The 50,801-nt window shown below is 38.7% G+C and overlaps 4 protein-coding genes across 7 annotated transcripts; 1 reads left to right on the forward strand and 3 right to left on the reverse strand.

Annotated features, from left to right (window-relative positions):
- Nucleotides 1-1,987: 1,987 nt before the first annotated feature.
- smg9 (SMG9 nonsense mediated mRNA decay factor) lies at nucleotides 1,988-9,338 on the reverse strand. Of its 2 annotated transcripts, XM_005741241.1 has the most exons (14): nucleotides 9,129-9,338; nucleotides 8,869-9,036; nucleotides 8,712-8,786; nucleotides 8,280-8,511; nucleotides 8,076-8,173; nucleotides 7,846-7,958; nucleotides 6,555-6,666; nucleotides 6,263-6,358; nucleotides 6,011-6,096; nucleotides 5,154-5,260; nucleotides 4,963-5,070; nucleotides 3,113-3,238; nucleotides 2,877-3,021; nucleotides 1,988-2,164 (listed from the first exon to the last, which is right to left on the reverse strand). In XM_005741241.1, exons 2-14 carry the CDS (start codon nucleotides 9,013-9,015, stop codon nucleotides 2,086-2,088), a joined length of 1,524 nt encoding a protein of 507 aa, XP_005741298.1. In that variant the 5' UTR covers nucleotides 9,016-9,036; nucleotides 9,129-9,338; the 3' UTR covers nucleotides 1,988-2,085. The 2 variants fall into 2 exon arrangements, with proteins under 2 accessions (XP_005741298.1, XP_005741297.1); XM_005741240.1 differs by having other exon boundaries at nucleotides 8,869-9,338.
- Nucleotides 9,339-10,964: 1,626 nt separating this feature from the next.
- Nucleotides 10,965-15,064, forward strand: LOC102195798 (zinc finger protein 260). Of its 2 annotated transcripts, none has more exons than XM_005741243.2 (2): nucleotides 10,965-11,062; nucleotides 12,973-15,064. In XM_005741243.2, the coding sequence occupies exon 2, from the start codon at nucleotides 12,979-12,981 to the stop codon at nucleotides 14,779-14,781; it is 1,803 nt and encodes a 600-aa protein (XP_005741300.1). In that variant the 5' UTR covers nucleotides 10,965-11,062; nucleotides 12,973-12,978; the 3' UTR covers nucleotides 14,782-15,064. The 2 variants fall into 2 exon arrangements, with proteins under 2 accessions (XP_005741300.1, XP_005741299.1); XM_005741242.1 differs by lacking the exon at nucleotides 10,965-11,062 and adding an exon at nucleotides 11,077-11,219.
- Nucleotides 15,065-15,456: 392 nt separating this feature from the next.
- On the reverse strand, nucleotides 15,457-36,158 carry kcnn4 (potassium intermediate/small conductance calcium-activated channel, subfamily N, member 4). 2 transcript variants are annotated; one of them, XM_005741244.1, is made up of 10 exons: nucleotides 35,509-36,158; nucleotides 27,489-27,584; nucleotides 25,370-25,818; nucleotides 24,002-24,137; nucleotides 21,628-21,645; nucleotides 21,040-21,150; nucleotides 18,659-18,780; nucleotides 17,576-17,645; nucleotides 16,317-16,483; nucleotides 15,457-16,187 (listed from the first exon to the last, which is right to left on the reverse strand). In XM_005741244.1, the coding sequence occupies exons 1-10, from the start codon at nucleotides 35,794-35,796 to the stop codon at nucleotides 16,184-16,186; spliced, it is 1,461 nt and encodes a 486-aa protein (XP_005741301.1). In that variant the 5' UTR covers nucleotides 35,797-36,158; the 3' UTR covers nucleotides 15,457-16,183. The 2 variants fall into 2 exon arrangements, with proteins under 2 accessions (XP_005741301.1, XP_005741302.1); XM_005741245.1 differs by lacking the exon at nucleotides 21,628-21,645.
- Nucleotides 36,159-36,848: 690 nt separating this feature from the next.
- On the reverse strand, nucleotides 36,849-42,916 carry LOC102196741 (protein BTG3). The gene is made up of 6 exons (XM_005741246.1): nucleotides 42,846-42,916; nucleotides 42,340-42,445; nucleotides 40,104-40,281; nucleotides 39,867-40,004; nucleotides 39,343-39,688; nucleotides 36,849-38,068 (listed from the first exon to the last, which is right to left on the reverse strand). The coding sequence occupies exons 3-6, from the start codon at nucleotides 40,274-40,276 to the stop codon at nucleotides 37,871-37,873; spliced, it is 855 nt and encodes a 284-aa protein (XP_005741303.1). The 5' UTR covers nucleotides 40,277-40,281; nucleotides 42,340-42,445; nucleotides 42,846-42,916; the 3' UTR covers nucleotides 36,849-37,870.
- Nucleotides 42,917-50,801: the final 7,885 nt, after the last annotated feature.

Raw genomic sequence — 50,801 nt, forward strand, 5'->3', positions numbered from 1 at the left:
AAAAAATGTGCTTAAGCAATCAGAAAAAACTGTAACTGTGTGCCAAAAACATCAGCTTGGAAAAAAAACCCAACAGAAAACAATATGTTACTAATATGTTTGTTTGAGAATTTTCAATCAGGAAATTTTCACAGATTGATTATTTTGCCCTGATCTATTCAAGCAAATACGACAATTGACCCACTTTAAAATTTCTCAACATATTTGATAAAAAGATTTTTTATTTTTTAAGTTTCAAGAACAGGAAATTACATTTCAAAATACCAAGAAGCATGATAGAAATTACCAGGGGCATCTTGAGAGTTGCAAAGATCAGAGGTGCAACACTTGCTGGTAATTAGAGTTCGGGCGCCTCCAAAGTTGATTGAGGCCTGAACACACTCCTCAGCCGCAGCACAACTTTGACCTTTAATATCAACCAGTTTTGAACCACCTGCAACAAAAAGACGAACCATTGAAAACTGAACCAGTTTAAAAGAAGAATAAAATAAAAGCTATACAAAATCAAACCTGCGTATGAAGCTATTCTGACTGATGCACACTGAGTGTTGGAAGGGCATTCTTTTGTTGTCTGAGCGCAGCTTCCAGAGAGGTCCGGTATGCATTCGTAACATTTCAAAGCACAGGCTGATAAAACAAAGATAAAGACAAGTAAACTTTCTCTTGCTTCCAATGCATAGACATATTCTAAAACATTCACTAAAACAGTTTGAAAAATAGATGGCTAACAGTACAATAAATAGTGCAATCATTTGTAGAATTGACAAACCTTTACTAAGATGTAATGACACTTGTTGTAAAAGCATTAAAAAAGAAAACATTTCATTGAATATTACAGAACTTGCTGGTTTAAAAATGTTAAAGAACAGATAACTGAACAAAAACTTGCCTTTAGGGAGCAGCACAATCCCAAGGATCAGCACAAAGATCTGCATTGTGTGATGGTCAGATAGAAGTGAATTTCTGTTTAGTTTCTGTTCAGTTTATAAGTAATTCTTATTGGGGGGAAGTGGTCTTCTTGCTGTGACCACTCCTTAACTCCTCCTTTGACAATGAAAGAACCTGACTATCAAAAACAAGCCTTTGAAACAGCATATATGTATATATGAATAGACTTCATAGAACCTATATCTAGATAATTAAATTGGTATTAGTTAGAATTCTCCAAAGTTAAAATAGAATAACATAGAATACCTGAATCTCAACATATGTATGAGGAAGAATAATATCTATTAAAACTAGTTTAAAAACCTGTTTAGTTCCAGTTTGTTTATTTGTTTGAAGTTTGAGTGATAATAAAATGCCTTATTGATTTTTGTATCAGTGTATTGATGACAGGTGGCTATATATATGCTTCTATTCATAGCTGAAGTTTTAGTGTTATTAAATTGCTGATTTTTGTATCATATATTTGATGGAATATTCTTTAAAGTCGTTTCATTCTATTGCTAAAATATGTTTAGGCTGCATTTAGGCTGCAAATCATTTTCTTTTAGAACAGACGTGAATTGTTTTTTTTTTTTCTTTGATAACCAGTGACTGTTTCAGTTGTCAGCAGAGTATGTTTTAACCATGCAACCACTCTAGTGGCACTGAATGAAAAAAAAACTGACTGTGATGCATGCTACATGCATTCTACAATACAACATATACTGTATCTTTAAAAAACCAGGCCCACCAGTTCTCTCTTTCATTTTTACCATACTTTTTACAAAGGTAATAACAAGACAGAAATCTGTATTTTCACCTTATAAAACATGTTAAGTATCAGTGCATCAAAACTGAAACACAGTCAAGAATGACTTGAATTTAAAAACTATTCTCGCATTTTTATTAGACATGTGCTGAGAGAAGACACTTTCTTTTCCCGCTCACCACCTCTGCACAGGCTGTAACTATCAGAATTCCTGAGGACAGTCCCAGGACACTATAGAAAAAGCAGGACTCAAAGTCTGAATAATTATATTTATTTTATGTCCCAGTGATGTTTTTTTTTTTTCAACATCCCATTCAGCTGCACTTCTTTTGTCTTTGTGTGATCTGATCAGTGAAATAAAACTGTACATAAGAGCAGTTAAACACGTGTCAGCAGAGCAGACGACTGTATTCAGAGAGGGCAGAGGACTTTTTCACACCATCCCAGATACGAGCTGCATAGTGAAACCTGTGAAAACAAAGAAAGTTAAGACAGGAAACAGAGGGATAAACTTAAACGAAATCCCAATAATGTCTCAAGATTTCACAAAATTACAGTGACATAGTACAAAGAAGAAAAAAATCCAAATAGTATGCATTTCTGCACCAACCTTAATTATTAACACTTTTACTTTCTTTATATGGCATGGAAATATGTTTCTTTTCACTGTAGTATTTCATTTTCAATTGATATTGTTTTAAGCATGTTCAGAAAAAAATTAACCTGATATCCCACAGCAAGAAATATTTTTCACTACTCTGAAAGTTTTGTGCTTGTAGGTACATGCAGCAAGTTGCACCTCAGAAAACTATTTCACAACAAACCACCAGCGCTCATTTTCTGTTGTTTACAAAAAACAAAACAAAAAGACAGCAGGTTGTAGTCACTGAAAGTAAAGGGAAGCAGAGAGACCCCTCATCTCTAATAGATATTTTGCATTTCTTCCACAGGGATTAAAAACTGTTTCTATGAGAGTTCAAAAACAATGACATTTATGATGGCTTTGTTGAGCAAACCAGTTTAAAACATAAAACTGATTCTCACCCTGGGTGCAGGATGTATTTACTTGGTTGTCTCACTTTTTTTTTACCATGGATTAGTCACCTACACTTTTTGAATAGTGGAATATGAATAAAATAATTATTCATTTATAAATAAATAGTACTGATATGATGTTTACCAGTTTTTCTCAGTGAGAATAGTGTGTGACAGCTGACAGCGGGGCATGGCCAGTATTTGGCTGCGGAGTTTTGAAACCATGGTGGAAAAGGCCGGGTGTCCTCTATAGCCGGGGAGCAGAGAGAACAGTGGGTACGTTCCTGACCCTAAACAACGTACAAAGATTCATTTATTTTTCACACAACACACGAGAGGTCACTTGAGTTTTACCTTATGAGAAGAATAAATGTTTGTAACCTGCTTTGGTCAAATTATCCTCCCCGTCATTTTCCTGCACAGGAAGCAAAAACATATTGACCTCGGTTGTCAGATAGTCCTGCCCCAGGCCTGGGAAGACATTGCAGTCGAGCATGGATAATGTTCCTGAGAATAAAACACATGTTATAGTTGTGGCCAGCCTGTTAATCCACTTCAGAAGTGATGCTTTGTTTACAGGACTACAAAACCAAACACATTCACTAAAAACCTTTGAACAGTCACAAAATATCATTTTGCTCACAAGTACAAAGCAAACAAAAGGTTTTCATCTAGAAACACCATAAACCTGATGGAGCCTTTTACCACTCCTGAATGCACATTTAGAACTTTTGGGTTAAATCATCAGTGATATGTATGGAGGTCAGAAGAGAGGCACAACAGTGATTGTCTACAGCCATCTGTATAACATGGTAGAGGGTCATAGTTTGGGGAGGTATTTCAGCCAGTGGTGTTGATAGAGTTATGAATGCAGAAAAGGATTAATTTTGACATTGATCATGGGAGAATGATCCCAAACACACTGTCAATGCCATGAAAGCATACCTGGCTAGAAAAACACTCACAGGAACACTATCAGTCTGGGGGTGGGCGCTATAAACCCCCCACCCAGAAATTCTTCTACCCAGCAACTGCGTTGAGGATATGTCTCTATATACTCCTGGATAAGGAAAAATAGCAACAGCATGAGTATCGGATGAGCGAGGGAATGAGACTCACTATTGCTTGACTTTCACAAGGAGGATGCCAAACAAAATGGGGTAATTTGCGAAACATGCTGTAAAATTATGCCCCTAAAGGTATCAGTACCACAAGTTCAACTTCAAAATTAAGACCAATTTAAACTCTGCATGTCAACGTCTACCCACACCAAAGAAAACCTCAAATAAACCATCTGTGATAACAGTGACTGTTCTTGGTCAGTCGTTTTTATAGTCATTATGTAGACTTTTGTCTCTATAATTTGAGGTCATCACATTTTTTTATATGTTCTAAAGTACAAAGGAGCACCTTTTTAATTTCAGTTGTTTTGTCTCGTGAATTATTGCTCAAAGTTTTTTGTGTTGCTATGATCTTTATTTGTTAAAGGTCTAGTGTTGACCACAGAAAGAGACTTACTGTGACAGCATAGTCATTTGTGAAAAATCCCTGTATGAAACTGATGGTTACTGTTAAAATAAAACATGTCAATTCATTCAGATTCTTTGTAGAAAAAATTTAAATGAGTACACCAGTGTCATTTTTGGCACATGATTGAAAATGACACTTGTTTTGGAGGTTATTTAAACATATCGCGATATATATCATGTATCTTGATATAGTAAAAAAAATGACACAATATAGATTTTCCTCATATTGCCCAGCCCTATATCAGTCATGGATTGGCCTCCCCAGAACCTGGACATCAAAAATAATTAAAACTGTTTGCAATCATCCATAGAAAATGTAACAAAAAGCAGCCAACGTCGAAAGAAGAGTTTTGACTGTCCTTCAATAAATGTGGAGAACAGTTCCTGAAGACTGCTTAAAGAAATAATAACAAAGCTTTCCTAAGAGAGTTCAGGAGAGAAAAAGTAGTCATTCCAAATACTGACTTTAAAGTTTCGTATTTTCCTTATACACTGCATTTCCATTCATGTTTTTTTTCATGTTTTGAGGGGTGACTCAAGATTTGCACAGTACTTTAAATGTAGATAATTTCTTAGCATTTACTTAACTTTTTTTTGCCACCATATCACATTCATTTTTTTCCTACCAGCTCCCTTACTGGCATTCATTACTACTTACACATAAAACATTAACATAAAGAGAAATTTGTTGTAGTTTTGCACCTTTGTATTTGAGGTGAGAATGAGCCATTAATTTGTCGACCACCATATGCATGTTCTTCAGATTTCTTGGGCAGAAATCATCCCGTCTGGCCTTGTTCTGGAGGAAAACTGGGGGAGAAAGAAATTTAAACTTTGACATGCTTAAATTTGGTTTGTGTGTCAAATATAGCGCGTCAGCATTAAACAGCCACCTATATGTGGATAATACTCTGCTCCGTCATCACTGCCTGAAGAGCCGGTGCTGTCGTGGCTTGCAGATGGTGTGGAAGGTTTCAGCATCTCAGCAGTCTGAAGAAACCTGTCCATAAAGGTGACACCATAACATAACTTCAGCTGTGGAATCAATTTGTGTCACAAGAAGCAATAATAATGAGAATTAGATCATTTTACTGAGTGGAAAGAGTACAGGTAAAATTTGCTTGGATAGTTACATATGTAAATATACAGAATCTGCCATTTTCCTGCTGTGCCAATGTGAGATGCTACTTGGTAACCCTGGTAAAAAACATTGTTTGGTAATCTGACATTGATTTTTCACCAAAGGATGCCAAAACAATACATAATCATATCAATATTTGTGCTGATTAAAACTGTAGCTTTCTACTACAGAGATATCATTTTAAGCTATGTACAAAGCCAGTGAAAACTAGCTTTTAATGGCAATATTTTCAGCATTAGGCAAGAATGCTATGCAAAGGGAAAAGGTTTTTAATCACATAGCCAGAGTTGCTCAGATTGTTTGTTATGCTGTGTGAAGAAAATGAGTCATGAACTGATCCAAATGGATTGTGGCGTACAAAAGGCAATAAATGTCAGCACATGTTAGATGGGCATGGAGTCTGACATTTTACACAGGTCTGGATTTGCCTGTTTAAAATGTCAGACTGGCTGAAAGAACAACATTGCTGAGCTTATGAAAAAGCAAAAACAAATATCCTTTTAAGATATAGCATGAAATGTTCAGCATTCCTTTGAGAGTATTGGGCTTTAAAATTATAATCACAACCATCTTGAGAGCACAGGTCCATCGCAGACCTAAAATACTTACCTGTAAAGGTTCAAATCAGTGAACCAGTCTTGAACCACAATTACAACATGGCACACTGTAAACAGGAAGGCAGCGATCTGAAGAGACTGTAGAAGAATTATACAGAGAGTACAAACATGCTTTATTTGTAGAAAAGAATAAATACGATCACTAAACCAACATCAAACAATGAATCCCAAAACTAAAGTTCACAGGTGTTTAGCACCAGCATTCATATTATTATATACTGTCCTCCGCAGGCCAGCCACATACCTGCATCTCAACATATGTATGAGGAAGATTGTATTCTGGAGGTAACTTCCGATCATTGTTGATAAGATGATCCAGAATTGATGGGCTAAGCATTGGCTGAAGAATGACATTTAAACACAGTGAAACATGTTGTTGCTTCAGCACAACAAATCCTTAACCACAGTTAGACATCTTGCAGTTCCAAGGTTAACATTACAGACAGTTTGTACCAACTTACATTCTGACAGCAAAAAGACAATACTACAGTAAACCGTAGAAACTGTCATTTCTAATCACAATACTTCATTCACACCTGCGTATCCAAGAAGATAACTCTCTCCTGTGTGATGAAGAAATCAATCCCTGTGCTCTGATTTCCACCTCTTTCCTTGATTTCTTGAGTCTGGGGTCTGAATACAAAACTCCTGTTCAAATAAACACACGTTTTTATTCAATATCACCTCCAAAGAACTGTTCAAGTGATTTTTCTCAAATTAATTATTAAAGTACTCGCATTGATCCTTTAAAAAAGAAATGCATCTGTAATTATCAGACAAATATAGAGTATTATATTGAGTATATTTCATATTAGAAAAATCACATGGCACACCACCAAACAAAATGTTACAAAAAGTATATTGATAATTTTTCCCTGCAGGAGTGGAACCACATAATCTTCCACGACACACCTATGTGCCACGGCTCAGTGGTTGGGAACTAGATGTTCTGCGTTTTGATGGGAGGGATAAAATGTATTCAGACAAGTTCTACGGTTGTATTACCTCATTCCCTCTTAACTTAAGTAGGCATTTCACTTGAATAAGGGAAAGTGCCTCCTGGGCACCTCCTGGGTTATGTGCGTCACACTCTGATGGATGCATCGGAGAGGAATTTAGGAATCAGTTTGTTGCCCAAGGATATTTGGCATGCAGACTGGAGCACCTAGGGTTTAAACCAATAACCTTCTAAATAGTAAATGAAATGCGCCATCTCTTGAGCTTCAGCCATCACATCGCCGTTCCCTACAGTTTGTGTGTTGGATCAATTTAAGTGAATGGCAATTATAGAGTACTTTTCTATTATCAGTGACCACTCAGCGTGCTTTAAGACAAGCCAAAGACCTTTTTCCTGTCTTTTTGTGTAATTAAGCACTTTCATCATTTCAAATCTTCTGCAATTTAAAAATCACCAGTTAAGCCTATGTGCATGAGTTTGGCCCAAACCAAAACACTACTGATATTTCTCACGTGAGTCATGCGGATATTGCTCAACAAGGAGGTTTTTGCCAAACCATCAGGGACTCCAAATTTTTAAATGCAAGTCATGAAATAGTATCTAGTCCGGTGTAACTGAAACTTTGGCAATCATTTCAATGCAACTGCCGCCAACCTCCATCCAGGAAATACAGATTTTTCCCAGTGGTTGCTATACAGGTGTGGAATGGTCTCTAACTGGTGTCCCATTCATTTCATCCTAACCCATCAGCATGATTGTCCCAGGTCCAAACTGAACACCGTATATTTAGTTGTCATGTGTCTGCAAAAACCTCAGTAGTGTGTGTAGTGCAGAACACTTTACATCTTGATCTTATTCTTTAACCTTACCTTTGATCTTCCTCAGGAGTGTTGGCAGATAACAGCGACATGATGGTGGATTTCCCAGTTCCCTGCAAGCCAATAACTCCCACCACCAACATGTCTGTCTGGTCCCTCAAATACTGCAACACATCACAACAACATCACTCAGTTTCCTTTGATCACATATCATAAAGTAAACTGAAAGCACTGTTTAAATCTGCAAAATCAACTAAATGTATTAAATGCTATGAATTTACCTCCATGGCACTGTCACACCAATTCATCTGATCATCCACCAGTTTAATGCTGTGCTTCATTTTCTCCGGAGGAAGGAGTTTGGACTGCCCAACCATGGCTGGAAGTCACATGAAAGCTTGTGGCCTTAATTATTGCACATGAACATACTTTTGAATTTGGAGAAGAAAATAAAATGTCTTTTTGTAGAGTCTATAACAACTCACGGTCCAATGCACTGCTCGATGCAGAAGCACTCATTCCTCTGTTTTGGATCTGGTATACAGGCTGAGTAGGTCGCTGCCCTTCCCTCTCTATCTTAGAGGGTGGACCAGAGGACTGTGCAGCCGACTCAGTAGGTGTCCCTGGCTTCACTCCATCGTCCCTGGCCTTCATTAGCATGATGGGCTTCTCAAGGACTGGTGTTCCACTGACAGGTGTATTTTGTGAGGGCTTAGCCTTAGAATATATAAACAACAGCACGAATTGGAGATGGAAGTGCTTCGTAAGCACAAACAAGCACGGCTCGTTTTGTTCTGGCATTGTGAATATTCTTTGATTGTGGCTATTCTTCCTATTCGGTTAGGGTAAGCAAAATGATACCTCACAAATTTAAACTGTAGACTATAGTTTGTGGTCTCAAAGACAAGCCCACCTACCCTTTCTCCGGGAGGTTTTGCAAGAATGATGGGGGTCTTCTGAATTAGAGGACCTGGTGGATCCTCGCTTCCATCCTGGAAAGAAAATGATTCGAGTAAGTATTTTGATGTAGAGAAGATAAAATTAGAGGCCAAAGCAGTATATCGTTTGAAGTACCCTTCGCTCTCTCGGTTGGTAATCCCGATCTCGACTGGGTCCGGACAGATTTTGCCCCGGAGGGCCAACATCTCTGTCCCCTCGGCGTCGCCTCCTCCTGCGCCCTTGCCCATACATGCCGGGTTGACTGTGACCGGACTCGGACATATCGCGACTCACCTGGAACAGCTGATGTTTACAGAAAGCTTGTAAACGACGGGTAGTAGAGCCGAGATAAAGCTATTATTTATAATTAAAATTCTGTTTCCTAAAAGACAGACCTCTAATACCGACACCTCAAGGTATGGCTTTTAATATCGTTAACATTTAAACGTAAAAATTAGCTAGAAGCTATCATTATAAGTCAACCCTAACGGTGGTTATAAACAACGCTAGCCAAGACTTCCTGGTGAAGTGTTTGTTTCGTGGCTTGGCGTTTGCCGTGTACGGTTCAACTGAACGGATAAGGAAAGCGATAATGTTCCACCCGCCTGGAAATCTCTTTTGTACAAAACAAATGCATCTTGTTCGTCATGTAAAAGAAGTCGATTTGAAACACAGTTAAAACATGACTAGTTCCCCTGTCAGGAACTATTTTATCACACATATAATATAATATAATATAATATAATATAATATAATATAATATAATATAATATAATATAATTAGTTTTAATCATTGTTTTGAAATCTGAAATTTCCCCAGTAATGAAAGCTGTATAACAGATTTTTTTCATAGTTTCATCCTAATTTAAAAATGAAGTCAAGTCAAAGTCAAATTAAACTTTATTGACTTGACTTCATTTTTAAATGAATGAATGAATTAAATCTGATAAAGCTGTTACACAAGAACATTTTAATCTATATTTCAAAAAAGAGTCACATTTTTAAAAATTTGAATAAAACTTGACTTCGACTATTTAATTATGCACTCATTTGGATTGATCTCGGGTTAAGTAAACCCGCAGTATTTTGTGTTTTGTTTTGTTTTTCTCTCTTCATAAAAAAAACAAGAAAAACGGCATGCTCAGCTCCTAGCCAAAAAATCTATTGAATTGTTTAATTTATAAAGTTAATCTATTTATCGTCAAGGACTTGCAGCACAATCTCAATTTCAACTAGTGATAAAAAAAACTCCCACTGTTTTAATATGACACTGATCTAAACACATCTGGAAGGATAATATTATAAATGAATAAGGAAAATCTATCTTTATGATCTTCTCCTTTGCTTCACATTGTTTAACTGTTTTGGTTCATTTATCTTATTTGTCTTTCTTTTTTTAAAGCCATACATCATGACAGGTGTCACTTCCCTGTTGCTCTTGCTGCCCTCTCTCTGACACAAATCACGCCTGACACTTGTCTCACTCCACTCTCTTCTTCACCTCTCTTGTGCACTGTCTTTTACTTTGGATGGATGACCCCAAATATCTAAGCTCATCTACCTTGACTACCTCTACTCTTTGCAACTTTGCACTCTTACACCTGCCTCTCGCTCTTTCGAACATGAATTCCATCTTGCTTCTACAAACTTTCATTCCTCTTGTTTGCTGTAACACCCTCCCTTTAGGCAAACATCACATCTGTAGTGCTCCTTCTATGCATAAATTATTACTTCCGCTCACTGACCATCACTTCTCTTCTTAACCCAGCTTAAAATACTATTTGCCATATCTTCCTGGTATAAGCGTTATCCCTCTTTAGTTACTACAGCTCTAACATCACCAGGGTTCTTCAAATCTTCTCCATTGTTCAGGCATCCACTCACTCTGCTTATTTAATATAAAATGCATATAAACATATATGCATAAAAAGAGATATTTAGAAGATGCAGGGGAATACGTTTCTTAGTGTATAAGCTTGATTTCAGAAAAAAAAAGTAAGGTGTCTCATAATTTTCTTTAAATAAAAATTAATGAAATAAAATAAAATAAATAATGGGCTTCTTCTGTTAGCAATTTAGCATGAGATCGCTTTGCATTAAAGATTTATTTTTTAATAAATCTGTAGATTAAAAATTGCAGCAGCAAGCTGCAAAATATTTATATTTATAGTAAGAATAATTTAGAGTTGCCTTGGCTTGTCCACTCAGTGGGTAAAGCACATCGATGCATTGTGGGAGATGGAGGCTCATCTCTTCCGGTTCAAACCGGATGTAGATGAGTTCGGAACAGCGATCTTGGACGCCATAAAGGACAGGAGGATTTCCCGAGGTAAAAGTGAATTGTTCTTTTTCTCTTTGAAATATGGAGACCTGTTTTTTATCCCACCTACAGCTGGATTTGCTCATTATACCAAGTTAAGCTACTTATATTTTCACAGTAAATGAGTTGCACGAACCGTCTGCTGTTACCGGTATTTGTGGACGGGATAAGTGCATCTAGTATAGTATTAAGTCAGCCACAAGAGAGAACGTGTGTTGTTTCTTCCAGCAAATGTTGATAGTTCAATGGCAAAGTGGCACTGTGATACTAGAGTGTGGATGCCTGAGAAGAGTAGTCATTACTAAACAAAGTATGTTTATTTTAAGTATTGAAAATTTTTATTGAATTGTTTTTATTTTTGTTATTAACCTGTGTACTTTGAAAAAGTGCATACTTGTCACAGCATCACAGGAGAGAGGTAATATCTTGAATTTTAGGGGGTGATTTTAATTTCTTTGTGTTTGTTTTGCTTTGGGTTTTTTTTCTAGCCAAGACCTTGGTTTACTCAACAACAAAGCTTCCAGATAATAACAGATATTAAGCTATGTAGATGACATTTAAATGTTTGTTCAGTTATAAATATTAATTTATTATTAACTTATTTAGTTGTGGAAGCCAATAGACTGCACGTAAAAGATGGATGTGGAAGCAGATGCCTGTTCTAGCTCCACCCGATGTTGAGTTACAAAAATATTCATATTATTTTGGAGTTGCAGTAAACAGGGGAACTAATGGAAGTCGAAACAGTTTTTCTCTACCTGTCTTTTGAGAACAAATTTAGGACTTTTAATACCAGAGTGTTTGGAAAGTGGATCTAAAAAAAATCCAGTTTCAGCTGGCAACAAGAGTAACTTTAGTTTTTAGCATTTCCATGACGACTTAATTTTTCTGCCTCACAGATTGCCACTTGACTACCTTAGGGTTCGCGCTCTTCTTGAAATAAAGCATGGAAGTTGGTTAACTAACTTTAATTCCATTAGGGCATAAAACTGCAAGTACAGACTACCAACTTGTGCAAATAAAAAAAAAAATGCCACAAATACTTTAAAGGTTGGGCAGCTTTGCTTTACAATAAGGTTGAAAAACTATACACTATATTTTTGACATATTAGAAGCTCTTTAACTGAATAAAAAAGATAGATGTAGCTTCCGGTTCTGAAAAGTGAAGCCAGTGCTAAAGTTCCTTAATCATTCCTTGAACCATCTCATCTAATGGCCAACAGGGGGCAAATCACCTGATTTTAAAAAAAGTTAATTTAGTTAATTCTGGTTTCCATTAGTGCCATTAACATTTACCATTTCACATCAGTCTGGTTTCAAAAAACTAAAATGGCTACTGTAAAAATTCTAATCTTGTGGCCTCATCAATGGTTAATATTTCAGTGTCTTATTGATGTATTTTTCTGTCTCTTCTATACAATGTTTTATGTCTTCACACATCATAAATACAAACGAAAAGCCTGCAGCCATGTGAGCAGGTGTGTGAGGCTGAACTTTAGCTCACGGTCACTGATGTGCTGTGAGCTAGCCATCGGTCCATCTTTTATTCACCAACGTATGGTTCATTAGAAAATCTGGTTCAACCATTTGTTTTTGAGCCATTTCAGACAGTGTTTGTAAATCTTAGGAGCATGTTCACACCTGTGGTTTGTTTTCTCTGGTCCGAATCAGTTGATGAGTTGGTACACTTGTAGCTTTTCCCCATGATTTGGTTTCATGCTAAATGGCTAACAGAAGAAGCCCAATTAAAGAGAACTCTGAGCGAACCAAAGTGCATCACTACAAACCATGTCAGAATGTTTAGTCCACTCATTGTCCACATTCTCTGGGGCCACAGGTATAAAAGTAAATGCAGGAACAAGGTGCTATATTCTGGACTATTTCAACTGATTTTTGTCTTTTCTGTTCAAAATTCACAGACTGTTATGTCAGTAGACTCGAGCAGCGACGAAGATGTGCACCTGGTATCAAAATGTTGGGAATGTGGGCAGAACATCCACAACTTAAAGAAATTGATTTCACATTATAAAAGCCACAATACCAAAGCCACATGCCACATCTGCAAGGTTAGTTTCCGTCGCCTGATGTCACTCTCTACACACTTGGATAATGCGCATCTGCCACCTGTCTGCAACAAATGCCATCAGTCTTTCAGCAATGTCTGGGAGCTGAACAAGCATGCAGAGAAACACTGTACAGACTCTGAGTTTATCCAAGAAGATTCCTCGTTGATTTGTAAGAGGCAGAGCAGTGACAGCTCTCCTAATGAGAAGACAATGCAGCAAAATGCAGATACTGTTCAACATGACTCACTGCCAGCACTGAGGTCTGAACAGAGAGCTGATATAAAGCCTGAGATGCCTAAAAACAGTGTGGCGTACATACTGGGTGCAGATGATGAAGATCTTAGCACTGAAAGTGATTCCGACATGGCAGAAGATTCAACAAGCTCTGCTTCTGAAGATGAAGTCATGACACACTCTAAACCTAATAAACTGCCTCCAGATCACTCTGAAACAAATGGTCGCTCCAACTCCAGTTTTCCCAATGATTCTGGTCATTTTTCAGACTGTCCAGATTCCCAAACGACATGTGCACCCTTTCCTGCTGCCAATAGTGTAATGTGCACTGTGTGCGGCAGAGGTCCGTTTAAGTCAATTAAGCTCCACTTGCTGCACTGCAGTGGCGTAAGAGTAAAATATCAATGCTTTCTGTGCAAGAAGGCCTTTCTAACTGAGAGTGCTGTTAAGAAACACCACTTGGCTCTGTATGCCTGTGACATCTGTGGCCAAGTTTTCAGTCACAAAAACTTGTACTATAGCCACCAGTGTCCCAAAGGGAGAAAATCACCTTTGGTGCTTTTCTGCTCTGAGTCAATGCCGAAAGCATGCAACATATGCAAATTCCTTTTTACCTCTGAGAAATATTTAGTAGAGCACGTAACCAAAGTTCACACGTCAGTGGTCAGCACCAAGGCGTGCACTGTTACTACTCCATCACTGTTGGCAAAGGATAACCGAGGAGCCCAGAGCACAAAAATCCAGCTGCAGTCAACCAAGTTCGTGAGCAAGGCCATTAATGGAACACACAGTGATGGCCAAACGTCAGGGACAAATGGTGCCCTAGCTCAGCCAAACCAACCGCCTTCAAGTAACCTTCATTCCCCTTTTCCTGTGCTTTCAAGACCCCGGGACACATACCAAGAGGGTGCGCTCTTTAACCCCCCCTCACAACCAATGCCAACCATCCTAGCCATGTTTGAGAATGACAGCCATCGCTTGGCTTTGATGAAACGCATGAACAGCAGCTGGCGCTCCAAGGTGCCTTACCCTTGCAGGCAGTGCGGCGCTGTCCTGCGGCAGCCCTCGCTCATCATCAGCCACCGGTACCTCCACCGAGGCCGCCGGTCGCACAAGTGCCCATGCGGACGAGCTTTTAAACACAGGCTGCACCTCCTGAGACACTGTATTCAGCACGCGGAGGCCATAAGCTACATCTGTGTTAGCTGTGGGGACACTTTCACAGGAGCTAAACTCCTGGCGCAGCACCTGAAGGGCGGGTCTCCAAAAAAATCTCCCTCTGGCTGCACGTGGAAAAGAAAAGTCAAGAGAACATGCAGAATGCCCTTCACGTGTGACTGCGGAGAACTGTTTCCCAGGCCTTCAGCATACATATGGCACCAGCTTAAAAACAGGACAAGTAACAAACCGAAGAAGCCTACAGTGTGACAGAAGTACGAATAGATCAGTTTTTATTTCTTCAAGCAACAAATCAAAATAGATATGCCACACATGACACCTGCTTGTTACCAGTCTGTTTAATTCATGTGTCCTCCAGTGACAGAAATAAAGCAAAAACATAAACACACTCATTCTAAATGACTTTGAATTATAAGCATGTTTTAGATGGTTATTAACATGTTTTTACCATGTGCAAATGTTACATATTTAGTTTCTCATACATTTTTCTGCTGCTACACTAACTACCGGAGTTTAAAAAAATAAAATAAAATGAAAAAAAAAAAAAAGGTAGCCAACAAGGAGGCTTTTTTTTCCAGCACTGGATTAAGTTTAAACAAAACTCCAGTTAATCCTCCAGAGAGAGAGAGAGAGAGTTGGTCTAGTTTTGCAGCTGTTCTCACAAAGTGCTTTCTTATTAGTGACATTTGTACAGAGGTTTGATTAAATCTTGTTTTCTGTTTTAATACAGCTGAAAATGTTATGCTCCTTTGAGATGCTGAAGAATCCGAAATTATCTGGAAGAAAGTCGTGTAGTTTTTATTATTATGATTATTGTTGTGTGTTTTAATATTGTCCACTAGATGGAGCAGTTGGATTGCTAAAAGATGAGCTTATAAGGCCACTGAAGTTTCTTTATTTTCAACAGGTGTAAAGTGTTGGATGTTTTTTTTTTTTTTTTCTTCCGTCAAACTGTGGCCGACGCAAGTCTGCAAGTTTCAGTTAATAGTCATGGGGTCCCTTCGACTTAGAGTTTGCAATAAAACTTTCTTTTCATCAAGTTTAATTTGACATTCACTTCATTCTCTTCACTCACCAAAGTCTATTACCGTTAAACACATTTTCATTCAAGATTTACTTAAACGGCTACAGGAGAGCACAACAGTGATGAATTATTGAGACACCGTGTGTCTCAGATGATGGAAAATGGTTGGATTAACACTGAAATACTGCAAAAATTAAAACATGCAAAATGGCTTATTCCACAGGAATAAGCTAGGAATGTAGAGCATCAATAATATCTTGAAAATAGAAGTTTACAGATCTGTTGTTATTGCAGATTAAAGGATCCTCCACAGTCCTTGACTGAGATCAGGTTAGTTCTTGGGCTCTGTCACCAATCCTTTTGCTTGAAAACCCAGCAGATTTCCTGAAAATGCACTCGGATTTCCCAGCAGTGAATTTAGGTCTTATTTTATCTGTATAATTTAACAGCAGTGAGTCACTGTGCAGTACACTCAGAATGGGGCCAAAAGATGATCTTTAGTGAGTATGCCAGTCCTCCAAGTGGTTCAGCATGTTAAGAGTCTAAAGCAGCTCTGGTTGGAGAGGATTCGTGGATACTTCAGATGAAAACACTACGGACTGTTTTTAACAACTGCGTGCAGTCGTGTCACCTACAAAAAAAACCCAACAAAATAATTTTGTTATTCTCCAAAGTGAATATACGTATGATATATGACATCCTACAGTGTGTTTTTTAGCAGATCTGTGCAGGGACACTGGCATCTGTAAGTATTGTTTACCTGATCTCTGGGTTGCGGTGACGTACAACCTGAGACAGCAGATCAGACGTTTGTTGGAAGCAGCGACTCAGCTCGTCCAGCTTCTGCTCCATGGAGAGGATTCGCTGCTCCAGCTCCCGATAGGAGTTATTCCAGTTGGCACTGAGGTCGCACATAATCATCTGCATCTGTTGAAATCCACCACACAACACAAATATTTTGGCTTTGAAAAGAAAACACACTTGGAGTTCAAACTAGAACCAAAAGTCTAACGTTACTGAACTCTGTGCAGATACATTTTAAAAGTATGTTGGAGAGTTTATGTGGATTACTGACTGATTGACAGTGATTTTGAGGGAATCAGACAAAAACATTTGGATCGCTTTTTGTTTTGTTTGAAGCTGTTTGTTTTTTATGCTGCGGCTCAGCTGCACTCAGTCAGTAAGCAGGAGTAGATTGTTAGACCGTAACTGACTGTAAGGTAACCATAGAACGGCTTATTTAGTGAAACTGGGCACATTTTCATATAATTCCAGCAATTACAGCGCTCCAGAATTACATTTGTGACTCTCACTAGGTGATGTCTTTTTAATGTGTTTTTTCCTCATGGAAACCTTTTCTGTGCCTGTTCACTTCTGACAAATTAAAATCTCATCATCCAGTTTTTTTTGTATGCATTTATCTGCTCTATCTAAGAAACCCCAAACAGCAATATTTAATTTCGGATTCCTCCTCATAGCTGGCAAATGTCACTCCCAGTGTGGTCTTCTGTTACTGTAGCACATCTGCTTCAAGGTTAAACATGCTGTGCTTTCATAGATGCTCTTCTGCATAGCTTGGTTGTAAAAAGTGGTTATTTGAGATTTGAGTTACTGTTGCCAGTCTGCTCAGTCTTCTTTGACATCAACAAGGAGTTAGTGGCCAGGGAACTGGTGGTCACTGGATATTTCCTTTTTTCAGAGCATTCTCTGAAAACCCTAGACATGACTGTGTGGGAAAATCACAGCAGATTTGTGAAATATGTAGACTAGCCGGTATGGCATCAACAACCCTGTTTTAAAGTCACTTAAATCACCTTTCTTCCCCATTCTGATGCTTGGTGTGAATTTCAGCCGGTCGCCTGGACCTGACGTACAAGCCTAAATGCACTGAGTAGCTGTTAGGTGATTGGCTGATTAGAGATCTGCATTACAGAGCGACTGAACATGTATACCAAATGTAATGGCCTGTAAGTGTAAATAAATGGAGTTTTACAGTGAATCAGATGTGCTGTTATTTACCTTTGGGAGATCCACCATCTCACTGACGTAATCTCTTAGTTTTCTTTGTTTAAGGCGTAAATGCCGAAATCTGTGAAGTTAAAAAAAACCCAACAACTGTAAATGTGATTTTTGAGACACGTGGAAAAATTCAAACTGTATTTTATTAGACCTTATTTTAAATGCTATCCTGAGGCACAGGAATGTAAAGAAAATAAATGCTGTGAAGTGTTGATCGCCCAATATGAGTGACTACACTGAGATAAAACACTTACAGAAACTCTGATTTGAGGAATATTCTGACAATCAGGTATTCAATAACTCAGTATTAAAGGAGCCCCGCTGAGTTTGTTGAAATGCTATGAAACATTACTAAATTTAGTTCCTTCAATAGACAATCCAGACAATCAGCTAACAAAGACATATGAAAACCAATTTTGCAATCAAGCACCTGGTCAAAGACCGCAGAAGGGTCTCATTACAGTATATACTGTAACTCTTAAAGTAGAGAGGGGCCTTCTTCTCACACTTTCCACACAGGGTTTATTTATAATAGTTTAGAACAGTTCAAAGCAGGAAGTACGACCCCGTTCACACAGGCTGACATATTCTCACACATGTATTGCTGTTGTCAGGATAATGTACCACATGATCAGCGTTTCGGACATCCTGTCTTGTGTAATCCACTTGTTCTTAGAAGAGAAACTTGTTCAATTACAAGCAGACACAATTTATGGAGGAAAAAAAGCGATTCTTCTTAAAAGTATCTCCCGAAAGGTTTGCACAATAGTTGTCAGTTATTGTCAAAAACTTCAAATAATCATTTAAAAAAGGGGCCTTTTATTTATTTACTTGCCAGGAAGAACAGACACTTGTTCACACATATCCTGTCCACATAAAAGAGGCAAACAAATCTAATTAGTAATCTAAATTAGCATCTTTAAATTGGTGACTCCGAGCATGTTGACAATTAGTTAATGACCCATAAAATACACATGTAAGGCACACAAACCACCACCCACATACTGTACACCCCTCACACAGACTGAAACACGCACGCAGACACCCCGCCTGAAGGTATTATTTTGCAATACAGTAACTCACACTCTGATGGCTTCCAGAAGGCATCTCTGGTGTTTTCTGTGCTCACCGCGGTTGCCCTTTGTCACGTTTGCACGATGAAGAAGCCAGCATTCTCTTAGCACATTAGCAGCAGCATGGCGGATCTGGGAAAAGAAACATTTGAACTGACTGCTTAAACATACAGAAATGTGGTGACAGCACATATCGATCAACTTTGGATGTTCGACTGATAAAATTCGTGCAGAGCCGCTAACTGTTAACTTTTAAAGATTTTAGTACAGCACACATCGTCCAGGCCAGCTGATGAAATCCAGATAGCCTTTCCTGTTCCACCCTTTTGTACAATGATGCTGTTTTCAGATAGTGGCTGTTATGGTCAGTGAGTCGACCGTGGCTCAGGGGGTTGGGAATCGCATCTGTAACCGGAAGGTCGCCGGTTCGATCCCAGGGCTCTCTGTCCTGGTCGTTGTGTCCCTGGGCAAGACACTTTACCCTACTTGCCTACTGGTCTTGGCCAGAGGGGCCGATGGCGCGATATGGCAGCCTCGCTTCTGTCAGTCTGCCCCAGGGCAGCTGTGGCTACAACTGTAGCTGCCTCCACCAGTGTATGAATGTGAGAGTGAATGAATAGTGGCATTGTAAAGCGCTTTGGGTGCCTTGAAAAGCGCTATATAAATCCAATCCATTATTATTATTATATACAGATATTTATAAAACAGGCCATAACGGCTAAACTAGGAACTTGAGATTTCTAGATTTCGCTTGTATTCTCCTGTTTTGTTTTGTTTTTTCTTTGATTCTATTCATGTCTGTTTACCTTCCTGCTCAAATCACTGTAACTACCCTGTGATGATGTCATTACGACCTTGTTGTGAGGGTTATTAATAGAGGTTGTCAGTGTTTTGCATCCAGATGTCTTCCCTTGTTCCCATCAGTGTAAATCTGGACTGCACCAGTAAGCTCAGGAGGATGCATGCACATGCACACACACAAACCAAAACAACCAAAAGCGAGGCATAAAGATGCACCTTGTGACAGGATGCAGCCACCAGGAGAGAGGAAATGGTTGTATCCTCCAAAGCAGTGCTTCTACTTCAGTCAGACATTGCTACACGGTTTGGGGGGGAGCTGTACTGCTTTATACAAAACACAGCTTTAAACCAAGCCTGCACAATCTGTCAGTCATTACACATTTTTGCGTATTACCAAGACACTGAAAATGATTTCTTGTAACTTCCCTTTTTCCCATCAACAAGCAGACACTTGCAACCACACTCCTCTCCTACTTACTTTCAGACACCCTTAAAAGCAAAACACACGCGTCAGCAGTTTCCTGCCCGCTGCTGCACAGGCCTGAAGTGACACAAGTTTCTTTCCTGACAGAGATAAGATTATTTCCTCTGTTTGACGCCTTGAAAAGGACATCAAGAGCCCGGAAGTTCTCCCTTCTCTTTTCCCACACAATCCTGTAGTAAAGGAATCAAACACCAAAGCGTGCATGCAACATGGAAAGCAGTGACTCATCCATCCTGACATCTCTATCCGTTTTATCCTGTCTCTTGTTTGGCTTACAACACTGCAGCTACCAGTGATGGGAGGGAAGGTAATTGATGGTTACAACATGTTTATTGGATTGTTGCACAAAAATTTTCATGCAAATGCTACAAAAATTAGAGCCACTATTTATGAGAACTTCAACACAGCTCAGAAAATGTATGTGTTACACTTTTATATTAACATAAATTGTTATCAAGATTATTTTTTGTTGGACAAGAGAGCTGTTGATGTCATTTATATTTAGCTATTAGTAAACAATATTTTCTTTAAACTTTCACAGAATTCTGAACCATAAAAACTCAAATTCTCCTTTTCTTGTGGGTTCCTTTTTATTGCCCAGAATACCAAGTATACAAAGCATACCAAAGTGTATTAGTTTGTTGTATCAATGCTGTGTGGCAATGCAGCACAGACTTCCAGTTGCTCTGTTCTTACAACTGCATTACCACACATTGTCCCATTGACTCTGACAGCAACAAACACGGACATGGTGTTCATTGTGAGGGATTATCTAAATTAAATGGTTCTCAAATCTGCACACTGAATGTGGGTATGAACAGTTACCGATAGCTGTCCGGACACCTACTTCATGTAGCCCAAAGGATATATGATTTGCAGCGATTCCAGGGGGAAAACAAGCAAAACCACAAATATCAACTTTGAAGTAAAAGAATAATAAGCAGGAAAAGACCCATACATGCAAATGTCACATGACCCACTACAGAATATTTCAAATGGAAGCAATGAAAAAAACAAAAAAAGAAAGAACTTGATAAAAAAAAAGGCATGCCGGCTGATTACTGTGTGTTTATACAGGTTTGCAGAAAATTGTTGCATGCTCTTACCCTTTTAGAAATCTGGATATCCATCATGAAGAAGTGCACATGTTTCTCTCCTTTGTTCAGCGCCAGCTTCTCTGTAACGATTGCAACCAGCATGGCGGTGCAGGCAACACCCTAAAACCCAAGACACACAGAGCTTTTAGTATTTTTGTTGTCGTCTCAACAGATTGTCAACGATTATGTAAGACTGATCCAGAATACTGAGACAAAACTGATGAGCCTGAATTTGCAAGTTAAGCTCAATGACAGCGGCCAGCGTGTCTTTTTACGTGTCCATTACCCTCTAAGGAAAGAACTTCTTCAGAAAACTCAGTGTTGATCCTCGTACTTCCATCTAATAAATCAAAACTAAATTTACACAAAAAGTTCAATGCTTAGACGGGCCTCAGTGGCACTAAAATAGTGTGGGTTTCCTCTGAGAATAGCTTAGCGCTATTCCTGGATAGGGAAATACAGAATGATGGTGAATATTCGAATGGGTCTCAAAGCAAAACACATCCACATCTATAAAAAGATGTATCAGTGGAGACAGAGACAAAACACTGCACTCATATCCATTACGAATAAAGATAAAAGTTAACCAGTTTTTACCTGTTTTCCACTTTTCAGCTTGCATTAGAAAGAGAGGAGAGAGAGAGAGAGAGAGAAAGACCAAGCATGAGCAATAAAGCTTGAGCCAGAGTTCTGAAAGATATATTTATCCTTCATTCCACCAGCCACAAAATATCTATCATTACATCGTCTGCTAAACCTGGGAGGTACAAACTCTTTCCTTGGATCCATCCTCACACAGGGATGGGATGCAAAAAGTGGTGTCAACTCCTTAAAACAGCTGCAAATTGAGTTATAGCTGGACAGAGGCCAAAGTGCTGAACATTGAGGCTTTCAACCATATTACAGGTGTGAGTATCACCCCAAGTTTCTAGCTCCCAGAGCTGCCCTGATGGGAGTGGGAAATCTATTTTTTTCCAAACCCTGGGCACAGGTTGGCACACCCTCCTGTTGTAGTGGTGCCAAAGGCAATAAACCACCTAAAATGGATATGGTGGAAAGTTTTGCCTTATAAGGGGGGAACGTAATGAAAACAAGGGAGATGGAGAAAGAGAGAGGGAAAGATTGGGAGAACTGTTTTCCACTCTGTCACAGAGGTGTCTAAACCGGACTTGTGCCCACATCCAGAGCCATGGCCGAGATTCTTATCTGCTTGTACCAGAATTCAAGGCAGCAGCAAAATGTGTTGCCATTTCAAACACGGAGCCACTCCTTGCTTGCCCTCACTTGACCTTTCCCTCCAGCTTTTTTTCAGTCTTCACTTACCAACATTTTTGCATTAACATAAAAAACTAACTTGTTTTAAGAAAAACATCTCACTTTAAGATGTTCATATATGTCCTTTTTTGCTCTTTTACACATGAAAAACCTTAAACCTGGCTGTAATTCTCTGAGACACTATGGCACACTCAGCAGAGCCATCACACTTCACATAGATCTTTGTGCAACTGCACAGGGTACACTGCATGCTGACAGCTTCCCTCCCTCAGTCTTTTCATGTGAGCGCCTGGTAATATCAAGGTCTTGCAGAAGTACACTGTGTCAACTTACAGCTGCAATCGAAATCACACACACACACACAAGGGAAGGAAGGCATTCAAGCAAGAAGAATTTAAGGTATCAAAGATAACTAGTGGAACAGTGCAGAATAGGCTGGATTGCAAACAGCGGAGAAGTGAACTGAACCAAACTGAACTGACCTGAAAATGAAAAAGGAAAAATGAAATAGGAAAATGGATGAATAGTTGTTGCAGTGGAACAGAAGGGAATGAAACAAACACGTGGAACAGAACATTAAGGGTGAGAAGGTAGAATGAAGTAGAACAAATGACGCTAAAATACACGGAGAAGGGATTCGATAAAACATAATAAACCCTAGCAGACGATAAAAGATGCTAATAGATCACAGTACAGGAATGAAATCAATTGCGCAAAAGAAAGTCCTCCAGTGAAATCAACATGGATAGCATGTTGATTTCATGCTATCCATGAAATCAACATGTAATACAGTGTGACAGAACAGAGAAGAAATGGAACAAAATGGAAGATAACAGAAAATTCAACCTATTTAGAGACAACATAGTGTGACAAAGTGAAAACAGTGACAGAAGCTCTTGGTTTTGTGTGTTATTGTCTGTTTTTGCACTCAAAAGTGTGTCGGGTGGTTTCAGTGGTAACAAAGACAAGCAAAGCAAAGATTAAAAAAACTCCACTCCCTGTGCCTCCCTATTGAATTGAGGGTTTTTGTCTCACAGCTACTGTAAGGAGATAACAGTTTGTACAGTGAGACAGTTTTTATCATTTTGTCTCCATACATCACCACAAAGGACTTTGATTCAAACAGTCAAGATGCAACTGAAGTACAAACTTTTAGGAGTATAACAAAAGTATTCAATTAAGGAATTTAAGAATTACAATATACGCATTCCCTAATTTTCAGAGGCTCAAAAATAATTGGAAAATTGAATGCCAAGTAGTTTCAGATGAATTAGGTCTTTTTCCTTTTTATTCCATGACAAAATAAGCAGATAACAGATTTGAAATTGATTCAAATTGTTGAATTTGCATTTGCTGAATGCTTCCTGTAAACAGCAAACAGGAGGCCATCATTGGGCTGAAAAAACATATTAAAGTAATCAGGGAGATAATGAAAGCTGTGAACATCCTGCTACAGTCTTAAAAAGACTGTAGCACTTTGGCCAACATTGTTGGATGTAAAGTGCATTAAAAATAAAGATGCTATGCTAAAGATGCTACACTTTTCCCTTTTTCATACACTGTCTGATACAAGGCCAAAACAATCATTTGATGAAGAACAAGCATTGTGTGTTTTATTTTATTCAGTATGCCCTTAGTTTTTATGTGAATCTAAAATCATTTTCAGTACTACATTTTCTCAAATCAGCTTAGTTACCATGACTCCAGTGAAGAGACACACTGCCTTGCCACAGTTGGTTTTGGGTGCCACATCCCCATAGCCAACTGTGAGGAAGGTGATGGCTATGAGCCACAGCGCTGTATCCATATGGCCTGTTGATTCTTTGGTCTGCCTGCAGGGGAAACAACGTAGCACTGAGACTGAAGTGTAATGAAACATATTATAAAGAGGTATTAGTTGAGTTAAAAAATAAACATTACCACAATTAACCCCACCCCCCAGTTGTGAAACTGTATGAGATAGAAAACTTTTTTTTTTTTTGTATGTATGGTTGTTTCTTTGTTTGTTTTCTAATATCAGTTGTTGAATAGGATTAGTTCTCTAATCCTATTCAACAACTGCTCTGGAGTATAAGTATAAGTAGCAGCTGATAATTCTGACTAATATCAGTCTAATCCAGAAACCTGTTTATAGATACAGTTACAGGCTAAATCCCTTCTTATATTTAACTATTTCAGTGAATCACCAAATACAATTAAGAGCTGAAGTGATGCAATGCATAAGTTTATTTGTGACACTCTCCCTGACTCTCTGAGGTTCTTCATTTTGTTTCTTAACATCTCAAACACAGTCTGTTTGATGAAGGTGTGGCGTACTAATCAAACCGCCTTATCAGTGCAGATTTTTTTACAGCACTCAGGAGTTCGGGAAGTCGAAACCAGTATAAACTTGTAAAACATCAAAAGTACAAGCCCAATATAAACTTTGCTGAAGCCTCACAGCTAGATAACATATCATTTTATCCGTCTGGCTCACGGATCTAGTAATCAGCTAGCATAATGGTTGCGTGTTGACAGATTTGGTGAAATTATCTGCTGTCAGTAATAAGCTCTTTTATTACTTCTGACAAATCAAAATGTCAAAATATACACGAATGCGAGAAAGAAGTGGAAAACTGAAGGCAAACCTCCCATTAAGGTTCAAACGAACAAATGACCTCACGCTGTTTAAACAGCCAGGCAGATTGCAGAGGATCAGGCTGACATTTAGCTGGCAGACGTCAAAAAGAATTTTGTTAGGGGAGAATTATGAAATCATTTATTGGAAATCCATCTTGAACCAGAAAGTCAAACTGACTATCAAACCCTGAAGAGGAATGTTAAACTACTGGAGAGCATTTTGGTGTTTCTGTGTATAATAGTCAGTTGACAACTGGGTGAAGATGGAAGAGAGATTAAGAAAAAGAGCTAATTAATTTTTTTTTTTTTTTATGAGAAAACTTTCATTTTGTCATTGAAAATCTTTGGTTTGTTATTGTAATGCCTGCATTCGTGCAAATGAAAAATCAGTTTAATGCGATTATGAATCAGTTTGATTACACAAAGTCTCAGTTGTGCTTCATACCTCTCACACAGTGTAAGCATCCAGGACACAGTGAGCCAGAAGAACAGGATGAAGACTAGCAGCATGCGTGCTGGGTGTTTGTTCATCAGTACCTTGAGAACAAAGCGAAAGGTGAAGTTGATATTGTTGAGTGAGCCTATGCTCCTGTAGGAGGCACTCAGCAGCACTTTGCTGTGCAGCAAGATGGCTCTGTGCACCAAGTACAAGCGGAGGAACATCAGCACTGATAACAGCAGCTCCATGTCCATCAGGGTCTCGCCATGGTGGCTGGAAACACACAGTGGAGATGGAGTGGGAACGGTGGAAGAGGAGTTCACATGGAGGCCCACCCCCCAGTATGATCCAACAGGATGGATAACACAAACTAACAGCTCCAGGGTGATGACAATAATCCTGTGGCTGGTCATGGCGATACGCCAGTCCACCTGGTTGTGGTCAATGATGAACAGCTGAGGGATGAGGGAGGACAGTAAAGAGTAGAAATAGAAAGGAATTTGATCAAAGTGCAGTTGGAGATGGAAGACAATAACATTACAGTTGCATCTTCTTCTCATACTGTGGATATGATATGCAATTAATGTAATGATGGTATGTAAATATGGTGTAAATAAAATCTGTGATGTTTTTTCTCCAAAGCTTCTGTCATTAGCTTCATCTTCCATTTTTATTTCACTTACTATATGTTTATTCATCACTTTGCATTTAATCATTAGTTAGCATTAGTTACTGTTCATCTCTGGCTGTCTTCCACAGTCTGTTTTTTTTCTTCTTTTCTCTTCTGCCTGGTTCTGCCGGTGGTTTCTTCCTGTTTTAAAGGGAGTTTTTTCTTCCCACTGTCGCCAAGTGCTTGCTCACAAGTGGTCGCCCAATTGTTGTGGTTTCTGTGTATTATGAAAGTGCCTTTATCTTAGAATATAAAGCACTTGAGGGTGACTGCTGTTATAATTTGGTGCTATATGAATAAAACTAAACTGAATTGAATTTGCCTACAATATTTGCTAATGACATTAGCAGGGTGCTTTCATTTTGCTGATGTGTTTTCAACTATATGACTTCCATTTCTATCAATTGCCTCAGCAAAGTTATGATGGGGAATAAAAAGTTGTTAGAAAGAACAAAATACTTTGGGATACGCATAGTATAATCTCATTATGTGGATTACTACGACATGCATACTTTGCATTATAAGCGGGAAAGATTGCAAGTAAACGATAGTTGGGCTGTGCTAAAAGGGAAATGATAAGAAAATTATTTTTGGCCCGCTAAAGATTTGAACCAGAAATATTTGACAGAAGCCTGTGAGATAAACTATGAATGTGTATTGAAATTGTGACTCAGATATTTCCACTTCTTCAATCTGCAGCTTTATTTTGTTTAAGAAAGTGAAGCAGGGACATTCTTAGAACTTCCTCTTTCATCATTTTGTTAATTATTACTTTGTCTTTAATCCACCAACTAAGACACTTTGAGACGGTCTGAATGATTTAGCCTGCCACTTCTGACACCAGTTACATCATGCATCACTGCACACTGTCTCTATATCAGTCCCCACCCTAAGCCTGTCCTTCCTTATCTCCTCTACACACTTGGACAGTACCCCTCTTGTATCAGATACACGCGACTTATGACCAAACTAAACACTCTGTAGGTAAGAATACAAACCCAGCAGGCAAAAATGAAAGAAACTGTTACAAAACAGACACACAGTTCTTTCTGTACTTGTTGTTGTTACCACTCTTAAACATGCATGCTGTGACTGTGCAAGAGGGGAAATGAAAGAATGTTTACTCTGTTTAATTTCAACCAAATCCCTTCATGTATATTAAATTCCCACACAAATCGGCAGCAAGCCACGTAGACTGGAAAAACATTACAGCTGCAATATTGCGCATGCCTGTGTGGGCTGAGATTTTTATTTGGGGTTTTCCTGCATGCAGCAAATATCACAGACAATCAGTGTTGAGGCTACCAGACATGGCCTGAGAGGGGCTTTTTAAAAAGCTGCCTTTAAGTATCTCTAAAAAAATTGAATTTTAACCAAACTAATGCTGAGTTACATTGAATTACAATAAGTAATAGTTCAATAAGCGACGCCAAAAAACATAAAAAGCATACTCACCTGGATGTCCTTATAATGGAAAGCTATAATGAGGATCAGAAGACACCCAGTTGACAGGCTGATGGAGCAGTTGATGATCAATGCAATGTTTGAGCCCTGAGAAGAAAACAGATAGAGTTAGAGAAAACAGAACCGTGAGTGATGAAAACACAGCTGTTCTTCTGCAATGTCTAAAATTTCACTGCTTTTCATGTTTTCATATATCAAGGTTTGATATAGTCCAAGAACTGGATAGCTGCTAGTCCCTTCTGTAGCACTGAGCGAAAACACTTACATGCAAATCAAGTACTTGACTTCTACGTCAAAGGCCATTTATGCAATCTATACGAGTCCTGCTGCAATGTCAAGAGGACATAATGCACTTTCTATTGATGCTATATTTGTGTCTGTTTGGCAAACAGAGCAAATGGACTTTCTTTTCAAAATAACAGGAATTGCAGCTTCTACATTTTATGACCACAAGGGAGATTAAGTGATCATTTTTTGCAGATATTGTGATTCTACTCCCATAAATGAAATCATTTCATGCCCAGTGATATTATCTCTTCTGAAACAAAGCATTTTGTTTAGTTTCCTTTGAAGTGGACAGCAGGACTTACTACCTCATATTTTCAGCCTATTTCAGGAAGAAGAGGGCAGGGAGAGACAGAAAAGATTAAACTCAGAATTGTGGAAGGAGAGTCAGATTAGAGCTATCAGGAGATGAGGTGGAGGAAGGCCAGATAGCGGAGCAGGAAGGTGAACGCTCAAATTAGGACATACTCTATCAGCTTCTGAGGAGCCTGAGCAGGCAATATGACGGCACCCACTGTCCATAATAAGAAGTCTTTTTTAAAGTAAGTACACACACACACACACGTCTCCAAAAGTTGATTCTGTTCATCTGTTCAACAGAATCAACTTTTGGAGATTTACTTACCTGGATGATTGAGAATGCATCAAGACATATGAATATACGCTCTCTCAGACACACACACACCAAATATATCTTTGATTTCTTCTTTTACCCCATTGATTTATATCATTAATAACATATATCTCAGCTGAACTATGGACACACACATACACTTACACTGATAGGCACTCACTCATCCCCCCTCCCTTTCCAACGCCTTCGATGCTTGTTTCCTGCGAGGGAACACGGCGGGTCTGTGTGCCGCGCTGGAATGGTAGCGCTGTGCAGGGCGGCTGCTGTGTTCGCTTCGGATTACTCCTCACCCCCCACCCACCCCTGTGGCTTGTCATGTCTTCACAATGTTGTGCTGTGGACATTTATGTGCTTTTTTGTGCAGAGGAATTTTTTTGTTTCCTGTTCTCATGTTGTCCTAACATGGAAGCATAGCATGAGTAGGGGTCTCTTTTTTCATCTTGTAGTTTCCGCACTGTAGTGTACATTTCAATGTTTTTTCAAGATTCTACCATTCTCCGCCCTGTTTCCTCATTTAATGTTTGTGCTATATGTGTAAGTTTGGGGGGGGTTCCCATTTCACTGCAGGGCAACCTGCATGTGACGAATAAAGCTTTGATTGATTGATATGCAATGTTAGTGCATTAAACTCTCCTGTCTTTATCAATTATATTTAAATGACACGGAAATCAGGTCAGTTTTTTTCAAAAAGCGTGAAAACCCACAACAAACAATCTGATTATGCCAAAGTGTAAATAGGAAACCAGCTTTTTGAAAAACATGTCACAGCACACAAACCAGTGTGCCAGGGGTACCATGTCCAGGCCAGGTTGAGTATTAAGTGTGCAGAATGAAGTTTAATTAAAAAAAAAAAACCTAGAGAATGAGAACCCAATAAGTGGATTCTTTTCATGTGGACAGCGTTTTCAGTGGGAGAAATGTTTCTTCACTCATCCAAGTGACTTCTTAAGTCTACAGTATGAGAAATTATTTGCTGAAATTATGTTTTAGTGTTCCTTCATCCACCTGTTTTATAAAAAAAAAAACATTTTACTAGAAATCCACACTAAAATAAAAACAATATCCTGAAATTACATCAAACCAGACCATAAAGGGATGAAAGATGAAAAATAAATAACTAATAATTTTTAAAAGGAGTTGCTGTAATGTTTCTTTTAACCACAATATTTTAATTATCTAATATATATATATATATATATATAAATATATATCAGAACATTCTTTTCTTCTTGGTCTAAATATGCACAAAAAAAAGAAAAAAGAAAAGACACAATAAGAGCTCTCAACGGACAGAAACTTGCTACATATGGTTACTGTTAGCCAGTATGGGTTCCAGACTGTTAACATGCTCCTCAGGTAGAGTCAAATTCTTCCATTTGCAGTAAAAAAGTTTGTCCTTGGTGCAGTCTGTATATGACATTTTTCTTTTGATTTCAAAACGGGGATTGGCTTTGTTTCATCTAAGGAAAATTCATTTATTCTGAGGCATTGTGAAGAGAACGCACGTCTTTGTCTTGGTCTGCTGTGTGACACTGTAAATTTTATCCTTTCATCTTTCTAAACTAAAGAATCCACTGAAAAAAAATCTGAAAAAAAATCTATCAATATATTGTCTTAAATGCTTGCAGAGCTCAGGTTTGCAATGGAGCCTGGGACCTATTGCAGCTCTCACAGGACACCAGAAGGACATGTCATAAGTCCATCACAGTGGAAAAAATACAGAAATAATAATAAAACACAACCCCCATTCCAAGATTGGCCCTGTAAAACTTAACTACAAACCGAATGTAATGATTTGTAAATCTCATAAACTGATATTTTATTAACAATAGATAGATAGAATCCTCTGTCCCTTAAGCACAGATATTTCTCCAGATTCTCACATTCTTTTGATGACTGTACATGCTGTACATGATGAGATATTCAACATCCTTAGAATTTTATGTTGAGGAACGTTATTCTGAAATGTTCAAAACATTGTAGCCACTCTTTTTTGATTTGTAGACAACTGCCCATATTTACTGAAAAACTGTGCCTCTCTAAGATTAGACTTGTTTTATGTCCAGTCATGTTACTGACTTGTTAGTGGTTAACCTAATTAGCTGCAAAATGCTCCTCCAGCTGTTTTTGTTGCCTGCATCCCAACTTTTCTGAGATGTGCCATCAAATTCAAAACGAGGTAACATTTTTCATGAAAAAAAAAAGTTTCATAGTCTTTGTATTCTGATTTTATTTACATATTGCACAACATTCCAGCCTTTTCGGAATTAGGATTGTATTCACAAAGTATAATTTTAAAAAAAAAGGTTTCATGCCAGTGGAGGGATCGATCAATTGCTTTGTTTGGAAAAAAGTGCCAAATTGTTCAATGATCAAAAACAAACATAAAAAATAAAATTCCCCACTATTCTTGGGAAAGAGTAGGAACAACCATTTTGCTGTTGTATACAATGGCTGTCAGTCAAACACCTGCCTTCCAGAAACTGCCCAGATGGGAGTATTTCACTCACCAGGTTAAAAAATAATACTAGACCTAAGATATTCAACTTTATAAAACACGAAATGCTATCCACAACTACAAAATAGTAAAAACAAATCAAAAAGCTACTAGCCAAACTGCATGTATTTTATTACTGCCCAATAATGGCTGCACTTCTGTTACTTTGCATGGTCACCAATCAGTCTCTACAATCTGATGTTTTCTCAAATGTACATTAGCCCCCTTTTTGTTTATGATGAATGTATTGTTGGAATTTCTCTTTCCATAATATATTATATTGAACAATTTTTGTCTTTCTGTTACATAACAGTACAATTGCAGGCTACTTTTTGACTCTTTCCAAAATGAGCTTCACATAATTTACAGTAATTAGTCCTAATGAAAAAGGAGTTACTGATTCTACAGTGAACTCCAAAAAATACATACAAAACCACTTAATTAAAGTAATGTGTGCTTGTAATTAAATACTTTCCATTCCACGGAACAAGCAGTTACAGGCTCAGATACTCACACCATAATGCTTTGCTCCATCGTAAAATTGAGACGGTGTCACGTGATGAATCAAAAACCAAATCACCTTGGTCTCAGCAGTTTTAAAAGGCCCTATATTTGTCTATAATGCTGAGCCATACATGTCAGTGCAGGTGATGTATTAGTGGAAGCTTTTTTGCTTTTTCACAAGAAGCATAGTTCAGTGTGGTTTTACTGACAAAAAGATAATTACAAACTTTCAAACTTGAGGCGAGTTGAGTGTGTAGGTGGTATGGTGTGACGTCCATTGGCAAGGTACATTGTTTTCCACAGTCTCTCCCGTAGCATCCACATCACGTCTGTGATTCATCCAGCACTAATTAGAAGACCCCGCAAAAGCTCAACATTTCACCACACACCATAACACAGAGCTCAACAGCATGTTTCGTGCCGAGTTTCTAAAATTATTTCTGTAACATTTTCCTGTTTAACCTACTTTGGGTTAACAGAATTGGACAGATGGTCTTGGACAAATGAGGATCCAGTGTCACCAGAACAGGCCACCCAAGGTATGGCAAAACAATATAAAAAAACAAAACAAAACACTATATCTAGCGCAATAGTCAGCGGTCTGGGTTGAGTTTTGTAATAAATAAATACTTTCCAAAGTAATAATACATGCATCTGACTTTAGTTTTCGAGTTTGGTTTGTTAGCCACTGTGGTTTCATTAACGTTCATGTACATTCTCTGCAATAAATTTAAGTGTGGGTTTACAAAGAATATCAGACAAGATCAAAAGTAGTGTAGTGGAAAAGGTAAAAAAAAAAAGAAGAAAATCTTGCATTCTTAATGTCAGAGAGATGCTGCTTTGTTTTGACTGCCTCTTCATCTCATTTTGTTTTTTACATTCCTGCTGTCTGGTTGGTGATATACATTGAAATCTCTCTGTTGTGCCATATACCCATATGAGTTTACTGGGTAAGTCTTAAATCAAGAGTAGGCGAAAAAATTAAATCATTTGCTAACAAATGTTTAAAGAAATAATAGTAATTACCCCAAAACTTTCAACCAAATGAAAGGGAAGCATCCATTTATCTTCTTCAACTTGTCCAGTTCAGGGTTGCAGACAATCACTCATGCTCACATTTATACCTATAGTTAATTTAAAGCCACCCCATGCCCACCCTGGATCTGAAGCAAGGACCTTGTTGCCATAATGCAACAGTACTAACCTCCAAACTACCATCCCAATAAAGGGAAGCAGCAAACAAAACAAAATCCGTCCTAATCAAGCTGCCTCCTTTATTCGATGTCTACATTATACCTACCAAGCCTCAAGCTCACCACCAGCTCATCCTGTTGATATACGCATGCTGTGTACTCATATTTTCAAAGAATGCCAGTGACTTCCCAAGTTTCTTAGTGCAAAGGGCATAATCATGCAAACCTATGTTCGCTATCAGCAGCTACTTTGCAGGCAATGTAGATTCATAAAAGTGAAACAGGAAAAGCAACCACCGAAACATTAAACTCATCATTTCTAAGAACAGGATGTGTAGTACTTGCAGCACACCCACACATCTGGCTTGCACAGCCTACATTTACATAAGTCAAATTCAAAAAGAGAAAGATTTACATCATTTTTGACCCATATCAAGCAAAAGCAAAGCTCACACAGAAGTCATTTCCACTATGGGGATTGGGACACGGATACCAAATGTGGCTGCCCTGCGTGTGTGACAAAAAAAATGTTCTCCCCATTTTGTTTGACCTTTGATCAGATGATCCATTTCTGCTGATTATTTTGCTGTGATGAGTTTAAAAAACAAACGTCTGTGTAGTCAGTGGATGAAATATAGCCACGTTAAAGTTGTGATAATGATATTGACATTCATTATCAGGACTTTCACCTGCTTGGCACATGGAATGCTTTTGACTAAGTTTAAATATAATCTGCAAAGTAATGATTAGTGAGAGGTGCTGTTTGATACAACAATAGGATGCTATAAAAATGTATGGGCTGTCTACCAAATGATGTTTTCTGTATGAGACAAAAATCTCCCATTTATGTTCAGGCGGACCAATCTGTCACAAACTTTCTTTTTGACCTGTAGTCTCAGAATCACTCAAATGCCTGCAATAATGATCGAATGCTCACATTTTCAGTCTCGGTGCATGTAAATTGTTTCAAACTGTAAAAGCCAGTTAATTAAAAAAGCAGCAGAAAAGATGACACAAGGTCACATTCAAGTCAAAGTGCATCCCCCTGGCAACTAGAACAACCTTAGTCAAGACAGAGAGACCATTAGCCTAGCCATGCAAACGCTCTAATTATACACTAAATGATGTGGAAAGATCGCCTGAAGTACTGTTAACAATCATGCTGCAGGGGAAGAGGTGAAATGTGGAAAAACGTTCCATAAATAGCTTTGTTTTTGTGCATAACCACGAAAAAGGTTTGCTTGAATACAACTTTGTAGACGATTGCTAACTTTGATAGAGCCGCTCCAAATATATGCTGCAGCATACATAAAAATGACATAAAAACAAATAATATTATATGGTGCACTTCCAGGGAAAGATATAGATGCTATGTTTGATTAACGCTGCTGTTATGTGATAACCCCCCCCCCAAAAAAGTCCATGGTGCAGCTCACATTCATGACTTTGGCACTGCATGAAGTTACAAAAAGTAGTATGAATCCTGGCATGAGTTATATAAGCTATGGTTAAATCAGAACTGAAGCCTCTCCAAAATAATATGCTTTTACTGTGGGCAGAGAACACTTTTCCAGTGCATCAGCATTTCCATCATACCAAAGCCGATGCCTGCTGTTAGGAGCAGTTGAACAGCACCTGTTCTTGGTTCATGTTTGTAAACTGAAATTCTGAACTCATATTTATGCCAGTACATTTAGTTTCACCATCATAATTTCTCCAGGTCAACCTCATTGAATGTAACAGACAGAGCGGTGTACCTGGTGTGCATTAGAAATGTGAGACTCTCTGACAGCATGATCAATCCCTGACTCTTAAAACTCACCTCTTTTCATTGGCTTTTAGAAAGGTTTAATTTATTTGTTTTATTTATTTTTATTTTATTTTTATCAGCGAGGTGTTACTACGAAATTGTGTTCTATTGTATTTTTATCTGTATTTACTGTACAGCACTTTGGTCAGCCTTGGTTGTTTTTAAATGTGCTCTATAAATAAACTTGACTTGACTTGACTTGACTTCACAGCATGGATGTGGTCTGATGTTCTGCAGCACGTGTCGTAACTTTTTTCCACATGTGGAACTGTGCTGCGAGAGGGGGGGGGGGGTCAATCATTCGCTGATTGTGTAGACTGGCATTGTTATCCACTGAGATCTACATCTTAATATCATGAGTCTGTGCTACCAAATAGACTGTCTGGAAATGAACTAACTAATTAGTGGGTCACGGACGGTCAAACACCAGGTGCAGATTATGCTGTTGAGCTGCAAGCGGTTAGTGTTGTTTGTTAACCAAGAAATTAGTCATGAAAAGCTGTGTCCTGAAATGTGCTTCTAAGAAAAATCAAATCTAGGTGTGTATTATTAAAAGGTTGACATTGATTTGAGGTGCTGCTTGCCAGCAGTGGAACAAGTCTTTACAGGCTTTAGTTCCTCTGAATTAAGGTAGAAGCAGTAGTGTTCATTTGTTCATTTAGCATTTGAGCATGAGTCCAAGGGCAAACAATAAAAAAGTAAGCTCCTGAAAATAGAAAGTGAGCTTAATGTTGCTGTCAGAGCTTTGTCTGCTCTTTCCAGAGAAGGGCTGAACAAGCGGAGGACTAACTTTGCAGATGCAAAGTGGCTATCATTAAAGATGCTATCATTTAAACGCTTTACAACATGCGCAAAAGAGCAATGTGTCACATCACTTCTAGCGTGGGCTTTAAGAACTTTTAAGAAAAATATTCACATGAATCCACATAATAAGAGGCGGCAGCTGACACAGAAATGACGAAGGTAGCGAACTATACAAGATAAAGTTTTATGGTTAAACATTTAATTTAATTTCAAATGTAAGCTGTGCATTTCGGTGTGGAGATAATGTCTGAAAGACACTGACGTGTTTCGTGTCTTAAACCTACCGGGGTGTAAACATAGGGACATATTTCTGCGTGGATTATCATGAGCAGTATCCCAAAGACAGCGGTGCCCAGAGTCCACGCGCACAGACGCTTTTTATCTTCCAGTAATAATTTTCTGTCTCGGAGTCTGTAAAGGTCGTCTCCCTCCATGTGAGCTGTCCGTTTCCCGGGGAGTGTCAGTGGCACCGACACGTCTGCGGAGTCCCCACGGTTTCGGTTGATCAGGCCATCGCAGCTCACGCAGTCGACTTTGGAGTCGCCGTGCAGGCTGCGGTTTGTCATCTCCATCTCCGGAGCGCACACGAGACGCCCGCCTGCTCCCCTCTCCTTGTCGCCTTGCGCTTTCCCGCCCTATGCTTTGCCTGTTGCTCTCCTCCAGAGCTGGGTAAGGCATAGTCCGATGGCAGAGTCGCGTAGCAGGCCCTTCTCACTTGCGTTCCTCATCCACGATGCGGGTTTACCAAAACTCTCCGGTCTTCTCCACAATCACCGCTCCAGCCCAACCGGTGCGGAGCGGTTACGCGCACTGCTCGCGCGCACCGCCGTCACACTGTCCACACTGCAGCGGACTTTGCGCTCTTATTTGCATGTCTTATTATTTAAGAGTGTGCGCTGGTCTGATAAGCGCTTTCTTTTTGCGCGGGTGGATGCGCTCGTCACGTGCGTGGCGCACTCTCTTAGCAGTGAAGCACAGGAAGGTTGCAGGTGCAGTGAAATGACATAAACTTTTGTACATTTCTTTATTTGATGATGTGTAAGAAAAAAAATCCAATCATTGTTATTTTAATTGAGAGAAAACGCCAAACGGCAAATGTATGGAAATTCAGTTATGTAACCCCCGTGCTTTTATTTTAATCTTTCAAGTTGATTCTGACGCAATGAAACCTGGACTGCGCAAGTTTCACAATAGCTACAGAGCCGTGGCGGGGATGAGTTGCACTAGGTTATATTCAATGCAGTAGTCAGGGTTCACTAACATCGTTTGCTGTCACTATTCCATTTCTACCTGAAAATGTTTTTCTTGTCATTTTGAAAACATTCATGTAACTGTGCCCTCTGATTTCGATGTCTCCATATTTATTAAATTGCACAGGTAAGTCCCCACATAGACTACACAAAAAGTGAGAAAAAAAGCCTTTCTCCTAAACCCTTTCAACTGAGGCACAGCGTCATGACCTTGGGCAACGTGACGCATCCAACGCACTGGAGTACTTCCGCTAACCAGATCCTGCTGTTCCGCTGACGGCAGTGAGAGTTCTGCCCGAGGATACACTTTATACAGGTGATTTCCCAGCCAAGTGAATAAAAAAAGAAGAAACACAAACAGGATTTAAACGCAACAGCAAAGACTTTACTGAAAAGTACGATTCATGTCAGAACAATGATTTCAGAAAAAACTGCATGGATTAATCTTCTGCGATAAAACAAGCGGCTCAAGCAAGAACTAAGAACAAAATCAATCAATGCGTAAGCGTGAAATGTAAATAAATAAAAAATGAAAAGTAACAATTCATGGTTTATAAAGCTGTAGCAGGACCTCATAGCAAGCAATGAACAATAAAAAAGTCACGACTTTGTAAGCAAGCCCATTTCAAATTAGAAAACAAACAAACAAGAAAAAGACAGTGACACAAGCGTTCTGTATATTACAGCAGAGAGCGTTTAAGCTATTAAATAAACATGTTCACGTTTGGAAAAGTGAAGTTTCTAAATTAAAACCAAAGTTTGAAATATATATATAAAACTGACTGTATGTGACTTGACTGCCATCCATTGGTGGCTGAATAAATTACAACAAATATACGATTATAAAGTGCTCATCGGATGTGGTAATATTTACAAGCAGCTTAGTAAAAAAATAGCCTCTTCTACTTAATAGACAGATATTGTCACTATTGCTACAGTAGTTTAAAAACCCTGAATCACATTTCACAGTGATTAACTGTGACTTTTACACCCTGCAAAGATTTACAGATGGTAAAAAAAATTTTTAAAGACATATTTTTGGCATTAAACATATTGCTGAGAATTCCTGAGTTCAACTTCAAGCACCCAGTGACTGATGTTGTTCTTGTTGAGTACAGTTCATCAATACAAAAGCAGCAGTGCAAACACAACAGATTCAAAGAGCAGTTTTCACTTGAGCTGTGGGGTATCCCTGTGCAGAGTAATAGCCGTCGTTGACAAAGAAAAATGAAGAAACAAAAGAGGGGTTTTTTTTCAGATTATGAAAGGAATAATTAAACTGTACAGCTAAACCTTTTGGTCCAAGTAGATCTCTACTCAGGCCTGACATCAGACGGCTCAGCTTATAATGCTTATAATGCCCCCAAACTTGCCCTCCCCATAGTTCACAATTGGTCTACTCCTTCCCTGCTCGCCATGGCTGCAGGGGAGCCTGAGGGATGATGAACTGCGGAAAGGTCCGCGGCACAACGTAGTATCCAACGACCTGCTGGGCTGGAGGTGGTGGCACAGTGCTGATGAAAACTGGAGCATGCTTCTTGAACTGAGGCCACACTGGTGTAGGGTGGTAGATGACCTGAAGGTTAGGAGGCACCTGAACAGAGACAAAGATTGGATTGAGTGAAATCTGAAAGGATGGTAACAGACACATTTTTTCCATATGTGATGAATCCTTTCTAAAGCACACAACAACAAAACATAACACTGTAATAATATAGCAGCAGCTAACATCAACAACAACTTGCAAATGAAACTAAAAATAGCTGTTCATGTATCTTACTTGTGTAAAGGAAGAAATTGCAAAAAGTGTGAGTCAGTTAATCCAAAAGAAATAAAGCCAGTTTCTTATAACAACAACAAATCCAATGAATCACAACACTGGACCTATACGGTCGCTAACAACAAGGCCATAAATCCTTAAAACTGGATAACGTATAATTCACAGATAACTCACGCTTATTTCATAGAGAAATGTTCAGCTGCATAGGTTATTGAAGCCATTAATTCTATATAATAAGTGAATTAACTAAGAGGGAAAAAAATCTTGCATTCAGTAGCTCAGTTGCCCAGATTTATAGTCACGCAATGCTAAGGCAGTGATCTAACTGTGTGAATTGACAACCAGATTTCCAGCACAACAACTTAAGACATCTGCTACACCACAACAAAGGCAGGCTAGGATTAGCTTTTATGTAGACAAGAGTCCTTAAAGCTCATTCAAACCTCATTCAACTCTCAGAGGTCGTTCCATTATTGGAAATCATCATCAACAAGACCTCATGAATGGCCAGCCAAAAAAATTTACAAAAGGTATGGAAAGAGGTTTCCTGAGTTTTTCCTTCCCACTGTCACCAAGTGCTTGCTTAAAGAGGGGTCATCTAATTGTTGGGGTTTTCTCTTTATTATTGTAGGTGTTTGCCTTGAGATGATCAACAGATGTTGATCACTGCTGCTGATGAAGCGCTATATAAAACTGAATTGAACTGATATGTGATGAGAATCTGTAAGTGTATATTTGTGGCAGCTGGATGCTGCATGTGGGTTTTTCTGACTAGGCTACTGTACTCAGGTTCATTGTAACAAAGAAGTCATTACTTGTAGCACTATTGTTAATTAGTGTGCAGGGCTCGCAAAATCTATCTCAGCCCCGTCCGTCTGGCTATATGATACCCCGTCGGGCTAGCGATTTTGCGAGCCCTGGTGTGCTTTCTTTTACTAACATAAGCACAGGTTTGGCCACATAGATAACTGCTCTAAGAAGCATTGTGGTAAATAAATGACCAACAGATTGTTAAAAGAAAAGAAAAGAAAAGAAAACAAAACAAAAAGAAAACAAAACAAAAAGAAAAGAAAGCAAGAAAAACGTACCATATTTCTTGGGTATTTGACCCTGTTTGATCCATCTTCGTGTGGCTTTCGAATCCTGGGCACCATGGTTATTTTGCAGCTTTCATCATCCATCTTTCCCTTCTCAGCAACCTGCCCTTCTTTTTCTTTTTCTCCCTGCACATCCCCATCTTTCGCCTCCTCCTCCGTGTCACTCGATGAAGCTGAACCACAATCCGAAGATGTGGCAGAGTGGTAATCTGAAGTCTCCTGGCTTAGTGAGTCCAGCGAGGACACATCCAGGTCATCCTTCACACACCCTTCATTCTCCTCTTTCTCCTCTTTGTCGAAAGAAGCAACTTTAAAGGGACTGTTGTTCTCTTTGGATCTGTGAAGAAGGGAGTAAATGATTTTTAAGTCATGCCATCCATTTTCCAGCCTGTGACTTCCTACAAGTTTGCACTTGTTGTTTCACATATTGCATCACAACTGTCACTCGTTCAGAACAGAACAGACTGAGAAATGGCTGCGTCTTTGTCTGCCTCTGCAGGCACCCGGTGACTCACCTTGCAGACACCTCCAGTGGATCAATCCACAGAGTCATCTCAGATGGAAATCCCAGGCTGGTGGGCATGATGTTAGTCTCTTTGCAGGCTTGCAACACCACTTCATCACAGGGTATGCTTCTGTTTATGCGAATGCATCTGTGAAAAGTTCAGGAATTAAAAGTTAGGTGCCTTCTTTCTTTGCAGGAAAAAGTCACTCACTGACCACTGTGTAAATGTTTAAACAGCGATGATTACCTAAATGCTTGGCCTTTGCTGGGACAGTCGGGGTACCAGTGATCCTTGTATTTTTCACATAGAAGTCTTTGAAGATTTTCTGCAAACAACTCTGCTTTGGCACCATCTAAGTTACCACGTGTCACAGCCATTCGTTTGAGGAAGTCCACCCCGGCCTTGATCTCTTGCTTCATTGTGACTGTAGACAAAGAAAGAAGGAAGAAAACCACACAATTTATCCATGTGATTCTGTGCATGTGTTTTGCTATGATTTCAGTGAGGTGTGGAAGACCGTGAACTTCAGTTATCACACTTCCCTGTGCAGTTTTCCCTGAAGTGTATATTTATTTTTCTTTGCCTTCAGGGGAGTGTTGAGCATGGGTGAGATGTCCTGAGTGAATTTTACATATATTGCCATGCTCTGTGCCAACAAAAAGATAAAGTTTGTACACGGGCAAATCAGATGCAAACTATAAATGCCAGGTTGACATCCAAGTAATTTGACTATGCAAATTCATTGAGGTCATTGTGCTGTTTATTTTCTGATAGCATGTCTGTTTTGGGTTGAATGTCAGTGTCAACTTGATCAGAGAGAGAAAAAATGTGCTTAATTGGGCCAAGGCTTTGGCCAACTGCAGACAAACCAGCTGACAGTGCTAACATCTTCCTGTTATCCCTGACAAGAAAGTCCATCCTTGAACTTTTGAGTTGCAAACTGTACTTTGTTATTGTGGCTTGCGACGTGCCACTCTTACTTCAGTCTGGGTAATGTGTTGTCACAGAAAACAATCATTTTCTCTACTATATGGAGCCACAGCCTTCCCTTAAGGGTAGCCGTGATCCTGTGACACAAGCAGCAACTTTAAATCCCTAACAAATGTTTTGCTGTAGCATGAACTATGAGAGCATCGATGTGTTATCCCCCTCAGACACCATTTCGGACTTCCAGTTTATAATTTGTCCGTGAGGTAAACAGGGGTAGGCTAGAATCTGCAATGAAGAGTCAATATGGTTTGGGTGACAAGTGCTAAGAGACATTAAAGCCATTAAAAACAGCACAATATCTTAAGAATTGCTTCAACGATTGTGGTACATGCGACCGCAACAGTTATTTAAACCACACATCTGCAGAATTGAATATAAATATTGTTTTCTGTTTTCTTTTTTATAGCAGGCCTACACCTTCATTTTTAGACACTTGAACCAGTGATTTTAGTTACTGTCGAACAAAGAGTAAGAAATGCCTGTAAAAACGCTTTGATTTATTTATAAAAGGTTGTTTTAAAACTGATGTTCTTATTTTAAATCCCTGGTTTATCTTGAACTTTTGTTCTTAATGAAGCCCTTAAATTGGATGATTAACAAAATGTAACAGCATGTTACTGAAGACAGATGGTCTTACACACGTTCATTTGGAGTTATACAGATGGATGATTTACGTTTTGAAGGAACTTAAACGCATCACTGGGGGTGTTTGTTTTCTCTATAATCACAAGTTAGGTGAGCTCGAAAATGAGGTAGCTTCTCAGTCTACACACCATGTTTACTGTGCTCGTTTAAAGGCGAGCGGCTGTCATTATACGCAAACCTCTGATACAGGTTTGTTTGGAACAACTTGACCTATTTTCAGGCACAGGCTTGTTCCAGCTGCTTATACTGCGGTCTTTAATGTTTAACTACGAGGGCAAAACTCTGTTAAAATGTCGCCCTGAAAAGGAAAGATTAGTTGAGCCATTTTTAGGAGCGGTTTCGTCGATATTCCCCCCGCGCCTGCAGATGAGGACACGGCGCAAAGCGTGTTCACGTGCTTGTGGACCGTTGGGATACAAAATAAAAAAGCCAGACAAAGAATATAAGAAAAATGTATAACGTATATCCTCCAGCCAGCTGTGATGAAGGGAACGTCACACTACTTAGTGGAAATAACGCGCTTGAGTTTTCAGGCGGTGCGGAAACCCCCAAATGGAAATTCAGAAAGTTTGTGACGAGAAACGTACAGCTGTATGCAGCTCACCCAAACAACGTATTAATTAACAATTAATAAACAATGTATTTTGGATGGGGGGTATTTCCGGAGATGAGATTAGATAACTAAATAAATAAATAAATAAATAAAATGTTTAAAAAACATTAATAAAATACAATCAAATAAAATTTACAACAACAAACAGACGTAACACAGCCGACAAAACTTCCACACATTACACAACTAAACGCGATAAAAATTAAAGTTAGAAGTACAGAAGTGAGTACTCACATTTTAACGTAGTTATTGTCGGTGCCCTCCTGCTGTATTTGTCTGCCCCTCGGTACTGATGCGCTGGAACTCTCGTGGCGGCACGTTCCTTCCTTGTTCTCTTCGGCTGAAAAGCAACAGAGACGTAGGATTACCGTCAGCGTGACTCACTTCCTTCGCTGTGTGTAGTGAGCAAGCGGTGACTAGTGCCCGCCAGGCCCAAATATGGAATACCGGAGTAAACAGCTGATGAGCGTGAAAGAGAGCGAAATCCCTCACTCTGCTGCTTTTCTAGGCGGAAGAGGGTGTGGGTGGGGGGATACCTAATAGTGTCCTCACCTCTTAAAGGTGTGGTTTCACCCAAACTGTGAAGCGCTTAGCAACTATGTGCTATACAAACAAACCCAGGATTGTAATTAACTGTACCCCACAGCTACACACATGTCACATAGGGAATGCGTTCCTATGAATCATATATCATTATGAAGTTACGTTTTAATGGATTTACATGCTTGACTGTTACATACCTGAAGCTTCACTAGCAGCAGACTTAATTAACTGTTCGTTGGCTAATTATTACCATATAACCGATTCTAACGGCGGGCTGCATTGCTATGGTGACAATTTGCATAAGTAGTACAGTACTCCCCCACGCCTACGCCTACCACCTCTCTCACGCTCTCTGTTGAAGTCTCGGGAAACTGGAACTGAAGGCCGTGCTACATTTGAAAATAACTTAATTAGTACAATGATAAGCTTATATAAGGTGAGATGAACTTGACGAGTAAATTTGAAAATTACCTTAATAACCCAAGACCCAGTCACGGGTAAACGGGTCGCTTAAGACTGTTAAAGTGTTGTTGCTGTTAGATGCTGATTTATCTTGTAAATTTGTAGAAATTTTAAGTCTGTGTTAAATTTAACTTACAGTTTAATGCCAACGAGGGGTAAAGGCTTGTGATTTTGGAGAGATTATTGTGGCTTTACATCTGAGATTTTTATATAATACAATTTTTATATATGTCACGGTCAAGTTTTACTGCTATTGAAATCCTGGACAAACCTGGACAAGAGGGCCGCAGTTTGTAACAAATATAAACACAAATTAAGTTGGAATACATGCAGCAATTACCCTGGCCAAGATAACTACTTACAATGGACTGAGACACCCCCATAATGACCAGTTCTGCCAATTTCAGGTGCTTACGGAAAGTGACATACCCATATAACATATAGAACCAAATATAAAGACGCGCATGTCTGAATGTGGCTTAGACTAAAAAGTCCGACAAAGTGTGAACGATAACGCAAATAAATGACTAAAGATTTACAGGAACAGAGAAGAAGTATTGGTCTCTATTGGTCTCGTGCTAGACAGTAACCAGGGTTGCTGAGACGAATCTAAAAAACCTGTCCACGGTTCACACGGACATGAAATGAGGACATTTTCAAAAGATAACCAAATGAAAGATACCAATTAAAAGTGTTTATCAGAACTAACGATGGAAATCAAATTTTACTTACAATAGGGAGCAGAGATTCCTTCTGTTTGAGGTGAGTGCTGTTTGTCAGTGTTCCTCGAAGTTACTTGGCCGGTATCCTACAACTATTTAAGCGCTCAAGAGGTTTATTTGCATAACTGTTACATACCAAATAAACTAGAATGGATGGGTGGTGCTATTGTGCTGAACTCACTTTCACTTAAGTCAAACGTGGATTTTTTTTTAATGGTCATTTACAGACTAAAATTGTGGGATGTTAACTTTTTCAACTTTTAACTAAAAAAAAAATCAATAAAATATTAGACTCACTGGTCTGAAGCAATTGTTGACCGATCTAAAAAATGTTTATGCCCAAAATGCTGACTTTAAGTAATTTGATCACATGATGATTTTCTGTGTAAATTTGGTACATAAGTACATTAGATTTAATGTAATTGATCAAATGAAATGTATTTGAATCTTATATGTTCATTTTATACCAAACAGTTTCTTTAGTTCTTACACTTTAATTAAAAATTATTGCCTCGAGTCTATGAGGGCCAAAAATCGTTGTTCTTTTTTATTTTATTTTATTTTATTTTATTTTATTTTATTTTATTTTATTTTATTTTATTTTATGTTTACATTTCTTTATTATTATTATTATTTTTAATTTTCCTTAAAGGAACCCTGAGGCGAGAGATCTATACTAGAAGTTTATTTACAGTATTTTTAGGGTGAAGTTGTCAGTAAACTCCTGCAAGCCTGGTTGTTTAATAAGCAGCATCTATAAAGTGCATGGATTCACTGAACAGAGACAGATAGATGCTAATTAGTGCTAAGGGAGGCACAAATCTTAAACAAAAATCAAAGTTTTAAGACTGATCTGGAGAAAAAATCTGGAGTTTCTGTCTCCCAAACCCAAAACTGGGAGTTGGTTTAGTGCATGTGTGTGCATGTTTGGGGCGATCGTGGCTCAAGAGTTGGGAGTTCGCCTTGTAATCGGAAGGTTGCCGGTTCGAGCCCCGGCTTGGACAGTCTCGGTCATTGTGTCCTTGGGCAAGACACTTCACCCGTTGCCTACTGGTGGTGGTCAGAGGGCCTAGTGGCGCCAGTGTCCGGCAGCCTCGCCTCTGTCAGTGCACCCCAGGGTGGCTGTGGCTACAATGTAGCTTGCCATCACCCGTGTGTGAATGTGAATGGGTGGATGACCGGATATGTAAAGCGCTTTGGGGTCCTTAGGAACTAGTAAAGTGCTATATAAATACAGGCCATTTATGTGTGTGTGTGTGTGTGTGTGTATGTGTGTGTAGGAGGGGGTCTTCATGAATTTTATATAGTGAAGCCATTCAAACAAACAGCCTTCAGGTTTATTTAGGTCATTAGAACAGCCCATTCTAACAGCTTAAGGCTGGAAGGACTTCAGTGTATAAAATTCATGAAGACCCCCTGCTACACACAAACACACACACACACACACCTCAGTCATAGCATTTCTAGCTGCCAATAATAATAACAGTTATCTCTTGAATTTGTTTCAGTTCTAAAAGCTAATGGGAGGTCTCAGGTATTTAGCCTTTAATGGGACAGTTGTCTTTAGAAATTGTCGTCTTGAGAGTCGTTGACCCACCCTGTCATCACTAGGGGTCACAAAGCCAGTCAAAAGGTGGGGTAGCATGAACCCAGGTGTGAATTATCCATGAGACGATTCACCACCCTGCCATCACTAAAGTCAATTCAATGTGTGAATGGGGGTTATGAAACACATAGAAAGAGATGTCAGAATTGTTTTATAGGTGGCTGGTATTTGGTGTTGTAGACTATTAGCTTCAATTAGTTCAAGTGGATATATAGTTAGGTCCATAATTCCTAAGACAAAGACAAAATTTATTTTTGCCTCTGCCCACCATCACAGAGGATTTTAAATCAGCTGTTGAACATGTGATCGAAGTGCAGATTTTCAGCTTTGATTCAACGGATTTTATTGAGAAGCAGTTTCATGGAAGCAGCCATATTAATGAAAAGTGATGAATTTGTATTTTATAGAATTTCACTGTAAGTTTAAATATGAAGCCCAAAGTGATGCCATTCAAGGTGAAGGAGGCTAAAAAAAAGGCTAAAAATCCTGAATAAAATTACCATAGAGACAGCAAAAACTTTAGGAGTGGTCAAAATTACAAAAAAAGAAGGCATGACCTGGTCATCTCAAAAACACCAAATGGCCGAAAGCTCACAAATGACAGAATGATTTCCAACATCTAATCGAGTTGAGAACTCAAGGAGGTTGAATTTATTTGTTGAATTTAAACGAAGTATTACAGCAAAGTGCAAATCACTGGTTACACTTAAGAACAAGAAGATTTTTGCAGGTAAACATCAGAACATATCAGAAAAACATATTTGAAGACATTAAATCAAGACTAACTTGAGAAGAATGAAGTACGCAGAAAGAATCAAGTCATTATCCAAAGGATACCACATCATTTGGCAAACATGGTGGATGCAATTTTAACAATGTTGTTGATAGAAGTAGCAGGATGAAATGTGACGTGTACAAGGTAATAGTCGCTGATCATACGCTGTCAAATGCAACAAAAATGACCAGATAGAGCTTCAGAGTGGAAATATCTAATAACCCAAAGCATACTGCAAAAGCAACACAAGAGGGGTTTTGTTAGGGAATGAAACTGAATATTCATGAATGGCTAAATCTTTGATTTGATCTCAACTCAACAGAACATGTTTTTCAGTTATTAAATAGAAATCTGAGTGCAGATAAACAAGCATCAACTGAAGTTAAAGGCTTAGCAGAATATCTCAAGGTAGGAAACAGTATTTGATGTCCATGAGTTCTAAACGTCAGGCAATCACTGATTGCAAAGGATTTTCATTCAAGTGATAAAACAATATTTACATTTATATTGATGTTAGTTTGTCCAAATATGTTTGAGCCTCTGAGAATAAAGGACTATGAATAAAAATGACTAAAGACTTAAATCCAAAGTCCTGAACTAATTTTTCTTACTTAACCCGTTCAATTAAAGCAGAAAATCAGTACTTCAACTACATTTTAACTGAAGCATACAGAGGCAAAACTACAAACATTGTCACTTTGTCTAACAAATTATGAACTGTAGATGGACTCTTTTACTCCTTTCTCAAACCACCTACCTTCTCTGTCCATGTGTCCCTTCTCCTTTAACCCATAGCCTATCAACTGGGGTCGGTGCAAACCCCACAAGTATATTTTTTTGTCATAAACTTCAAGGAGCTTTTTAAAATTCCAATTTAAATGTCTTTGTTCCTAATCATGTCACAATATTGTTTTCTAGTTCTGCTTTGATTAGTACTAGCATTAATCAAAAAAGAAAAAAAAATCAGGTTCCATCCATGTAGCATTGATAAATTGAACTATTTATTCAGTTGAAGTTTACTATGGGTCCTAAAAGGAGGCACTGAAAGTATATTTAAAGGGCTGTGGTAGTTGGGGAGAGTCCTGTGAAGTGATGACCAATAAGGGGGATGTCTAGACCTGTTGTATTATGAATGGTCAAGGTGGTGAAATGGGAACATGGGTGAAAAGTACTGGGTGGAGGTTGGGAGTCTTTTGGCCCTTTAGTCTGTTCACTAGATGTGTATTGTTACTTGTGGAGTGGGGATTTAGGCTTGCCTGCTTGAGACCTTTCCAGACATGAGCGGAAGTCGTTTCCCGAGAACTGGTGTCACTCCTTTGAGCAGGCCTAAAGATAACGACAGGATTAAACTGGACTGGCTGTACTTTGAAACTCCCTGTGTGTCCCCACTTCACAACACTTTCTCCGTTCCCAGTCTCTGCCTAACCAGCTTAGCTGTGAACCAGTGCTTATTAATATTATAACTGATCCTTGTGTGTCATGGTATAGAGCTTTCCAAACAGAATCTGATATATGATGTCATACCATGACTCTTGGTAGCATTTCTGAAAACCTCTCAGTCAGTGCACTCTGTGCATTGCAGTTCAACCTCCCTGTTTCTGTCTGAGTGTGTTACTGGGTCTTAAGCTCAGGACCACCACAAAGTAATAGCTTCATTAGAAGTTAAATACCCTGGATCAGTTTTCAGAACTGAAGAAGTCTTTTGGATATGGGATGAAGCATCTTCAAGAACCAGCTGCCTTCAGTTAAAGCATTCAAGACTCTTAAGATGACTATTTTATCAACAGTGTTAGTTGGCCTAGATAAGGCCTCAATTGTACTCCATTGTAGGCACGGACACAGACAGCAGGAGATCCAGGAACCCTGTAGTCATTTCTGTTATGCTTCCTTGAAGTCCCTTTGAAGTAACCTGCCTGGGGCGCATGCATAGTTTGTTAATTTTAATGTAGATATGTCATGCAGACCCGAATGAGTCTGCATGAGAGCCAGGGGCCCAGAAAATATAATCCCAGCTTTACTGAGAACCTGCACTGACACACAGTCACCTTGAGAGATTTTTTTCAAAGAAATAAAAATTCCTATCCCCTGAAATGCAGATACTTGCTTCAAAAACAAAATCTAAACATACATAGAAAATACATCTAAAATGAATTAAATTAAAAACACCAGGCAACAGGTTGAGCGTCACGCATTTGAAAAACAAATATACCAACCACTCTTGGAGCAAAAGCTGTGGAACAATGCTATGTTACTATGAATCCCAACTCAGAATGAGTTCATTTTTGTTTGACTTGTTGTTTCATGTTGTGAAAATGTATTTTTAGCTAGGCAACATGAAGAGGGCCACCCAGAGTGTTGTTTCCATTCCTAACATGAAGCTTGATCAGTGTCTGCTCAAGCCTTGTGAAGACGAGCTGATCAGTGGGCTGATGATCACACAGCTTCTAATCCAGAGAAAAATTCAAGAAGAGAGTATGAACAGAGAAGTGTGATGAGGGGTGCTTACTCGAACTTATTCTTGCTGATGTATGTTGGTCGTTATAAAAGTTCAGTAGGATTACAGAAAACACATTATTTATTTATTTTTTAATTTCAACATATGTGGATGATGCCTGTATCATTTTGGTGTTTTCGGACACACTGCTTGATTTTATTGAATCACTTGTTCAGCCTTGCACATGCATGATCCACAACAAAGTCAGCTACATCGACTCTGCTTCAATCAGTTACACAGCTGTGTTACTGATTCTTAGTGATCTTCATTCCATCTTATTATACATCTTCCTTCCTCATCTTTCTTCAGATGTCCCTCTTTACTATTTGTGCTGTTATCCAGACAAAATGTTTGATTGGTAGGTAAAATCATGCTTTTACATATGGTAATGTGGAAGGAAAGGCCTGTAATTCTTGCAGTTTTGCTAAAACTGTAGGCATGGGCCAGCAGCGTTTTTAGTTTATAGAGTCACTGCATAATTTGAGCTTCATGTGCTAAGTTCATGTCACAGTCAGGTGGAAGCTGACTGTGTGGAGTGAGGAGGAGGACCCAAATGCAGACACGCAAAAACTAAACTTGACTCTAACAGAAAATGCGCTATTTATTATGGCTGATTAAGCAGTAGAAAAATAAAAGGGCAAAATCAATTTGAAGCAAAACAATAACCTAAACTGGGGAAAACCAGAAATATAACATGAAACATCCTATACATGAAAAAACCTTAAATTTGACAACTTGACTACATGAAGACCCGGAAGCATGGCATGACATAGCAGACGACCGGACAAGGAATGAATGAAACTCACAGACTAAATGCACACAGGAGGCGATCAGGGGAAGTGAAAACAAATGGTGAAACAGCTGATGCAAATGAACATGACATCACAGGGGAAGCAAAACTAAACGAGGGAACACGGGAACATGGATAAACAAGATAGGCAGGAGACATGGAATGAACATAAGGGGAACATGGGAGTAGAAAAAGGGACATATGCACATAAACACAGAGAGGGAAACAGGACAGAGACACAAGGAGAACCTAAATGGACAAGGAGATTACACAAGACAAACGGGGCAGACTGAATGAAACACAAGGAGGGAAACATGTAAACAACAGGAGATGACGGGTGGAAGACAAAGACATCACTGAAACACACGAAGTGCGAGGGAGACTTAAACACAGAGGACACTGCACTATAAACAACATAGTGGGGAGATGAGAGGAACCTAGATAGAAAAAACAGAACTCAAACAGAACCAACTGAAGTTTAAACTATACAAACACAAACTTTGTAATACAAAGGCATGAAACTCAACATGCTGGGTCAAAAGACCCAGCCCATGACAGTTCAATTACTGTGCATGTATAGTAAAAAACAACCAAACACATTTTTAGAGTTTGACACAAGAATTGCATATAAGAGCTGTAAAAGCTTTTCTCTTTTTCTTAAAGGAAAAAAAATGAAGTGCTAAAAGCTTTATCCAACAATTGCTCATCAGTAAGACAAACAAAGCTCAATATTAAAAAAGTGAGTTATTGGGACAGTCTGCATAGATTAAAAAATATGTAACAAATTTATTCTTGGAGCCTCCAAAACAGACCAGTGCTGACTCCACCCCTGAGTGATAATCAGCCAGCATCTTTGGCAAAATATTTTAACCTCAAGAGGGTGCTAAAAGTTAAAAAGCCAGAGAGCCATACATATGAAAACAATAGCAAAACTTCGACAATTTTCTCTGAAATTATCAAAGAAAACAATTTGGGGGAAAAGACAAAAAAGGGAATTCTAAATTCACAGTAAATCAAACTAGAACATATTTCAACTGTTACAATGTTGAAAAGTAGACTTTTTTCCTAAAATATGGTGTATAACAAACTAATCATAAAACAATCTTTAGACTTTGAAAAACAGACCAAAAAATGTCATAAACTTTCCTTTTCCACATGAATCACAAATGGCAGAAAATCCACCACCCGAGTCAATCTTGGTGGTTTATTGTTTTTTCTTCATCATTTTGATGTAATGCAGTGACTATTTTCAAATCACTGAAGAAATGTTTGCATTTGTTTTTATATTAAATTAAAAAAAAATA

This window comes from Pundamilia nyererei, unplaced genomic scaffold (assembly GCF_000239375.1).
Source record: "Pundamilia nyererei isolate P.nyererei 1_Seehausen unplaced genomic scaffold, PunNye1.0 scaffold00109, whole genome shotgun sequence".
Lineage (NCBI taxonomy): Eukaryota > Metazoa > Chordata > Actinopteri > Cichliformes > Cichlidae > Pundamilia > Pundamilia nyererei.

What these genes read in the sequence shown, in the direction of transcription:
- kcnn4 (XM_005741244.1), bottom strand. Translation starts at nt 35,796, where the DNA reads ATGGAGATGACAAACCGCAGCCTGCACGGCGACTCCAAAGTCGACTGC. An exon ending in ATATCCAGATTTCTAAAAGG is followed by an intron (nt 18,781 to 21,039) that starts GTAAGAGCATGC and finishes TTCTTTTCCCAG; the next exon opens with ATCCGCCATGCTGCTGCTAA. An exon ending in CTTCTGGAAGCCATCAGAGT is followed by an intron (nt 17,646 to 18,658) that starts GTGAGTTACTGT and finishes TTAACTTCACAG; the next exon opens with ATTTCGGCATTTACGCCTTA.
- LOC102195798 (XM_005741242.1), top strand. Translation starts at nt 11,175, where the DNA reads ATGAGTTGCACGAACCGTCTGCTGTTACCGGTATTTGTGGACGGG. An exon ending in TACCGGTATTTGTGGACGGG is followed by an intron (nt 11,220 to 12,972) that starts ATAAGTGCATCT and finishes CAAAATTCACAG; the next exon opens with ACTGTTATGTCAGTAGACTC.
- LOC102196741 (XM_005741246.1), bottom strand. Translation starts at nt 40,276, where the DNA reads ATGAAGCAAGAGATCAAGGCCGGGGTGGACTTCCTCAAACGAATGGCT. An exon ending in AGCAAAGGCCAAGCATTTAG is followed by an intron (nt 40,005 to 40,103) that starts GTAATCATCGCT and finishes AACTTTTCACAG; the next exon opens with ATGCATTCGCATAAACAGAA. An exon ending in CCACTGGAGGTGTCTGCAAG is followed by an intron (nt 39,689 to 39,866) that starts GTGAGTCACCGG and finishes CCTTCTTCACAG; the next exon opens with ATCCAAAGAGAACAACAGTC.
- smg9 (XM_005741241.1), bottom strand. Translation starts at nt 9,015, where the DNA reads ATGTCCGAGTCCGGTCACAGTCAACCCGGCATGTATGGGCAAGGGCGC. An exon ending in ACCAACCGAGAGAGCGAAGG is followed by an intron (nt 8,787 to 8,868) that starts GTACTTCAAACG and finishes TTTTCTTTCCAG; the next exon opens with GATGGAAGCGAGGATCCACC. An exon ending in ATTCTCACTGAGAAAAACTG is followed by an intron (nt 2,165 to 2,876) that starts GTAAACATCATA and finishes TTGTTTTCACAG; the next exon opens with GTTTCACTATGCAGCTCGTA.